This window comes from Aulonocara stuartgranti, assembly GCF_965226115.1.
Source record: "Aulonocara stuartgranti genome assembly, chromosome: 6".
Classification (NCBI taxonomy): domain Eukaryota; kingdom Metazoa; phylum Chordata; class Actinopteri; order Cichliformes; family Cichlidae; genus Aulonocara; species Aulonocara stuartgranti.
Window position 1 is genome coordinate 7395939 of NC_138944.1, and position 72089 is coordinate 7468027.

Genomic DNA, 72089 nt, shown 5'->3' on the forward strand with positions numbered 1-72089 from the left:
TACAACGGCAGGGAATCAAATCCCGCAGTGCCAGACGTGTTCCGCTGCTGAAGCCAGTGCATGTCCAGGCCCGTCTGAAGTTTGCCAGAGAGCACATGGATGATACAGCAGAGGATTGGGAGAATGTCATGTGGTCAGATGAAACCAAAGTAGAACTTTTTGGTATAAACTCAACTCGTCGTGTTTGGAGGAAGAAGAATAGTGAGTTGCATCCCAAGAACACCATACCTACTGTGAAGCATGGGGGTGGAAACATCATGCTATGGGGCTGTTTTTCTGCCAAGGGGACAGGACGACTGATCCGTGTTAAGGACAGAATGAATGGGGCCATGTATCGTGAGATTTTGAGCCAAAACCTCCTTCCATCAGTGAGAACTTTTAAGATGAAACGAGGCTGGGTCTTCCAACATGACAATGATCCAAAACACACCGCCCGGGCAACAAAGGAGTGGCTCCATAAGAAGCATTTGAAAGTCCTGGAGTGGCCTAGCCAGTCTCCAGACCTCAACTCCATAGAAAATCTGTGGCGGGAGTTGAAAGTCCGTGTTGCTCGGCGACAGCCCCAAAACATCACTGCTCTCGAGAAGATCTGCATGGAGGAATGGGCCAAAATACCAGCTACTGTGTGTGCAAACCTGGTAAAGACCTATAGTAAACGTTTGACCTCTGTTATTGCCAACAAAGGTTATGTTACAAAGTATTGAGTTGTATTTTTGTTATTGACCAAATACTTATTTTCCACCCTGATTTACGAATAAATTCTTTACAAATCCTACCATGTGGATTCATGGATTTTTTTTTCACATTCTGTCTCTCACAGTTGAAGTGTACCTCTGGTGCAAATTACTGACCTCTGTCATCATTTTAAGTGGGGAAACTTGCACAATCGGTGGCTGACTAAATACTTTTTTGCCCCACTTTATGTTTCACTAAATTCATTTATGTCATATACAACAAAATATTCCGAAAAGAGACATTTCACCTTCACATTGGAAGCACAGCACTACTTAATTACTGTAACTTACTGGTTAACGTGTTTACTTAATTTTATAATACAAATGTAATCAGAGGTGGAGAAAAGAGATGTGTAAAAGAGATATAAGAGGTGTGTGAACAGGGATGAGTAGACATGCACATATAGTAACTGGTAATGTTTCACAAATGCAAAAGGAGGAAAAAAAACAAGGTAGATGGTATGTGTTCAGACAGGAGGAGAAATGATGATCATCAAATGATGAAATGTTTCCGCCATGGCTCCCACACACATCAGCAGCCTATTTGTATCACTTAGGGCACGAAGCGCAAAAACAGAAAATACGCCTCTTCAAACACATTAAGTTAACTCACTGCAGCACTGGGGCAGGGGCCAGACACAGGCTGTGTCTGTCACACACACTGCCTCTCCACACCTTACTGATCTGATAACAGCAAGCAGAGACATTATATTCAACATAATATACTGCAACAAAACATCTGCAATAAAAAGCAGCAGTGCAAATGGTAACTGTCACCATTCACCCCTGACTGCTTTAAGGGGAAAATAGTGATTTAAACCTGAGAGAACTTTAACTGCCAGTTTATGAGGTTCTGCCTGACTTCTCATGTGCTATTGCAGTTAGGGTTAGGGTTTTCTTGCTTTGCGGTGCCATTTAAATATACTTTATCAGAACATGTCTGATCAGAAGTGAAATATTGCCATTAAGTAAAATCACTTTCTCATGGTTGTAATTACAGAAACTCCTGAACAGAAGTTTAAGTTAAATGTTTATTTTTTCTTCATTTAGAAACCGCAGTCTTTCAATTTAGTTTTAATCATGTGTAATTCCCTCCAACTACGACATGCGATACATGGTTTTCTCATGTATCACCAACAGCAACATGTGACCTCCTAACCTCCTTTAATAACCTCTTTTCTCCCAATCAGTTCTGTTATGAGCCAAGATTATGCACTAAGAATAACTGTGAATATGCACTGTACTCGTAGTGTTACTATGAGAGCATTTGTTAAGAATAGAATGGAAAAGGATTGAAGGAGTAAATGAGATTATATACCCCATTCACCCTGAAATCAGATTAAGAGCATTTTATTTATATGTTTTATTTTTTTACACACTACACACATATACATGCATTTCCATACTTCTGGATTAAGTTGGAGAGAAGAGAAAGTGGTTGATACGTAAAATAAATGAACATGGATGTAATTATTATTATTTCTATTTTTATTATTCCTTGGTTATAGACAAGGTGAAGTGTAGATTTTAACATAAAAACATCCATGGTTGATTGCCACATCTGTAAGACAATGAGGACGGCTGGTAACACATTTGTGTTACCAGCCATTGTCAGCAATGATGGACAGCACAGCTTGATGTCGGGTAAGCCTTGTGTTCTCACTGGGTTCAATTTGTTTTAATACTGCTGAGAACTGCCATTTGAATGGAAAATGCGTGATTACAGAGATCAGATTAGACTTACTAGGTCATGCAGGTTATTCAAAAGCAAACTACTTCATGAAACATCCACGACAGCAGTGACTTTCAGATCATTGGCTAGAGGCTGGCTTTCCTCATATTCAGGATGCAGTAAGTACTTTTGACTTTTTGCATTCTAAATAATAGAGATGCATTAAGACATTATATTGCATTGCATTTTATTATTGTAAGAAACAATAGTTATTCAAAATACTCAGGTTAGCTTGTATTTATTTAGCTGCAAGTTGCAAAACATTTTATCATAGAACTGTTTAGGACCATATACATACACCTCACTGGAGATGTTAGGTGTGTGGTCTTTATATTGAACTACACTATTAAGCCCACAGAGGTGTGTTCCAGATTACCTGAGACCAACAGTGCCACCAAACAGAGAAAACATTACTCACCAAAACTGTGCAAGCATCCAGTACAACCAAAGTGGCCTGTTCCAGGACAATTTCAGGTAAAGGTTATGGCACTGTGTCTGTCACCTTGGTCTGCTGGCAAATGGAAGGTTGGGGTCCATGTGTTTGTGGTGTGATACAGTGGGGTGCAATTCCAGCCACCTACAGCTGTCTGTATGTGTGCAGTGAAGCCTGAGATTAGATTTGACCAATTTGAACATGTTATCACACTGCTGAGCAGCATTTGGTGTCTGTGTGTTTGTGTGTGTGCTAAGCTGCTGAAAGTCCTGACTAATATCATAGGCAGTAAGGAGATTGGATACTGTCTGACTTTGTTTATTTCCTCCATTCCTTCCTCTTGGGAAATGAGGAAGGCTGCTGAACCATACTGTCTGATGAATGTTTGTTACATGTTCACATATCTGAGTTTAGTTTAACTTATCAGCTCAGGGTGCAGAGAAGGTTCTGGCTCAATTTTGTGTAGTAATCTGAAGCCTGAGCCTAGAAATACTATTCCTAAAACAGGGAATCTTTGAATTTTGCATTGCATCGAACATGAGTTTTGAAATGTCAAAAAATGTCATTTCTTATCTTAAAAAAAAATCTATCAATACTGGCATATGTAAATCAACATGTGGTTCTGGATGTCTCTATTGAAGCTAGGAGCTTGACACAGCAGCAAGTTAATTACTGTATTTTCCGCATTATGAGGCATACTTAAAATCCTTTAATTTTCTCAAAAATCAATAGTGTGCCTTATAACACTGTGCGCCTTTGTGTATGAATTCTGGTTGTGCTTACTGACCTCAAGCCGATTTTATGTGGTCACGGCGCTCAAAAATCTGTCAAAAAATGTTTTAGTACGACTTTGGTAAGCTATGTAGCTGCACTGCTTGATGGATTGTCAGAGCATTACGGCTACCATAGTCAGGAGCGGAGTAATCTGGGTCCAAAACTCTTTCCACTTCAGGTCCCAAAATTAAAACGAACACTGCGGCATCAATGAGAGGTAAAAACTGTCTAAATTCTTTCATCTTTAACAAAATTAGCAAGATTTGAAGTTAGAAGTTAGCAGGAAGTTAGCTCCCTAGTTTCCACCTCAACTTGATATGGTATGTTCTAAATGAGAGATTTCTGAAAAAAAATAAAACTTACAGCTCTGCTATCACTTCCAACATACATGAAGACAGAAAACTAAACAACAGTGACTTTTGTAAGGTTACTGAAGTTGGACTAGCTGGTATTTAATGATGTGCTATGTCAGTGGTTCCCAAACTTTTTTCGCTGCGCACCCCTTTGTTTTACAGAAAAATGTTCGCGCACCCCCCCCCCTCGCGCGCGCACACACACGCACGCTCTAACACATCCTCCGACCACACACACCCATATTTTGCTCAATTGTGGTTTATTTCACACCTCAAACATTTAGTAAACAATTAAGCAAATACAAGTAATCTGCAGGTAGTAAGAAAATAAACTACTAACTCTTTACGCTACACGGGTATTTTTTGAAAACGCAGCTGTTTCGTCCACACGTAAACGGCGTTTCGAATCACCGAAAACGGAGATTTTTTAAAACTAATTTTTTGCGTTTAGGTGTGGATGAGGAATACAGTTCGTCTCGCACCGTCAAAGGTATGTGCCTTTTTTCACGTCAGCTGTGCACCACGTTATTGCTTACATGAGTGGAATTGCAGAATGGCAGATAGTCAGATTAACAGTATTTTGTCTCTATCTTCAGGTTTTACATGCTTACATATAAACACGCAGTTACTGTCCCTCAATTTAGAAAGGCAGAGGCATCACGGTGTAATTATTTTACATGTAGTTGTTTTTTTCCTGTGTAATAATATTCAACATTGCTATCAATACATTTTTCAAAAAAAAATGCCTCTCTGTGCAAAATGGGTTTAAAAACATAAACAGCTGTGGGATACTGTTTGTCCATGATTTAGACAGGGGGAACAAATCGTGGCAGGATCAGCCTGATATTATTTGTACCCCACTGTAACTTTACTGTATAAAGAGCTAACATCTCCAAAATGTCAGGAGTAGTTTAGTCATTACAAGAAGTGTTTGTGAACTAAAAATCACGAATGTGGGATGCTGTTTGTCCGTGATTTGGAGAGCCCAGCTTGTGCTCCCAATGAAGGGAAAACCAATTCTGCAGGGGAGACCTACCTTGGCACTTGTGCAGGTGAAACCAAAGGGAAGATATGCTTCACCATATTTTCTAGTCTTTGGCTTAGAATGAAGTTGGTTTGGAAACATATTCAGCGATGCTTCATCTCCTGCTTTGCGTTTGTGTGGGCGCCCAATGGTTGTTTTGTTTTTTTCCCCTTTTCATGCTGCGCCCCCCCCTGCAATGGCTCTGCGCCCCCCATAGGGGGCGGGCCCCACACTTTCGGAAGGTCTGTGCTATGTGATCGCTAATGACACAGCTAGGATAATGTAATGTTAGCATAACATAAACACAGTGAAGCTGGAGGATGAATGCTAACTTTTTTCGACTCGATAAAAGTTAACATGAGGGTTCCCAATGGTTAGGAACAAATGCAATCACATGGCAGGATGCTGTAAACGAACCAAACTTCAGTTAGGAGAACAACTGAGATAACCCATCCACAATACGAGTTTAGTCATTAATATACTGCAACAACATGGGAATAGAGCAGCTGCAAGAGAATTCAACATTAATGAATTAATGGTAAGGAAATGGAGGAAGTAAGAAGAATGAGTTGAGTAAAATTTGACTTATCTGACTGTTTTGTTTCCCTTAATGCGTCTTATAATCTGCATTATATGTATGAAAACAGACCCGTTAATCTATAGTGCGCCTTATAATCCAAAAAATATGGTACATTTAGATTTGTTCACAGCTTAACCTTTATGCTATGCTGAATGACTCTTGACTTCATGGATCTTACTGCACATGTGAAGCTTCATGATCTCACTGTCATGAAGAAGACATATGCAGTTAGGGTCATACATATTTGGACAATAATAGAATTATTGCAATATTGTCTGTATGACATCACGGTCCAGCAATCAAGCAATTCAAGTCATGCAGTCAAGATGATTGTAGTGCAGACTTTTATGTTTAATTTAAATGATTTAACGAAGATATTAATTGTTTACATTAACTGTTTACAGACATTTTTAAAGAAATTCTCCTATTTTCAGAGGCTAAAAATAATTATAAAATTAACAAAGTTTTTTAGTTTTGATAATTGTGTTTAATGCTAGACTAGGGCTGCCACAAACGATTATTTTGATAGTCGACTAGTCACAGATTATTTTTGCGATTAGTCGACTAATCAGAGCATGCATCTGCTCTTATATAACTATCATTAGCTTACAGCTTTAAGTGTTTAAGGTATGTGCTAATTAAAAATAAAGGCAAGATGATAGTTTATTAAATTTTAATGAAATTTGCAGATTGTTTCGGTGAAGTTTAATAAACTCCTTGCTATCTAAAATATAACAGGACACCGGAGTATATTCTCGAGCATTTCACACTTCTGATAATCAGTTGTCTGCTTGACGTTTATTCAGCTGTGTAAAAACTATAACTTTAATCTCAGCCAAACCGATTTACTCAGGAATAAATAAAATACTAAAAAAAAAGCCAAACAATAACATTTTAAGTTATAACATATGTAGTGACTTACATATCATGTTTAACCCGAGTAGCGAAAGACGGCCGTGGGTTTGAAAACGATTTGCCCGGAGTCCGGGGTTCTCACCGGCTCTAGTCAGCTTTGCCCCCGGCTAGCTATCGAGGTAGTGGGGAACAGACGTTTGAGTGCTTTTCAAAATATGTGGTGTCTTGATAAACTGAGCAGATATTTGAGGTTTGCACAGCTACATTCTCGCTTGAAAATATGTTAAACGTTTATTTTGTGACCCAGAAAGAATAATAAGAGTAATATTAAAACTAACTAGCTACCGCCATTGTTGGAAACTGAGCTGGGCTGCGCTATGAATTCTGGGACAGAGCTACTTCTTTTTCTTCTTCGGGGTTTAACGGCAGCTGGCATCCTTATACATGCAGTGCTGCCATCTTCTGTTTCAGTACGTTATTACACTCTTAAATCCTACTACTTATTCCTGCGTCTTTTGTGATCTTACAAAAGCTTCAAACGACGCGTCGACTATTAAATTAGTCGTCGACGATTTTGATAGTCGACGTAATCATGACTAGTCGACTAATCGTGGCAGCCCTATACTAGACAATGAAGCCTGGAAAATCATCCATTGCTGTGTTACCTTCCTTGTTGGCCTCTGCTAGGCCTTTACTGTAGTTGGCTTCAGTTGCTATTTGTTTGTGGGTCACTCTGCTTCATCATGATTGACTGATATTGTTGTATGCTTTCGATCATGAGGTGTTCTTTCCCTTCTCCATACTTCCCCCAGTCTCAATACTTAGATGTTTGTCTTCTGTGGTCTTTCTTGCCCTTGGCTGTTAATGAGCTACCCAGTGCATGGCTTTTTAAGAATATACCCAGTTTTGCTGTTTTGTCTGATAGATAAGATTTATTTTTCAGGGTAATGATAGCCTTTTTCAGTTGCATCAGCATCTGTCTGGACCTTATTTTAAAAGCACCAACGAAGGGCTACAAAAGTTTAGTATTTGGAATTACCACCTGATTTAAATCTCTGCTTAAATTAAAGCTGAAAGTCTGCACATTAATCACATCTTGGTTTTCTGTTTTTTTAAATCGACTGTTATGGTATACAGAACCCATTATTGGTTGCATTGTTCAAATACTTATGAACCTGATTGTGTGTATATTTTTCTAAATTTTGAACTCTTTTGTTAGAGCTTATTGTGAGAAAAAAAATAATATATTATTCTGTCAGTGAAATATGACATTTTATAAAACTGTGTGAACAATACCATAGAAGTCACTTGTGATTAGGCAGGCATATTAGATGACAAGCTGTCATTTCACTGACTCTTCAGATTGCAAAAAACAACCTAGTAATGACCACTTCCAGTCGGTTCCAGAATTCATCATGACTGATTGAAAATTCTGGTGGTAACATTTTAATCAAACTATATAATTTCATGAATTGTAGCATGTCAGCAAGTGAAATGCCAATAATTATTAGTCACTCCTTTATTTTTCTCAAAATAGTGATGTACACTGAGCATTTATGTACATTATTCAACGTAGAATGACTCTGAATGATACTGAGGCACAGACTACAAAGAATAAGACACTCAAGTTGACCAAAATACAACATTGTCAGTTTAAAAACCATTAAAAGCAACAGACAAATTCAAAAGCATTGCAAATGCAAATTCTAATGCAACCTTTCAATTCATGCCTCATATGAACTATTGCATCTGTATGTTCCAACACGTTGGTAGGTGAGATGGAGCACATTTGTGATACCTTCCCACTTCTATCTGCATGGACATTTGCAGGCATTTCCAATAAATCCCAATAAATGTTTTGTTATCAGATCATCTATGATTGGATTCATATTTAAGCAAATACTGTACAATTTGGAATATGCTAGGACCGTGCACAATTAGAACACTGACCAATATTTAATGGAATTGTTCAACTTGGTAAAAAATGGATTTGTTTCTCTGAGTTAGACAGAAATATGTCAGTCAAGTAAGTTACCATCATCATGTAGGTAGCTTAAGATAACTCCAGAGCACTGACTATAGCTCCTTTATTACACAGATGTGAAAGTGGTATTCATCTTTTGATCTGTTTGAAACAAATGTCTGCCTGTTCATTTAAAGATTATAAGACTACTCCGTGTTATTTTTAAAAGCATATTTGTGACATTTAAAGCAAGTAAAAACATCAAATCCCTGGTCACAGAAAAGTAGATTTTTGAATGCAGCTTAAGTTCGCACAAAAGAATTGGCAATAAAGCAACACTGTACATTTCATTGGCTTCACCTTTTGCTTCATGTCTATTATGACTGGACATAACAAACTGTTTACAGTGCTTTAGTGGCATAAAAGGTCGACAGCAGTTGGAAGCTGTTTGTCTGTACGTAGTGCATTGATTAACTGTAACAGCATGAATTCCATTTCAGTGAGTATTTCTGCAATCGCTGTGTGGTATACTGTATGGTGTTGCTTCATTCTTCTTTAGTTTCCCCACTTAACACCATTTAAAATATCCAATAGCTTGGTGGAAAAAGGCTGTGAATTTATGTGGGTTTTTAAAATGGGAATTCACTCATGTCTTTTGCCCCCTGGAATCAGAGGACAGTCAGGGGGCGAAAAGAGACAAAGTTGAACAAAAATCTGTTCTATCAAGTCACCCAGTAATTCTTGTTACATGTTGTCACTAGAGATTAGGGAAGAAAAGTGTTTGCCTTTCACTGAGCATTAGAGAGTAAAATACAAAGCACTCACCACTACAAAAGAGTACTAAATGCACATCTCAGAATAGATTTCAAAATATTCTCTTTCTGTATTGTGAGTTTCTGTGTGAGAATACAAAAACATGTCTAGCTCACACAAATAAACAAAGATGAATTTACTACCCAAGGAAAAATTGCACTGTAAGTGAGTGTGAGTGATTTACAAATAGTGCATCATATGCTAACAAAACTATACTGTATTAACACAAGGGATGGATGTAATGAAGTGACACTTTAATAAACTGCCCTGAAAAGTTAAGTTTTCAGTCACAGAAAAGTTCCGGTAGTATTAATTTGTCGCTTTAATGTCATTTCAAAACAGTAATGTTGACTGAGTATTTTTTCCAGTGTCTGGTAAATCATTCCTATAGTTTAAATGAACTGCCACTGACAGACTGGGTTGCTGTGGAGAAGCAGAGATTGGTAAGATTTGGCCTGTAAGGCAGGGTTAGCAGAGGTATATTAACATTTTGGTGCCTACGTATTCTGTGTTCTTCTGTCTGCAGTAAATAAACCTTATAAAGGGCAGGCGATGTATTGCAGGTTTTCTTGATTGCTTAAACACTATAACCAATCTTTTGAACTAAAATTTCAAAACCATAATGCTATTTTTCAAAAAGCACACCCATTTCCTTGAACTATAAACACTATTCCCCTGCTTTAACACATGAGTCAGATGTGGGGAACTGTTACTGCAAAACTCTACACACAAATCCCTACATTTTTCAGTGCTTATACCATGTGGCCATTTAGAAAGCGCTTGCATTCAATAATGTTAACTTAAGTCAGCACAGCTTGAGCTCAATTAGCACACAATTAACCAAGTGGAAACACTACGAGTCAAAATTTATCACACACCAATCGGAAACTCATTCAGGTTTGAAACAATGGATTCAAAGAGATGCAAAGGAAGAGGTTGAGGAGGAAAAGGAGGTCTAGGACACCAAGGAGGAGGTGGAGGAACATAATTGGCCATTGGGCTATTGTAAATGTACCTGGTCAGCGTGGAGGGAATGTCACTCTGTGCGCAGCCATCAGCCAACGAGGGGTACTCCACCGCCATGCCATTCTAGGACCCTATAACACTATGCTTCTCCTTGCTTTTCTTGATGGTCTAAGACAACATATGTTCCAGCGGGACTACAGTGAACCAGCACAGCCAGAGCAGCCTCACTATGCTGTTGTTTGGTGTAATGTCAGCTTCCATCACACTGCTCTGGTTCATGACTGGTTTACCAATAACCCAAGGTTTTCTAACATCTTTCTGCCTGCATACTCTCCCTTTCTAAACCCGATGGAGGAGTTATTTTCGGTGTGGCGGTAGAAAGTGTATGACAGAGAACCTTATGTCCGTGTTCACCTCCTCCGGGTCGTGGAAGAAGCCTGCCTATACATATCAGTAGATGCATGCCAGCGGTGGATCAGGCATGTGAGAGGATTTTACCCCTGCTGCCTGGCCAGGGTCAATATAGCCTGTGATGTGGATGAGATTCCCGGACCTGACCCAGATCACAGACAGGATGCTGCAGGTGGAATGTTTTTGCTGTGTGTTGTACTGTATGGTACATGAATAAAAATGTACCACTGTATTAGGGCTGGGCGATATGACCCAAAATTCATATCTCGATATTTTTTAGCTGGATGGCGATATAAGATATATATCTCAATATTTTTTTTAAAGTTTTAAGTTTTAAGTTAAGAACAAAAAGAGAGTTCTAGTCACACTGTGTCCCAGATGTCACACGGGCACTTTTATTTACATACAGCGTAGATGTACATGAAGAAATTACTCAAAAATAAATTATCAGCATTTATTAAATAATCATGGTCCATAAATAAAAGAAAACAATGTTGTTTTTGTGCATAACAAAAAGCTCACAATTGTGCAATCAAAATGTAAACTAATAGACGCTGAGCGTAATAACAAAGAGACAGATTTCACAGCTGCACCACGTCTCTGAACAGGTGCCATTTGTGGTCCTTATACACACACAGTACGTATCACTCCGCGAGGCTCCTCCTCGGTAGCCGTAATCCTCCGACAATCCATCAAGTGGTGCAGCTCCGTAGCTTAGCAAAGTCATATTAAAACATTTTTTGACAGATTGCTGAGCGCTGTGTACCACATAAAATCGGTTCGCGTCAGTAAGCACAACCAGAATTCATACATAAGGCGCACTGTCGGTTTTTGAGAAAATGAAAGGATTTTAGGCCGTGCAGCTCCTCCGGGCTGCATGTCGTTAGCGCGGTTAGCTCGTTAGCGTGGTTAGCTCGCTAACACGTTGACACCGTCCAGCCCCACGCATGGGGCGATCCGAGGTAACTCGCTAACGGAGATTTTCCGCTTTCATCTTGTCATTGCCTGCAGGTGAAGCTATGGGGGAGGGGGAGTTGTGTTCAGTGAAGGAGAGGCGAGGCCGAGTGACGTTGCGTAGAGACAAAAGTGGACGAAAGAGAGGCAAACCTGCGGCTCCATAAGTATAATTATAACGTAACATAGACTATATGATATAAACGATATTGTCACATCTTATATCTCGTATGAAAATATATCGATATTTTTCAAAAACTCGATATATCGCCCAGCCCTACACTGTATGTACATTGGATCTTTTGTTTTCATGATGTGAAAAGGTTTTTGAGGGGAAGAACCACAAGCAACATAACTTGACAGTTTTTGAAATATTGTTTTCAATTTATTGCACCAATGTGTAAGACTATGTTGTAGTGTGTGTGTTTTTGAGGCCTTGTGTCTGATGTCTGTGGACAAAGTTTGGTTTTTCAGCAAGAGTGAATGGTTTTGAGTGTAGAGCTTAATTTTGACCTGAAAATACAATTTTCGGGAAATTGAGTGAGACGTTATGGATTTGTGTTTACTGTTTTGAGAATACGAGCCATAGTTTCAAGAAAAGTGTTTAAGCAATCGAGAAAGACTGTAATATATATTAGACTAATAGCTCCATTTGTAAAAGGAAGAGTAATAATGAAGGTATAAAGAAATTATTTGGCTTTCTTTGTTGTAATGAATCAGATACAGTTGTAAGTCAGGCTGTGGGAAATTATAATGGGCATTTTCACCTTGAGGGGACAACTATATAAATAAAATTGAGTTGAATTGAAATTTTAAATCAAATTTCAGTTAGCGAGGGAAAATGGTATATTTATCTAAAATGAAAATACTCAGTAGTTTCACACCTCAGATTAGTGAAATGTATAATTTCAGTAGATCTCAGTGAATTTGCTAACTCATTAAAAAATCAATTTCAGCTTAACCAGATTGCACTGTAAAATGTGGATTTATTTATAAAATACAAAGAACAAATGCATTACAAGAATACACCTGTAAAACCCTGTACTATATATGTAACTGCTGAAGTTGTTTAGGTAAGACATCTCTAGAAAACGGAGTGAAGACAGGATGTGTAAATTCTAAAATTAAGAGAAAAGAAAAGCTGTAAGGGAAAGAGTGAATTCTGATGAGACGTGACGCTCAAATGGTGGCAAGTAAATGATGTGGTGCAGCAGGGATACAGAAGAAAAGTGCATCAGTCTGACTTTCTACATCATTAACTACTACATGTTGCTTCAACTTCCTATGTACCTGTATGTATGTTGTAAGCTAAAGAGGAACCTTCACAGGGAAAAAACACATTACCCCAGCTATATACCAACAAACGTGTAATGAGAGGGGTAAAGGCTGGGTACTGATCTATGGTGATATCAATTCTAAATTAACTTGAGCTTGTGTGTCTTCACATAAAAGTACAAGAGAGGCTTGTGTGGTGCAGGTCTAATTGTGTCAGAATTTCTACTGTTAGTTTTTATCTGTCAGTGATGATAGAGAGCAGCCTTACGTAAAGTCTTTTGACACGGCTTCAATGAAATTGGGAGCTGACATGAGAATAGTGAAGGTGCAGATGATGGAGAACAGCGAGAAGGCCACCAGGCATAACCGGTCCACGACTGCAGCTGCAAATTTCCACTCGCTGCAGATTGCCTCCCCCTCGTCCTGCTCTCTGAAGCGATTCGCAATGTACTGCACTTCTTCCAAAATCCGGCAAATTTCGGGAATCTGCTCCAAAAGCAAAGTCCGTGTCTGGTCTGAGTGGATGTCAAGCTGGGAGGTACCGTTATGATGATTCCCTCCACCTCCATTTCCACCACCGCACACAATCACACCTGAATCAACACTAGGTGGAAACACAGGGTTGTCTGTGCCCATTGAGTGGTAGCTAAAGTATAGGTTCATGTTTCCATTGGTTGTTGTTGCCTGAGTGGATGGCTGCCCTGGTATGGTGCTCATCTGAATGCTGGTGGTGCTAGTGTGGTGAGCAGGAGAATGGGAGTACTTATAAGTTGAAGGACTGGTTGAGCTCACTGGAGTTTTGCTTTCCTCTCCAGGCTTCTTCATACGGAGGAACCAAGCGCACCAGTTGAGAAGAAAGACTCGGACCTGAAAGAAAGAAATAAGAAAGATAAAGATTTAGCTGGAGGAAAGAAGGTGGAAAGATTGGATTGATATGTTAATTTACACTGGAAAGTGTTCCTTAGACTACCATGACCTGGATGACAGAGAATCTACATAGACAGTTTAATTGACACTTACCAAAAAAATAGTCTAAAATCTTCTAAAATGACTAAAGCTAGCAACAGAATTGAAACAACAGTTGGTATGATTTCATCCTGAAAATTTCTATTTCTTGCATTTATTTGGTGGCCTACCAAAAAGGCAAAGCTTCTTAAGAGAATGAGAGCAGGACTAAAAGGAAAAAATCAAAAGATAATAGAAGGATACGTCAGAAATGACTTGTTCACAGCCACTCTTAAAATGTTGCCTCAAGTGGTAAAGGGTTTAAGAAAAGTTTTGCAGAGTATAGTTTTAAAAAGTACCTTTAATCATTGTGTAAGATCTTGGTGTCATGTCCTTACACAAACAAACTCGAAAATAAAATGGACTTATACTGGCTCAGCGGCTGTACCTCTATGCATTATGTTAGAGCAGTGGTTGTCAGCTGAAAAATATGATGTGAAACTAAGGAGAGTCAATTTTTTTTTTATGGTTTTTTTTTTTACTAAACAAAGAAGGATCTGTTATTGTTATTGTGCTAGTGATGCGTACCCTTTTTGTTGCAAGAACTAACCTTTTTCAACTTCTAAAGAGGGGCACATCAAAGCTTGGAAACAGTTTTAGAGAGGTGGTTATTGAAATAATACTGTAATTAAATTGTCTCTTTTTTCCCCTTATTGAACTCACCCATTTAGGCATTTTTCCTCCGTGGGGGTCATGGTGGTGGAATTGCAGAACCAGAACAGTTACCACCACCGACAATCCCACAATCATCATGGTGCTAGCAAAATACTGAGCTGAAGAAGAATACGAACAAATCAGTATATTGCAATTTCAATAAAGGACACATGGCTTGTTAGTAGATATTGTAGTCTGTTACTGAATGATTTATTTATTTAAATATATAAGTGAAATGGTCATTTTAAAATTATTAGATTAGAAAGCATCATCACTGTCACCAAGTAAGGTAGCTGGTTGATTATTCAGTGAAGAAATGATCCCTGTCAACAAATCTAAGGTCATAACACCCCAGGGGCGGTTAAGAGGATGACTAACATCTTTTTTGTTAATGTAAAATGTAGCCAAAAGACATAACAGCCTTGGAGGCACTGGAAGACACACAGGGACATAAAAATGCATATCCTTTCCATGTAGGAAAGCATGTTTTTCAAACACATTCTGATGCAGCTGTGATGTCAGCGATTAAGTAGAAAGGCGGGCTAATGAAATTATACGTTTCCGTGTCACAATATAATTGGAATTGTATGATAACCTCTGATAGTAAATGTCAAAGACATTTTTGTCTTTTATCTATTATCTCTGATATACAGTATCTGTAGTGTGTTAAACATCTACTCTAAAAGGCGTGTTTTCTCTTGGCTTTGTTTTACATCACTGAGCTGCCAGATGATGCAGGGCAGCAGCCCTATCTGCAGCTTCTCCTCCCTTCTTAAAGTCTGCTGCCTTGTCTTCCCCTGTCTGCATCAGTATGGTCTTATGCAACACAACTGTTTATCTCCTACGCTGAATATAATCTTCACATACTGCATCAGCAAGCAAACACCCACCCCACACTCTTTAGAACCCGCCCACAGCCACAACATATCAGTCCATCTGTGCAAAGAATGTTTTCTGCTACAGACTGCCCTGTGATGTGAGTATGAGGCATAACGATCTATTTTGACACTCTAACCTATTGTAGCCAACTGTCTCCTGGGTAAATTATTCTTTTCATCCAGCAACTTTCCATGGTTTTCTCTCTGAACAGTAAATTGAGAAAATAAAATCTCCATACTGACCCACTACCCTCACTGTGGCACTTTATACCTTTTCCACCTTTTGGGCAAGTCATGATATATTATAATTTTCTTACCTATTTATTGTAAAAACAATTCCATCAATTAAAAATAAACTAAAAATAGCACACATTTTAGCTCTTGGATGTTTGAAAATGGAAATATTAGATTGTGATTTAAATAACATTTTCTAGTGTTGGCATCCATAACCAATTTAGAATCACCAATTAACATCCATGTCTTTAGGTGGACACCAGAGTACAGTCTCTATGCACTACTGTGTAAATGGACTTGGTTAACTGATTATCAACAATTGCAATTGCTTCTATTAAAGCAGAAGTTTTAGCAGTTGACTCAGCAAATGAAGTGGTATGATAAGACCCTAAAAGAACTCCCCATAAACCTTGCAAAGAAGATTTCTTCACAATTATTTTAGAGACTAGTGAAGTCATATAGAAAACCAATCAGTGCTTCAAGTTATTGCTGCTAAATGTTGTTCTACAAGCCACTGAATCGAGGGATGTGCATACTCAGACTGCATAGGTTCCTGTGAAAACCTTCACAATTCACAATTGCTTTAATGTTGTTTTTAAACCAACAATTAAATAATTACCAATAAAAGCATTACGAGGAGCTGAATATTGTCTTACCAATTAGAGGAACTGAGTCTGAAGTGGCAGGCATGATCTCTGCTACCAGTAACATGAACACTGTCAGAGACAGCAGTACCGTTATGCCTAAAAAGGGCAGACACACATTAGATACATTATTTCATCAAACATCTCTATTGCTGTTAAATTGTGACTTGAGAGAACTCAAAATAAATGCAGCTGGTTGTCTTCAAAACAGGTGACAAAAGCTATGAATTTATTTTTGGAATATTTACTATCTTATCCACCGTCAAAGGAGCACTGTCTCATTTCTATTTAGTGCAGGCCTGTCTCACGGAATGGCATTTTGAAACAAGCTGGCATTTTCAGGTCCACATGATTATCTTTGCTGCGTTAACAGTGGTGCTTTTGTTCATCTGCTAAGGAACAGAATTCAAAGCAAATGCTTATTCAAAGCAATAATGTCAGCGCTAGCATAAAGCAAAGACAAATAAATGGGTAAGCAATTGCAGTCTGGTGGGCAGAGATGACCAAAGTAGGGGAGAAAGGCACATTTTTGTCTACATGTATGAATATAATCATGAATCATTGTCCCTCTGCGTGAAACTGTGTATCTGTGTCTTTGTGTGCAAGGATGGCCTGATGTGTATGTGATCCTCTGTACCCAGTGAGATCTTTTCTCCAGAGTCAGCAGGGAGCAGAAAGACCAACAGTGCCAGACCAGAGATGAGCACACAGGGGATGAGCAGGTTTAAGCCATAATAAAGAGTCCTGCGGCGCATAGTGACTGTGAACGTCACATCGGGGTAGGGCTCCTTGCAGCAGTCATAATACAGCTCATTACGCTTTGCTGGTACACCTGGGAGACATATTAAGGGGTAAAAAGGTGTCAGTTTAGAGGTCAAAAACACAGAATTATGAAATAATGGTCCAGTTCTTTCTTCTGCTTGACTGAATATTTTTTTATAAACAGTAAAATAAGCCAATAATGCACATTTCTTCATACTTCATGTATGGCCTTGTTAACAAAAAGGCATTAGTTAAAATGTAAATAAATACAGGCAAAATACTTGTAGAAGTATAATGTTTTACATTTTATGGAAAGCCAACTTGTACTTTTTATAGAAGATGTTGGAAACTTATGAATATGATAATAGTACTTTTTTCTTCTTCTTTCAATTTCTGTATTTCATAAATTTGTAGACTTTAACCAATCAGATTAATATTATTTTGTCCAGACTGGAATTTAGTTAATCATGTTGGGAAGCAGCTTGCTTTGAAAAAAACAAAAACAAAAGAAAATCAACTTGTGCCTAATAATCTCAAATCCATTCCACCTGTTTGTTTAGCAGGAAGTTATAATCAGTATAAAGAATTGCTCATACAGTAGAGACTGAAATAGAAGTTGCAAGTTCATGGCTTTAAAATGACAGCCATTTGTTGAGAGCAGTAATTGGCTTTTGAATCTGTTTGCTGACCAGCTGGCCATCTTTTCATCCTGTTATTGGAATTTGTTTGATCAAAACCAGCTTGATAACTTTCAAATATAAACTATTAAAATTTATGAATACTTCCACATCTATTTTACAGACAAACAACAGTTCCTGTTCCTTACAGCATATTTGAAAGGCACCTTTTGTACACAGTACTAGTTCAACGTATCAAAACAAGTAAGGGTAGACAAAAAATTAAATGAAAACAGTAAAATGACATTAAAAAGCAGTCACTAAAGTTTATTTTATGTTCAAGTTCATTTCATGGTGACTAAAAAGTGAAAATATAGAATATATATCTGAACAGTAACTCTGTTTTTGTAAAAAACAAATAAACAAAAACTAAAAGGAGCGTGTATTTATCTTTAGCTGTAATTTAAATAGTTTCAAATAAAATTATCTTTGGAGATTGTGGAAAGTTAGCTGTAGCTGCAATGCATTGTGCCATGATCATTGGTTGTATTATATGCCGAGCAAGAGTAAAGGACTGCCACAAAATGTTAAAACCTGCAAATGTTAGTAAATGCTTCAGATTACCCAGCTACATCTCCAAAAAGCAGTCATCTGCCATGTTCAACACTATAGTTTTATCTTTGTTGTTGGCATAGATATATTTTGATTTTTAAAAGGTCAGTAACAGAAATCAACATCACATTGGCCTGGCCATAGTCAGAAAAACTACAAGTACAAGAACAATTGTATAGCTAAATGATCAGTAACAATAGCAGATCTATTTCATATGTATAATCATTTTAAGGTGGAATGCAGACAATGTTAGCTTGTCCTCTGGATTAATATCATCAATCAAGGACCTCTGTGTGAGTATGTGTGACTGCCAGGCAGTTATGTGTAGCTTACAATCAACAATCAGTGATGAATAAAAGTCAACCCACAAGAGTGCTGCCTGTGTATGGTTTACCCAGCATTATACACCTCTAATAGCAATTAATTGATTGTGAAAATGACACAATCAACAATACAGTCAAAATGCACAACTTTTTTCAAGTCAGTAACAGAAAACACTTGATATTATCACTGCGTGTGTGAGCCTTACTTCCTATAGGAATTCAGTTTAAATTGATTGCTCGGATTCAATTTCATTTCATTTAAAACTCTTGTCACCCGCTTGCCGAAGAGAAATAGCCTTTGTTAGTTTCTATTAATTTGATGGATTGTAGACCTGCAGATGCATTTACCAGATCTTGTGTGTGTGTGTGTGTGTGTGTGTGTGTGTGTGTGTGTGTGTGTGTGTGTGTGTGTGTGTGTGTGTGTGTGTGTGCACGTGTGCGTGCGCTCACTTGTATGGGGTTATGTCCTCCATTCCCTTTAGGGACTTTAACCTGACAGAACACTAACCCATGGGAACGTGTGTCACCCTAGAGACTTAAAAGTGCAGTCCCGAAGGGTCCAGACTGCTTTTTGGGGATAAGAGTTGGTTTTAGGGTAAAGGTTATAAATAGGTGAAGGGTGGGGGTGAGGCATTCAGTTGTGATAGTTCAGATTAGGTTAATGGGCTCAGGAATGGCTTAATTTAATGAGTTACCCCCTGAGACAGTGAAACAATGCGTGTCTGCTTGCTTTTGAGTGTGTGTTTGCACTCTTGCATGAACATGGGCATGTTCTAAGGCACCAGGACAGTGTGTGTTCTTGGCCAGCTAGCTGCCTGGCTGTGCCTGAATTAAGTGAACCATCCCTAGGCCAGCTGTCACCACACACACTCACAACCCCCCATCTATTCCCCCAGCCAGCTGGGTGCACCAACTCTGTGTGTTAGTCAGTTTGTGTCTGGAAATTATTCCATTGGCCTCCGATTAACACCCAAACCTGGATGAGTTCTTTATTTCCATATGGAGACACAAGCAGTGGAATATATACAGTAAAAATATTGATAGGATGAGGGATAAAGTTAGGAGGATGATTTTAAACGGCACTTTGATGGGCAACTTTCCATGTTTTTTGATATGCTTTATCCATTTGAGTCATCAACCCTAACCCTAACTGTAGGCAAAATGCTGGAGTCATTTCCTAGATGCTTCTGAAAGGCTTGAAGGTATGAACTGAGAGAGTTCTTTTTAACTACTTCTGATGGATTTTATTTTTAGCTTTGCTAGCCTACCTGTTGTGATCAGTATTTGAAATTAGCATCACCTGTATTGTACAGAAATGCTGTCAGAAACAGAATTTGTTGAAGATTTATTTAGTACTATAGTAAATAGAAGCTGCATTATTCACACCATCTAAAGACCCCTTCGTTGTGGACTGATTGACTAAGAGAGTGGCATCTTACAAAGAAAGAAACACAGCTGAAACACCTGCTGTGTGTGACACTGATTGGATGTTTCACATAGTTAATGCTGAATCTCAGTGAGAGTCTTATCAGGGTCTTTCTTATTCAGCATCTATGCATGACATTTTGTTTTCGTTCTTACCAACAAGGTCCCACTCCCCATTGGGTATATATGTAGAGACATCGACTTCCATCATCTGGAGATCCAGCAACCAACCATTGTGGGTCCAGGAACCAAATTTCAGGTCACACTTCTGAATATCAAACGGGAACCACCGAACGTCGATGTAGCAGGTACTCTTCAAGATACCTGCAGATAAATTACTTTTAGAAACCAATCAGTTTTTTTATGTAAATATTTATTTTTAAAATAATAAAAAGTTGCTTCTACATGACAATTTTTACTTAAACATACTTTAAATAAATGCTTCTCTGATACTAAAATCTAGTATATTCCAAGCCATTTATTATAGGCACTGATATCCTTTTAGAATACAAATAAACATCAGCTTTGCGATTCAAAAAATACTGATCTAGAAACAGATCAAGAGCTTTAGTTAGTGTTATATCAAACATTAGATGGGGTGGGGGGGGGGGGGGGGGGAGTATTTGAGTTCAGTGGCCATGGCATCTTTGCTGATGCCAGGCAGGGTAGTTTGAGTGAGTCTGAAATTGCTGATCTCCTGAGATTTTCACCAGAACAATCTCCAGAGTTTACAAAAATTGCTCAGTGAGCAGCAGTTCTGCAAACAGAAAAGTGCATGTAAAAGACTAAAAGAGAATGGTGACACTAGTTAAAGCTGACAGAAAGATGATGGTAAGCCCTTTAGAAAGCATAATAAGTGGAAGACCATGACGCGCTCTTCTCCTGTCAGCCAAGAAGACAATGCTGAGGCTAGAGCTAGCTTGTGTTAATAATCCAAGTTGGTTGTAGTGGTATAACAGTTTTCTCTGCAAACTTGAACTTGTATGTCTGCATGCTATAGTCTGAATATTTTTGCTGACCATATATTTCTTATACCCATAATTTACCATCTTCCAATGGCTTTTGCAGTAAAACAATGCAAGACAGCAATCCAATTCTGTCTTTGTGAACAAGAAAGTGAGTTCAGTGATTTTCCATGGCCCCCCGAGTCACTAGATCTATATCAAATGGAACAACTTTGGTATGTGGAGGAAGTGGAAACAGTCTCTAATGTTCAGTGATTGTAAAATGACATTGTCTTGGGAATCTGAATAGAGATTGTTCACCAGAACAGTGAGGTGAGAATGAGAAGGGTGTTGATGGCAGTGATAACAGTAATGATGATGTTGAGATAATGATGTCCCTAAGATGATGACAATTTGGATTTAGCATGTTGGGAGTAGTGTGGGACGGTAGTGTAAGAATATAGAAATATCTGGGATGTCTCACCTGGTGGAATGTACTGACAAGCTCCTGAAGCATTGACCAGCACATTTGTATGGAACGTGGCATCAAACCTCTCATCAGCACTATAGGGGGACAAGAGTAGTTAAATGGGGCATTTTATCATAACAATTAAATGGAAGAGAAAAACACACAGAAAGAAGAGAATAGAAGTTATTAAGCTGAGTCAGAGTCAACTACAAAAGTAAAGATAGACAAAAAAACATCAAGTGGTAAATGAAGGTGACAGAAGGCAGAGACAAGGGGGATTAGTGAAGATCCAGACAGAGTGTGTTTAATTTTGCTCATCATGTTAAATAAACACGGTCGTCTGTTACCAAGACGTCCTTCAAGCAGACCAGGGATTATCTATTTCGCATGCTCAAAATCTCTGGAACACAAAAACTGATTAATGTTTCTTTCAGAGAGTAAAAATAACCAGAAGAGTATCTGAGAAGTCAGTTGAAGAATACTTTTGCTTTGTTAGGCTGATTTGATTGTGTCATGCTGAAATTGTATCTATTGAGCTTCTGACAACACACATGCTAATAATAAAGTCTTCTACACTGACAGTTTAATATACCAACAACTAATTAACATCTAACAGTCAAATTAAACCATGCCACTGTTAGATAGTGAGCTACCACTGACTCATATTATGTTGAGATTAGTATGTGACATTAACTTCATTCATTGTAGGTGTCTTAACAATTATGGTTGCAATGTGGGATAAAATTAACAATGCCCCAGTCATACAGCTCTACAGACTGGTCAGGACCCATCTGGGAACTGGCAGGTTGCAAGTGGATGATGGAGGTTGATGGAGGGTGTCACTAGGAAAACAGTTGCAGGTGCAGAGACTGGTCAATGACCAGTGGAATAACCATGGAAGTGACAGACTTGTGCAGCTAATCTCTCAGTTGTAGTAAAACTCAAGTGTTACTGTCCCTCAGCTAGTAGTTACCAAGTATTTGAGGTCAAACATGCAAAATCACAGGCAACTGTGAGTAATCAAAGCAATCACTATGACTTTTTGGTGAAGCATGTTCTTTGAAGCCAATTTCACTGTGCGAGCAACAGTGACCTCTATTCATTGTTGTAAAAGTAAGCATGTGAAAAATATAAAAAAGTGTAGCTTTTAATAAATTCTAGACTGAATCTGTGAGTGAATGTGAGTGCGAATGGTTGTCTGTGTCTCTATGTGTTAGCCCTGCGACAGACTGGCGACCTGTCTAGGGTGTACCCCGCCTCTCGCCCTATGACAGCTGGGATATGCTCCAGCGCCCCCCTCGACCCTGGAAAGGATAAGTGGAAGTGAATGGATGGGTAGGGATTAGCTTGAAAAAATCTGTTGACTCATTAAAACACATCTTGATTGAAATATACTTGTCAGATGTCAAAACTTGTCAATGAGGTCATCAAATGGAAAGAACTAAACTAAATTGCCAAGCATCTGAGTATGTTAGCACGGTCATCATGAGTAATTAGCATATAATTTTATCATTTAGCTCAAAGCCTCCTGTGTATAAGTATACCCTATCACGGTTGTAAACACTTTTGAGTTTTGTTTATGCTGGATAATGAGATGGAAAAGAAGGGGAAAAACTACCAAATGGACAAAGCATATGGACTGAAAACAGCCTCCTTGCAAAAGTAATGAACCGGTAAATGGCATACAATTATACCTATTTATCCATGTATTCATAACAAGTATAATATTTAATTCACATATTTCAGTATGCTGTGACCTCTTAAAAAGGAAAACTGAATGAGGTGCACTGGCAACTCAATATATCTCATTTTAAAGGATGAATGAATGTTAATGCAACTCAGACAACAGTTCAAACCGCACTGTTATTTTCCATTAGTAAATATTTACTGCTTGTAGCATGAGACTATATGCAACTGGAGAGTGAGGAACATTTAAACAACATTTCAAATTCTTCTGACAAGCTTTTTGCTTTGTGGGTGGAGTATAGATTTTAGTAAAGTTTTTGGGACTGAATCCAGAAGACGTGTAACAGGACAAAGCTTTAATGGATGCAGATTTATAATGCTACATCCATAATTTATATCTAATCATTTATTTCACTTAAAGGGTGGAAGACAGAGACTGTGAGAATATTTCAGAGTAGCTCTCATCCATTGCCTAGAATAAATGATCTTAGCATTTAGCCTTGTAATGGTATCTGGAATACATCTACCTCACATGGACAAATTAAAGCATTAAAAATTGAAATAAAAACATTTCATTTTTCATTTACTAAACCCTCTCTCAAAATGCCAATATAAATGTTTAATATGAAAGACAATGACTTGAATAATGTACAGCACACAGAGACCCAGGCATTAATGATTCCTTGATGTATAACTTTAACCGCATTTAATTAGATCACATATTAATAAAAGATCACATGAAAACTACAATATGTCTTAAATCCCAATTGACTTTTTATTGAGTTTTTTCTTAATGGGATTCTTCAAAAACTTTACTTTATAGCAATAAATAATTCCAAAAGTGTAATATCCCAGTATTAAAAGTGAAAAAGAAAATGTATAAATCATAAATGGAAGTAAAGTATTACTTAAATTAAATTGGTCATTACTGCACTGTAACTTTAAATATGTTTCTCACATAGCAGTATAGAATATGAAGTCTGGTTTCAATAGTCAGTGGAGAAATGCAATGACACGGTCTGGACTGACATATCATTCTTGTCAAACACTGTTGTAGTGTGTGTCAGCAATTTATCTTTTAGATAACTAGCTATAATATAAAAAAGTAATGCTTCTTTACAGATAAATGGTCTATACTATTTACATGGGAAAAGTAGAAAGCTTAGTCTTTTTGTATTCAAGCTTTCCAGATATCTATAAATGATGAAATATTCAAATCCATGTCTTTGACAGAGAGGAATTGTCATTGTATTCATATTTTATTCATGTGAGGAGATTATTGATTTGTTTATGTGCTGACACAAGCAAATACAAAATTACAACTGTCCCTACTTTCTGGACCTAGTGTTCAAAAATTCTTGACTAAGTCAAAGTCACTAACTTTCTTTAGAAAAAAGAAACAGAAAAAGACTATCCAGGATACAAAAAGTGGTACATTAAAATGCACATTCTCTGAAATAATATCAAAGTCAATCCACTGATCTTTGTCCTAAGGTGTTGTTGTATGAACTACCTTATGATCAAACAGTATCTGATACAAGTCCTGAGCCAGGAATCCTTAATGTCCCACTCAGAGACTCCAATAAGATGAAATTCTTTGAACTGGTTTTTGCTTCATAAGCATAAAAAAATAATCACCCTTTTTGAGAAGTGCAGCTGCATAGGGTTTACCCTTTTTGTTCTCTCAGATAAAAGTCCAACTAAACACCTCTACACCAGTAGAAGGAATATGATCATTGGTATCTTTTCACTTCCTATACTGTCTGCTGCGTCTTCCCCACCAGAGAGGAGACATTCTACATTGCCAGTCAGACTTCATAGTCCCAGACTTACCTTGAGGGTTGAACATGAGCATGGTTGACCTGGGCTTAGACTTTGTAAATCTTAGGGGCTGATGTGAGGCTGATGGGACCAAAGCAAAGATGCTTGATCCAGGTTTTACTCTGACCAGGGTCAGATGAAAGAAAGGTCAAGTGAAGTGTCAACCATGGCTAAAGACTTGGAACTTGTAGCATTTCTGAATATCCACAATCCAGAATATAATCTACTAGAAATGTGCACTTGCATTAGAGTCCACCACTTGGGAAGGAGCGCACTTTACGCTGCCATCATCATCATGCTGTCTGTGATAAAATAAATAAATAAGAATTTATTTTTTGCACAAAGGGCTGAATGGTCTGAAGATTGACTTAAGGTCTATGTATACCATCCATCCATCCATCTTCATCTGCTTTATCCAAGGCCGGGTCGCGGGGGCAGCAGCCTAAGCAGAGAGGCCCAGACCTCCCTCTCCCCAGCCATCTCCTCCAGCTTATCCGGGGGAACACCAAGGCGTTCCCAGGCCAGCTGAGAGATATAATCTCTCCAGCGTGTCCTGGGTCTGCCCCGGGGCCTTCTCCCGGCGGGACATGCCCGGAACACCTCACCCAGGAGGCATCCTTGTCAGATGCCCGAACCACCTCAGCTGGCTCCAGTGTATACCATTGTAGCTTATTGTCAGCTGGCCCAACAGTCCTGATTCCCATGGCTTTCATGTTGTGTTTAAGGGGCATAGTAGTAAAGACAGTAAACATTTGTGACACAAAGTGGGCAGATCCTGACCTAAAAGTATCTTAATTTTGAAAAGATCATTTGATGTGATTCCTTCTGGGAGTGAAGGATACCAATAATTGACATCTGACAAGTTGGTAAATACATTAGATTGTTCCCTATGCAACCAAAACCTGCAATGCCCATTACCTACTAACCCTTAGCAGTGAAGTGGTAAATCTCTCTGACATGGGGGATAGAGGTTTAATGTCGAGATTTGGTGTGGGTGGAATGAGGGTGGTCCTGTCACTTTGAATTTAAAAAAAAATGTGTGTGCTAAAGCCTTGCCACTGCACTGACCTAGTTTCCCATTAGGGATTTGTAAAACTACATCTTCTCATAATTTTAATCTCCTCTCATGCTTGCTTTCTTGATTCATAAAAATAAGAGTAAATGATTTTACTCCAGATTTATGTTGAATCCATGAAGAATGTCATTTACAATCTAGGTCTCTGTCAGGAGCATATTGATCATTATCAGTTATCCCTACTGTAAGCCGCTTAATGTTCTGTATCATCCCTTGTAGACACCCAGAGCTCTTGCTTCCATCCCTCTTTCTCACTCATTCTCTCTCACTCTGTCAGGGTTCCTGGGTCGGTGACCCAGTGTTTTCAGTTCACACTCACTGTTTATCTACTGCCTGTTCCACTTCCTGTTTTATTGTGTTAGCCTTGGTCTGTGTGTATTATGTTCAATCCTCTTCCCATTATCATTAGTTCATTATGTTCAGCTGTGTACTCACCGGTCCCTCATTATCATCATTATCACCAGTCTGTGTATTTAAGCCCTCTGTTCTACCCATTCAGTGTCGGGTCATTGATGATGTTGTTTCTGTCGTGTGTTCCGTCCAGTCAGTCAGTCAGCCAGCCAGCCAGTCAGCCAGCCAGCCAGTCTACCAGTCCGCTAAGTCCAGCCAGCCAGCCAGCCATCCATCCATCCTATCATCTGTTGTCTACATATTCAATAAACCTCGTTCTGCACCACGAGTCCTGCATGTGGGTCATCCCTTCCTCGCCTCCGTACACGAGCCCTGACAGAATGACCCGACCCGTGCCAAGAAGACACGCTTTTGACCCAGCGGACTCGGACCTCTACGAGCGGCAGGAGGTAGCGCTCTCCTTGTGGGCTGAAAAACTCAAGGAGAGACAGCGGCTCTTCGCGGAGCGAGAGCACGTCTTCGAGGGCACTCGCTTGGCTCTGGGCGGGCCTCGGAGACGCCGCGTTCCCCCACCTGCTGCCTCACCTGCACCGGAGCATCTGCCGCGGAGAGTGGACGTTTCACGCCGCGCTTCGGCCGCTCCCTCTCTCGCCACTCCGCTCCACGCTCACACATCACCTGCCTCATTCACCGGACCTTCAACCTCGCCACGGCACAGCGGCTCCGTCTTCCACCTCGGCTCAACAGAGGCTCCCGTGCCAGAGGCTCGGACATGTACCCCGCCCGCTTCCTCCTCCCGGAGAAATCGGCGCACACGCCGCCATAAAACGGACCACTTTCAGCCACTCCCGATGGTGAGCTCCAGTGACTGTTTTTCGCACTCACCATCTGATTATTCACTCAAAACGCACAATAACCCCATCTCTGATTTGTGGGATGTTTCCCTCCTGGAAGATTCTGTGGACTGGGAAGATTTGTTCTGCTCTGCTCTCCCAAAGACTGTAAATAGTGGTGGCAGGAAAACCAGAACAATCCCCAATAAACCTGCTAACATCACACACCCAGTCATTATCTCCACTCCCGTCAGTCAGTCTACCCCCACACCAGTGCCAGCTCCCAGGAGGAGGGCAGCTGCGACCCAGTCTACCGCCACACCTGCTTCGGTTTCTCGAGTGGGGGTGACTGGTGTCCAGCCACCTCCCGTGCCTGTCCCAGCACCTAGGCTGAGGACGGCCAGGATCCAGTCTGACCCCCCTAGAGACTCAGCTGAGGCTCTCCAGCCAGTGCCCTCACGCTCTGGAGGCACGGAAGAGCTAATCAGTCCACCACTTCATCCACCTCCTGACCCAGCCTTTCACGCACTAGCTTTATCCCTGGCTGGCTGAAGTGTCCCCTGCTCAGGCACCGGCCTTACTAGCTCAGGCTGTAGCTTTATCTCCCTCATTAGCTCAGTCTGTAGCCCAGCCATTAGCCACACCAACCTCAGCTCCGTCGTCAGCCTCACCTGCTGTTCAGCTTCCAGCCCCGTCAGTTCACTCACCTGCTCTCCAGTCCGCTCCTGTCCAGTCACCCGTAGCTCAGTCGCCTCCTGTCCAGTCACCCGTAGCTCAGTCGCCTCCTGTCCAGTCACCAGTAGCCCAGTCGCCCGTCCACCAACCTGTTCAGTACCCAGAGCCTGCTGTGAGCTACCCTGCTGCCCAGCCAGGGGTTTCCGCACCCGCTGGCCCGGCCGTTCCTCAGCCAGGGGTTTTCCGCACCCGCTGGCCCGGCCGTTCCTCAGCCAGGGGTTTCCGCACCCGCTGGCCCGGCCGTTCCTCAGCCAGGGGTTTCCGCACCCGCTGGCCCGGCCGTTCCTCAGCCAGGGGTTTCCGCACCCGCTGGCCCTGTCCTGTGTGTGCCAGGGGCTCCAGTGCCCACTGGTTCTGAGACCGTTTTCGCTGGAGGGCCCGAGGAGCCCGTCCGGCAACCTTCCTCGTCAGCTGGGGGTTCAGGAGAACCGCACCAGCCTCATGCCTCGTCGGCTGGAGGGCCCGAGGAGCCCGTCCGGCAACCTTCTTCGTCAACTGGGGGTTCAGGGGAACTGCACCAGCCTCATGCCTCGCTGTCACCTAGCTCTGCTTCGTCCTCGTCTGGCCCGGCCTCGGAGCCTTCGTCCTCGTCTGGCCCGGCCTCGGAGCCTTCGTCCTCGTCTGGCCCAGCCTCAACTTTGGCTTTTATTTCGCCTGCTGCAGCTCCGGCCTGTGCTTCACCTGATCCTGCCTCGTCTGGTCCTGTGCCCACCGGGCCATGGCCAGCACGCCTAAAACTGGAGAGCCGCCGCTGCCTTCCGCGCGGCCGGCCCCCTGAACTGCTCCGTCTCCTTCGCCGCCGCCGCTGCCTTCCGCGCGGCCGGCCCCCGGACCGCCTTCGCCTGAGTGGCCGCCGTTGCCTTCCGCACGGCCGGCCCCCGGACCGCCTTCGCCTGAGTGGCCGCCGTTGCCTTCCGCACGGCCAGCCTCCGGACCGCCTTCGCCTGAGTGGCCGCCGTTGCCTTCCGCACTGCCGACCTCCCGAACTGTGTCCACGTCACCGCCGTTGCCTTCCGCACGGTCGGTCCACCGGAACAGTCTCGCCTCGGGCCACGTGGCCGCCCACCCGAACTGTCTCTGTGTGGCCTCCGTCCCTCTGTCCTGGGCCCCCTCCGCCCGCCCTGTTCTGGTTCTTTTTCGTTTGGCCGTCGGGTGCCGGCCTTTGAAGGGGGGGGTCCTGTCAGGGTTCCTGGGTCGGTGACCCAGTGTTTTCAGTTCACACTCACTGTTTATCTACTGCCTGTTCCACTTCCTGTTTTATTGTGTTAGCCTTGGTCTGTGTGTATTATGTTCAATCCTCTTCCCATTATCATTAGTTCATTATGTTCAGCCGTGTACTCACCGGTCCCTCATTATCATCATTATCACCAGTCTGTGTATTTAAGCCCTCTGTTCTACCCATTCAGTGTCAGGTCATTGATGATGTTGTTTCTGTCGTGTGTTCCTTCCAGTCAGTCAGTTAGCCAGCCAGTCTACCAGTCCGCTAAGTCCAGCCAGCCAGCCATCCATCCTATCATCTGTTGTCTACATATTCAATAAACCTCGTTCTGCACCACGAGTCCTGCATGTGGGTCATCCCTTCCTCGCCTCCGCACACGAGCCCTGACACACTCAGTCATAGGTAAGCTGTAAATCTGTCACTATCTCTCCCTTATGAAAGAATATTTAATCAACTTAAAGAAGCTGAAACAGAAACATCAGGAGTCAAATCTACCTCTATCTTGTGTCCTGTTGTCTTTTTCCCATCGCAAGTCTACTTCTTTGTAAGCAAGAAGCAGTGTATTGCTGCAAGGAGTTAAGTGAAGCGCTGATGCCCTGTTTAATATCATCTGTTTTGACAGGTTAATAATGATCCACAATTACATAGCTGTCTGTTTTAGTCACATAAACTGGAGCACTATATAAATACCACTTCAGCGTTTCCTCAAGTGGCCTTGCCTTGCACATTTCTTTGATTAATGTTTAGCAAGTGGACATCCTTAAGTAAGAACTAGAACTGTCTTCCACTTTGCAGTTTAAACTGTAACGATTACTTACTATGGCCAATAAAATAAATAAATAAAAAAATAAAAAAAAAACCTTCCTAAAATTGTCTATGTTGTTGCAACTCCTAAGATATTTTACTGCAATTTTCAAAGGAATTTTAAGTGTTTCAAGACACCTACCAAATTCTTCTCTGAAGTGAATGTTATTTCACTATTTATTGACTTTATTTATTTATCTATTTTTCTCAGCAAATGCTTGTAGACAAAATCATGATTGATGTGCCCCACAGAGGCACACTGGGTGTTGCTGTTGATTTTTATTATGTCACAGCTGTTTTGCAAAAGGGTAAATGTTCTGTGTTATTTGTTTACTGTGTAGGCAGCTGTCAGTATATGTTATAAAAGTCTAAAATCAGGTTATGTTTGAGGACAACACTGGTGCCACAGAAAAGGTCAAAATGCAAAGGACTCTGGAAAATGATCAAGTCAGTCACTGGCAGTAATGTGAGGTGCTTGAATTCTTCTTAAATCTGACCAGATCTAGACGACATTGTGAAAGCAGCCCAAGCGCTTTGTATTTCTTCAATCTAGCCAAGCAGGACAATGAGCACAGGAGCCTCATGTCCAGCCAAATATGCTGAAAGAAAAGAGGTTCTGTTCTATTGACCTCTGTATCAGAGAAGCCAGTGAGCCAGTGTTCAAGAGACAGATTATTTCCCCTTTGTGCTATTAAAGCCCAATTCTTTGATAAAGGAAGAAATGAGCTTGTTCAGATGGATGTTTCCAAGAGCCTGTGGTTCATTATTGAATTGAACCTCATCTACAACCACGGTGACAGGGCCTAAAACATGGAATTAAGAGAAGAGAAGAATTCTCCAAATAAATAAAGGTAGTACAGAATATAGCTTAAATTCTCTCTATTCTTCTGAAGCCAAAGCACTGGCAATTTTACCCACTTGGCACAGTGCTTTCAGTAGTCAGAGTCCTATGCTGTTACTGGAAACAGATGCAAAGCCTAAAAGGAGTTATGGTTTATTCCCCAAAGAGGGAATTGGCTCGATCATTTAATTAAATGATACTGTAAGCAGAGTGATATTTCATCTATAGAATCTTTCATTCTGCTGTGTTTTTGGATACACAGATACATGGCAATGTAGTGTAGTGTTGTGTCCATTCACAAAAGAAAGCATATTTTTCTACATAGAAGAAGAATGGCGAAAGAGAGAAAATGTAAAAACCAAAATATATAATGAAATCTAATGAAAAATTAAATGGTAAAAATCAATTTGAGGAAACAGTGTTGATTATTCTAGTGGGCAGTATGATGTAATTAACAGCAAAGTGGAGGTTTTGTAATGTGGGTTGCCTGTCCTTATCATTTGCTTAAAGTCAGTACACTTTATTAAATACCCACTCTAATTCACTACACTTTACCATGTGAACAATTTTAAATACAAAATGGTGAAATACCAAGAACTGTGTAAGTTGTCATGCCCATGGACTGCAAATTATATAATGGGTAAATTTAGCAACTATTGCCTGAGAAACTACGTTTGAAAAGACATTATGAAATGTTTTACTTAATTTGGTCTGAAATAGTTTGTAAGCTTTTTATATTACTGTTGTAGCCAATTAATTGATGAATAAGTATTTTAACATGGTAAAATAAATTGCTAATTACCAAAATTGGACTAACAAATTCTAGTCATGATTATTGATTTGCTGTCATTTCAAAATTGTGTTTTTTACCCTTCACATTGACATTTTAGCCAGAAGATGGCTTTCAAGTTTTGGCTTCTGCAAGCTCCAAAACAACCCGTTCTCACTCCCAAAGCGTAACATTTTACGCTAGGTGACAAATCGTCACCATATTACGTTTTCGGCTACCCACCACGTTCCTAAATGACGACCTCGGAAAAAGAGGAAATATGAGAACCGTCTGGACTGAACCTACACATGTTCGCTCTTATTCTTCAAATCGCTTAGAAACACGCTATTTAACATCATTAAAGTCCTGGTTAAGGTCAGGAATAAGGTTATGGTCAGGGCCAGGGATAAGGTTAGGTTTAGGGCTGGAATACAGGGCCGGAACGTCTACTCCCGCGGGAGCGTCATTGCACTGGATTCCAGCCATAACCCGCCGCGTACCATAAGAACGCCGAAGGTCTCCTTTCGCGTTCCTCAGGAACGCCGCGGGACGTGACAAAACGTCGACATGTTACGCCTCGGGAGTGAGAACGCTCTGTCCAAAAACACAATTTTCTTTTCTCAGTCCTTTATGACTGATAATGGAAAAAGTATATATCAAATTGTATTCAGTTTTAAGTTGTCAAAAAGTCAGAATAGTTTTTTGTTTGTTTGTTTGTTTGTTAAAGAAGATTTTTTTCTGTTTCCAGTTGAAATAGTTAAAAGCCATTTGAGCAAGGCATGTTCTTCTAATGGTATTAGAAGATCTATATATTAACTTATAGTTGGATCTGCTAGATGAGCATGGTTCTAATCAGTAAAATAAATGAACAAATGTTACTGGAAAGCAATGAAGTGACCCAATCACTAGCCTGATAAGACCAACTCAAAAAGATGAGAATGTAACATACCTGTTGTACAGAAGAATATCTGGGACCCACACTAGATTTGAAGGGAAACGGAGATTCTGAACCCCAGGGTAGCTGTCTGGGTTCCATGAGAGGTAAATGTCTGTCCAATGCTGAAAACAAAGTGTCAAATTAGAAAAAATTATGTAAGGCAATGGAAAAGTGGAGGGTCAACAAAAGTGACATGTGAAGGAAACTTTTTCCCACCCTATATATTCGTGGTACAGTTGCATATATATCACATCACTGGTATTTCATAGCATTTTTTACTGAAACTATATCCATGCATATTATTGCTTTACCCTTGAATGACCAAAAGTATCAGAAACTGCAGTAGGAAGAAATCCACTGATAAGCTGGAATTTCCATCTGTTTTATGTGCATTGATATTAATTTATGTTTCACATGGTATTTGAATCCTCATCTCAACTGATCTGAAAAGTTTGGTGATTAACCAAGAATAGTTATTGTAGATAGATTTTCTATAGCAGATCCTAGAGGATGAGGGTGTACAGGATGTTGGAGCCAAGTCCAGGCCAATATTTTACTCAGTTACATCATGCCATATTTAAGTATTTGTCATGATCTTTAAGTTTTTATTATAATCTTGATCATTTTAGGTTATAATGTAATATGCTGTGCTCCATAAATTAATCCTGCTTTGTTAGTCTGTTGTTGTTGTAAAGTGTTGGTAGATGTCGTAAAGGGGGTGTGTATTTGGCCCGCATGCGGAGGGGTGTGGGTAAAAGGTTAGGTAAGCAAGCAGGACGTGGAGCAACAGTTTTCTGATCGTCGCCGTTTTAATGTTATCTTTTGTTGTAACACAAAGGGAATATAAACGGAGCTCCCACCAGAGGCATTTGTTTTGTACCTTTCGATTTGTAAGGAAAATAAATGTTTTGCACCTTCTTTCCTTCGCCTCGTTTTTTGCTATCGGAAGGCATCCAAGAGACTTAACAAGAGCACGAGTCAGAAACTTTACGTTCTGCAGAAGCGGCAAAGAAGGACCGAAGGTTGTCGCTATAATACAGAATTCTACTTTCCACTCAAACATTTTGAATATGATATTCAAAATGTTTGCTATGGATTTTTTTTTCTTTGTCAAATCACTGTAAAACTACCACAAGATTTTTAAGTACTTCTAGTAAAGTGTTGCTGTATTAGATACTCCTCTGTTTGCAGATAAGAAGCTTTTTAAGTCCTTAACAAGAGGACAGCTTCAACCCATTAGAAGTCAAATATTTCCTCTTCACACAGACTAATACAGCTGTTGGCTCTTCTACTTTGTCTCTAACTCTGATAATGAAGCTTGGCACAGAAACGTTGCCAGGCCAGCAGTTGTTGGCACTAACCATGTGCAGTCCCATTTGAGCCTGCCAGTATTCAGCTAACTGAACACAGCATCAAAGGGTTCAAAAACACAAAGAGTGAGTGTGATATGTGTTGCTTCTGTGCTTATTTTCATTACTTGTAATGCACAGCATGATGATATATGATCCACAGTGGTATAAATACTGGCATTCATCCTGGCATCTAAACGTATGCTAGTATTATGCTTTTTTCTAAATCTGTGTGCAAGCACACGTGTTACCCAGATTAACCACAATATTGAGCATGTCTTTACAATACAATTCACTGTTTGGAAATCTAGTTGTCAGGGTATTCATGTGGACAGACCATTCACCCAAACATTACATGGCAAGCACATTTACTCACGGCGAAGGTGGTTACAGGATAAAGTGCTTCGCCATTATAAAAAAATCGGCTTAGGAGTGGCTTGACCAAGTGTATTCAGACTTAATAAAATCCATAAATTAGTCTGTCACACCCAGTCCATTGAGGTCTTGTCCCACTACTTGCAGCAATCAAAGAATCTGCTGCTAACATCAGAGTGACAGACACTACAAGACATAGTTTTTCCATGCTCCAATGAGTTGGATGTGTTTTTGCTGCATGAAAGCTATATGGTGTGTATATAAATATATGGTGGAGGCATTCAATTGCTGAAAGCACAGGGCAAATTCCTCATGTACCAACAAAAATCCCCAGAGCTAAAGTAGCAACAGTATATTTGGGATCATCTGTTTGTGTGTATGTATATGTGCATGCATGTATTTTTATAGTGTTTTTTTCTTCCACTTAAAAGGTTTAGTCCTTGTGACTGTCAGCATGTTTCCACACCATCTGTCAGTTAAATATACAATAGAAAATGATTTCAAAGATATTCCATCCATCTCAAATGGGCCTGCTGCATATGTCTGCACTCACGCAGCTAATGACTTAATCACTACACTTGTCATCTGTGGGCCTTGGCGGTTTGGTGCTTCTTTTCATGTTCATTGGCTGGAAACACACAACTAACAGCCAACAGAACTAATCACAGCTCACTAACTTTGTAGTCTGTCAGGAACAGATGAGGAGGACTGAAAGCTATGTAAGGTAACAGCTGTCTAAGAATAGGTATGGAGTTGCATAACATAAATTCAAGACAGCATCACTAATTTGAGAGTATGAAAGGCTGATTTTTTTTCTTCAAATTCATATATGACACATGTGAGTCAACTGCAAATCCAAGAGGTAACAGAGGTAATTGAAAATGTAGCACTAATCTGATTTTCGTTATTTGCAAGGGTGAATTGATTTTATTTGCACTGCAATGGCCATATTACTATATAAATATTCTACAAAATGTTGGTTTCATAATCAATGGATTGTTAACAATAACACAATTTCAGATACACTATTTTTATTTGTTTATTTGTTTTTTATTTTCAGTGCTGAGTATTTCAGTCACATCTGAATGTAGAACAATCATTGACTGATAAACCTGTAATCCCAAACTTGTTCCTTCTTTGACTGTCTGGCTGACTTTGTATGAGCTGGTTAATGTAAATCTTAGGTCTCTCTCAAAAATTGCAATGTCTGCAAAGCCCCCTTGAGCCACTGAACCATAGTAGATGCCAGTATTAAAAGAGGAGGCTTCCTGAATAATTGATTTATTCAACTTGTAAGGTAGGCAGCAGCCAACTCAACGTGACGGCTGTGACATACTTAATGGGATCTTCTGAGTGTGGCTGTTGTTATAATGAGACTGTTGTACCTACCTGGTTTGATGTAACACTTTTCCTAGAGCTACTAAACGCTGCAATCCATATTTTTTATGCTATTTACTTCTTTGCCAGTTTCTATTCTGATATAGAAATTCTATTTAAGTGGATAAGAGATAGGAATTTGTCTGACAACAGCATAGCAACCACACACAGGTTTTGGTGGACTGTGTTGAAGCAATGCAAAGTTTTTAAAGAAATTATGAAAGTAGTGCTTGGAAATATATGCAAACAAAATTACCACAGATAGTGTGGCATTTGCTGCAACCTGCAACCTAAGTCAACAGTCTAATCCATGTTTCCCTTCACACATACAGTCATGCAATGTTTTGACTGGACTGCATAGAGTAATGTGAAAACAAAGTGCACCCTTACTGCTTACATGGGAATTAAACTAAAAGACAGGTGCTACTTTATCAAATAGATTTGAACAGTTTTAGCAGTTTGCTGGTTTAGAGCATTCAGGCATATTCTAACACATGCAGCCTCCCCAGGAATGGATGTGCCTGTAAATTTACCGCAAGGTCAGATCAAGAAATGCTCAGAGAAATTGCAAAAAAACCTAAGAGCTGCATCTCAGATGCTACCGGCCTCAGTTAACATATTAAATGTTAAGGACTTGTAAAAAGCATGTCTTGTTTGGAATGTTTGCCAAGATAAAGCTCTCCTCTACTAAAAAGAACACAGCAGCAGCTTAAGTTTGTGGTTTAAGCCAAATGGCCTTTGTAACAATGTTTTTAGGAAACTTGAGATCAAAGTGGAGATGTGTGACCATAAAGTTCCTAATCCACATTTGGCAAAAAAACCAACACAACATACAGTACAAACACCTCATGCCAGCTGTCAAGCACAATAGTGGAGGGATACTGATTTGGACTTGTTTTGAAACCAAAGGACTTGGACAACTTGCAGTCATGAAATCCACAATGGGTAATGGCTCAGTCAAAGTCCAGACAACAATTCTAAAATGTGGCAGTGCTTAGGATAGATAAGTGGAGTTGTTCTTATGTAGTACCTTTCTAGCCTGTTTGAACACTCAAAGCTCTGTATACAGCATGTCTCATTCAAACGCACATTCATACAACCATTTTTTTCTACATCTTAGTGTTTTCTGTCTTACATTCATATTCCGATGAACTCATCAAGAGCAACTCAGTGTTCAGTAACTCATTCAAGTATACTCTAGCAGACTGGTGCAACCAGGGATCAAACCTACCAACCTTCTTTTTAGTATATGACCTGTCCTACCTCCTGACTAACAGCCACCATGGAGGGTTCAGCATTAACGAATATCTGCAAACCTCAATTAACTAAAAAAAAAAAATAGAATATATCAACAATATCAAATTTGTCCCACAATGACATGAGAGACTAATGAAGTCATACAGGAAACAATTACTTCAACTTAGTGCAAGTTATTTTCAGTAAAGGTGAGTCTCACAGATGGACTTTTAACAGGAATCTACATATTTTGTATTAAATACCTCTACACCACAACAAAGTAAAAACCTGAACTGTTGACTCTCTACAATGAAGATATTGTGTAGCAGTTATGCTTTGGGCAGTATTTAGTTAGCATGGATTGGTCCACTTACCTCCTTAGGGAACACGATAAATACAGATCAATACAAAGTTGTTCTGAGTGGTCAAATTTATGATGACATTTTTCTGTGCTGACGGCAGTGATCCGGGACAAGCTGACAACGAACCTATCCACAAGACACTAGGGGTTTATGGTTCAGTGGTTTGATGTGTATGAAATGGATGTGAGTCACTTCACAGTCACTAGAACTCAACCCAGCTGAACACCTATGGGAGATTTTGGATTGATGTGTTAGACAGACGCCGCCTACCATTATCAAAATATAAAGTGGGAGAATATCTTTGGGAATATGGGAATGCTGATAAGTCCAGGAATATCCCAGAGACTGGCATGTAGTGGCCTAAAAACTTAAAAAGTAATGTCTTTCTTTGTCACCTGTCTGTAGGAACGGCACTATTTTTTGTATTTTAGTGTGTGACTGTATTAGTTGAGGAGGATGTTGATTTTTCTGTGGCTTTAGGAACCAAGATTTAAAATTTGTATTTTAAATGTTGAGAATGTCAAATCAGATATAATTTTTAAGAGTAAAACAAAGGTAAAATAGAAAAGCTTAAACAGCAAAATAAAGTAACCCAGTGTTTTAAATCTTGAGTCCTGAAAGAATATCTTTGAAAATATATTTCTATCACCTTCCCCTGCTATATTGCTGACAATAAATAGCCTTATGATACCATGCTATTATTAAATATTATATAATATCATATTATCCTTTGTGATCCATCTTAACATAATTTTTCCTTTATACTTGGCAGTTAAAGATGTCTGCCATAAAACTGCATCGTGCTGTTTCTTGTTTGTTCCCAGAAATTGTTTTTGTTAAAAACAAAAGGTTATTGGTTGTAGCTTGTGCTATGCCTTCAAGAGCAGTCAGATGTGTACACTTATTGAAAATATGAATGACACAGCCCACATATGGCTTCCAAAAATATACTAAACGACAATTATTGTGCAGTGATCACACAAAAAAGGACTTAAAAGTGAGACGTACCAGCTGCAGCCAGGCATTTGTTATCAACACTTGGTTCTTTTCATCCTGGAGGGGAACAAAAGGAGACGGAGAGAATAATCAGCAGTGAGTTGACATGGGTGCAGGCAGATAGTAAATGACAATATTCTACAGGGCAAGAGTAAAAAAAAAGAAAGAAAGAAATTATTCAATTCTGGTAAACATAAGGCACAATAATGAGACAGATTGGCAATGAAGTCAAACAGCATCTCATACGAGTCTGAGCTGCCGGCTAACTGAATGACAATGATGTACTTTTTCAGCATTCTCTTATTTACAAGGTTTTTCCATTGCCACGTCAAAGAAGTAACATATATCAATATTTTAAACAGAAGTAAAAATAATAAAGAAACAGGGTCAAGCAACAATTTCCATTGACAATAGACAGGGTGAGTGCTTTTCAAGAAAGAGATGAGCATACAGCCATTTCTATCCATATTGTGAAAGTATAAATACACAGAAGCTCCTAAAGTCCAACTCATGGTCAAATGTTCAGATGGAGAAAAACAGAGAGGATGGCTGTTGATTCTTTTATGATTCTAGAAGTAGTGAGATGAGAGTGAGAGCAATAAATGCAAAAAATATTCAGAGAAAACTGATTTCAGAGATGCTTCAACAAAGCAAGTCATAGAAGAAATAGTAGTAGTAGTATTGGATAAAGAGAGACAGGAACAATGCAGGGGGGAAACTGAGATGTGAATGAACTAGAGTCTGTTTTGTGAAATCCTACATGACAGCAGCATATTTTGCTCCTTGTGTTATTACTGATACATTGGGTTCATGTTTTATCACTGCCTTGGATCTGAAACACTTGCAAGCTGCTTGTGGGTAACTGGATGATCTCGTGCTGTGTTTCTTCATTGAATAGCCCCTTTTTAACATTCATGGATTCATTGAAGTGACTTATCACATTATCTTCTACCCATGACTGAAGCTGGAATAATACAGTTATTTCAACCCTTTCAAAACTTTCCCTTTAAAGTTACTGAGATAAAATCATGAAATCAATTTACTGTACTCTCTATTTTTCTCTGTTTGTCAGAACTAAGCTTCTGAACAGTTTTCTGTCTTATCAGACTCTTTCACGCTGTTACTTTTATTTTTCTCCCTCTGGATGTTCAGGATTTCTTATTTTGTGAAACAGTCCAAGTGGTGAAGTATGGTTAGATATGACCTTACAGGTCACCTTCAGATGTTTTTAAGACTATCTTTAAACATTAGTTGGGGAGACCACGTGTACACTGAAATATTTGCTTGGAATGATTCTTGATTTTCATTGAGATGTTAGGAAAACCCTTCTTTAAGATGTATACAGTAGCTTGTAAACTTTGATTCTATATTTTACTGCTAAATAGATTTGAAATACTAGAAATGAATCACTGTCACATATATCCCCTCTGTTGAATATTGCTTGCCTAATAGTATAATCTAAAAACGGTAGTCAAACAGTAAATAGTACTTTGATAATGTTTCCATTAAATTGTTTTAGAGAGGCGTTGACATATTCTTCACAATAATTTTGGAGGATGTTTGAGGGTATTTTAAGTCCTTTATTTGAGCAAAACTGTCCTTTGTCACTGATCCTGTTCACAACTTTTGTGTACAGACTTTCTATTTGCAGGCAAGTAGAGCAAGGTTTCTGGTTTGGTGGCCTCAGGATCTCCTCTCTGTAGGATTAAAATATAACAAAAACAAGTCTGAGGCCATGGTTCTCAGCCAGAAATGGGTAATGCACCTAGAAGGATGAGTTGTTACCCCAAGAGTGGAGTCAGAGACTGACAGACTGATTGTTGTAGTGTCAGCACTGACGTGGCTGCTGTACAGATCTGTTTGTTGTGAAGAGTGACTTGAGCGTGAAAGGAAAGCTGCCAGCTTACCAGACAATCTATGTTCCTACTCTCACCTATGGCCATGAGTTTCCTCTGGGCTCAGACTATGAGATTGGTTGAGGAGCTCAGCCAGAAAGGGGTCATAGTAGAGCAGCTACTTCTCAGTATCCAAAGGATCCAGCTAAAGTGGTTCAGGGATCTGACTAGGATGCCTACTGGGCACCTACTAGGTGAAGTGTTTCAGGCATATCCTAACAGAGAGACACCCCAGGGCAATCACAGGACGTGTTGAAAATTATACCTGTCACTTGGCCCTCCAAAATCTAACTCAAAATTTAAAAGCTACTGCCAGTGCACTTAATATTGGCAACCATGATTTTCTATTTTCAATAAAAAGGCACAATAAATGTATTAACAAAGCATTTACAGATGCTCATTTACACTAGAACTAAAGTAAATTAAAGTAAATATACCATATAAAATAGGCAACTGACAAAGAAGAGAATCGTGTCTTTGTGTTTACCAATATAAATCAATTAAAACATATTTTGCATATAAAGAATCCTGCAAGGAGCAAGCAAATGCATGCAGTGATTCACCTATTCTCATATGCAGTACAATCATATATTACACAGACTTTCTACTAAGGGGCTGATGGCAAAACTGTCTAATATCTGATCTGATAAGGTTGGACACTTGCTTTTTTACACGCAGCTACATTCTGTAATATCTTGAAAAAGGTCAGGGCACAAGTGCATTTGTGAAAATGCACTTACATAGGAATTCATGAATTCATAACTAAACCTAAGTCATACGCAAAAAAAGGAAGTTATAATGTGTAGGATACTGGTCTTGACAAAATACAATTCTGTAGACTATGCTACCCTGTCTCTACATGGTTTTTTTTCAGTCTTTCACTAAAAAGAGGATTTTTTTTCACATAGGTATATAATGGAAATTCTGAACATACTTACTATACATAGACACACACACTCAGGATTGTGGTCACCTCAATTAAAAAAAAACAATGTAAGTAAATGAGATTTTTTTTTACAGTTACCAGTTTTATTCTTATTCTAAATTGTAAATGTAGCAGCACACACCATACAACATCGAATTTCATTAACATTCTCCGTCATGATTATCAGGATGTATAATCAACTACCACAGTTTTCCAAAGGTTTAACTTTGTGTCATCAGCGACAAGCCAAGCAAAGCACTGCTTTTACTTCTCTTTGTAGTGAAAATCGATTCTCACAGTTTACATCCCCCTATCCCTCTGCCTCCTCAATTCCTCCCTAACTCCCCCCAAACTACAATCTTATCTCCACCTGTCCTTTCTAATCTCTGCTTCTTTTAAACAGGCTTCCTTCTCCACAGTTGAAATGGAACAGCCTTCTATTGTATACATTACAAAGAAACATTTTATGTCCCTCTGGTGTGCAACCTAATGTACAGTTTTGGAGACCTGGCTTTGCTTTAAGGTTGCTGTGTTTTTGCTCTATTTTGTGGCTGACCTCCCTTTTTTTGGTGTTTTGTGAGATTTCACTGAGCTGCAATATCAGCTCTGTGACACCCGCTATAAACACTCTAATCTTTTCATAAATCTACTGTGATTGGTTTTTGTAGGCTGTGCTTGATGGACACTTGCATTTAATAACAGCTCTTTATCTGTATTTCACTGCAAGCGATATAGCATTCAAGGCTGAAAAATGTAATACACATATGAAATAGTTCTTTGTTTGAAATCTTCATGTGCATTTTCCCCCAGAAAGAGGATTTCATCTGTGGAATTCATTCAGTTATATCCCCAGCTTGGAACAATAGGATAACTTCCTACCTCTTTTTCTTCCAATCCAGATGAAAGGATCAATATTTCAAAGATAGAGAATCACCAAACAGGGAAGACAACAAATTCTAAAATCTGAAATAAATAATATCTTCTTAGAAAACTCTATTGTGCTTCATGTACTTGCATTGACTTTATATTTCCCATCAGTTTCTTTGAATAATAGAGCTTCATCGGGACAAAGAATAGTGAAAATTCGTTCTTTTATATACAGGTCAATGGATACGGTCATGCTTCTGCTGCAATGCATCAGTTTATCTGAAAGAGGAGCATTTCTCTGCAGATACTTTATATCTCAGGGTTGATTGAATCAAACATGAGCAGAAGCAAAGAAGTGCCTGCTCTTGTGCAAAGAAACATCTGTTACAAGCATTTTTTCTGACTATTTTAATCTTCCTCAAGAGTCAAGAATCTTCCTCCAGAGTTGTTAAGTAATACTATTATCCCAAAGCAAACAGACTTCCATCTTACTTTGAATGTAGCATGAGCATACTTGGCAACTGAAGAAGTAGTATTCAAAATGGTTTACTTAAGCATTTATGACTAGTATTAATAGTTTTTAAAATTATCACCACAGCAAATTCTCATTGTGTGAAAGTATGTTTTTATAACAAAAACTTGTTGAGAATGTGTCTTCAATGAAGCGTTTTTGGCAAAAATCCTGCAGATGAGTTTTTAACAGTGGAATTGGCCATGGTACATCAAAATTGTGACTGTTATATTTTATCACTGAATCATCTTCATTGAGGCAATACGATGATTGTGCAAATTTAATGTTGATAGCCGGATTAGAGCTCATTATTTATTTGATTTCATATTTAAATTTATAATAATGTCATAGTACATGTTTTTTTTAAATTAATTTTATTTATTTTTTAATGTAAAACCCTAATCAGTTAAGAACGCAACACCTATAGTATTCAAGTATAAATGTGCGGTAAAGTAAAATTGCAAATATTTATTTCTCATTCATAGTTGTTCACTCAGAGGTAAAAGAGAAACTCAAAAGAATGACAGGGTATATATGTGTTGTCCTCAATTAAATATACTTTGTTACATATCTGCAATGAACTTTACTGGTTTCCTAATAAGGTGCATGAGACACATGGTGGCACTTTAAACTATATGGTTACCAGTTGTCCATCAGTCTGTCTGTGTATGGCATTATTCATGGCAGTGGACCCAGTGGGCATCAACCTGCCCTATTTCCATGGTTAGAGAGTTACCCAGGAGCAGATGGAGGAATCAAAGGCCATATTACACACACATTGCAATTATACTCACATACATATACACAGACACAGCAAGGTTTACATTATTTACAGATGCCCAGTAAGCATTAATTCATCTGGTTTTGCCAGCTTATTCATTATTTATCAAGCCATCTAACAGCACAACAATACATAAACAACCAACACACAAACACACATACATGCACATACACTGAACAAAAATATAAACGCAACACTTGTTTTTGCTCCCATTCCCCATGGGATGGACGTAGAGACCTAAAATTCATTCCAGATACACAATATAACCATCCCTCCCAAACAGTGGTCACAAATCAGTCCAAATGTGTGGTAGTGGGCACATCTGCTATATTGAGATAATCCATCCCACCTCACAGGTGTGCCACATCAGGATGCTGATCTGACATCATGAGTAGTGCACAGGTGTACCTCAGACTGCCCACAACAAAAGGCCACCCTGGAATGTGCAGTTTTTTGCACTATTGGGGGTCTGGGGACCCAGAACCGGTCAGTATCTGGTGTGACCACCATTTGCCTCATGCAGTGCAACACATCGTCGCATGGAGTCTATCAGATTGTCAATTGTGGCCTGTGGAATGTTGGTCCACTCCACTTCAATGGCTGTGCGAGGTTGTTGGATATTCGTGGGAACTGGTACACGCTGTCGTATACGCCGGTCAAGCACATCCCGAACATGCTCAATGGGTGACATGTCCGGTGAGTATGCTGGCCATGCAAGAACTGGGACATTCTCAGCTGCCATCTGCCCTGAACAATGTGAACCATGATTCATCCGTGAAGCGCACACCTCTCCAACGTGCCAGATGCCATCGAATGTGAGCATTTGCCCACACAAGTCTGTTACGGCGACGAGCTGGAGTCAGGTCAAGACCCCGATGAGGACGACGGGCATGCAGTTGAGCGTCCCTGAGACGGTTTCTGACAGTTTGTGCAGAAATTGTTTGGTTGTGCAAACCAATTGTTCCAGCAGCTGTCTGGGTGGCTGGTCTCAGACGATCTTGGAGGTGAACCTGCTGGATGTGGAGGTCCTGGGCTGGTGTGGTTACACGAGGTCTGCGGTTGTGAGGCCGGTTGGATGTGCTGCCATATTCTCTGAAATGCCTGTGGAGACGGCTTATGGTTGAGAAATGAACATTCAATGCACAGGCGACAGATCTGGTTGACATTCCTGCTGTCAGCATGCCAATTGCACGCTCCCTCATTGCTTGTGGCATCTGTGGCATTTTGCTGTGAGACAAAACTGCACATTCCAGGGTGGCCTTTTGTTGTGGGCAGTCTGAGGTACACCTGTGCACTACTCATGATGTCAGATCAGCATCCTGATGTGGCACACCTGTGAGGTGGGATGGATTATCTCAATATAGCAGATGTGCCCACTACCACACATTTGGACTGATTTGTGACCACTGTTTGGGAGGGATGGTTATATTGTGTATCTGGAATGAATTTTAGGTCTCTACGTCCATCCCATGGGGAATGGGAGCAAAAACAAAAGTGTTGCGTTTATATTTTTGTTCAGTGTACATGCACATACATGCACACTATACATATTTACATAACATAAACTACAATAACTATAAAATAGTTTTAAAAGAAAAGAAATTTGTAGTCATGTAACTATGTGACGAGTTCTTCAGAGATTCCATGTGGAAGCTGCTTGGTTCTGATTCTCCATATGGAAGCTCAAGATCTAAAATGCATTAAAATGTTTTTAGTGTGCGCTGTTTGAGACTTCATATTAACAATAGAATTAGAATAGGAGTCTAGTGTATGAGATTTACTGTACCACCATGTAGTTATCATGAGGAAACCTCATGTCTTGTCACAGGGCTGACTCTGGGAAGTGACAGGGTGTCAGCTTGGCTTTTTTGGTTGAGTGCCCTGGCTGTGTGGTAGGGCCAGAAGGCAGGAGGTTTGTGTGTTTTTGTGCAAGAGTAGGTGTATGAGATGGGGAACAGGAGGAAACACTTGACTGAGTGTAGAGCAAACACTGAAGGAGCAAAATATGAGATGTGACAGAAAATCTACTCAAACCACAGAAGTGTCAATTTAAGAGTTGTGGGTTTAACATTAAAAAGAGTGAAGAATGTCAGAGAAAGGGAGGATTGTGCCTTGTTGAGCTAAATGGTGTGTGTATGGGTGTGTGTTTGTGGGTATAAAATGTAGGACACAAAAATAAGAATGGATGCTTTAAGTCAAGCTTTTCTCTCAGGGTACCACTTCAAATGATATCCATAAAATGAAGAAGACAAACACAGGTATTGTATTGTGTTGTGCAGGAAGTGTTTAAAGGAGTGGCAACCAGCTAATGTTAGGTGGCTAATTAAGTATTCAGGCTGGCAAATGTTGTCTGGGATCGAAATATGCAGTCAAAAATAACTAAATCTGTCTGTTGAGCACTCGAATTATATTTTTCCATATGCCTTAGCTTGTTGACTAGTTAGGAAGACATGATGACATTGTTAATCAGCTCTAATTTAATATAATGATGCTTTGGGGTAATAAGTGTTTGAGGTGACAAAACAATTTTAAAAATTGTCAAGTAATAATATATTCTTAGGCTGAGTCACCATTATGAAACCTTCTAACCTCTGTTTTAGAGGTTATTTCTCCTATTTCTGGTGACAAATATAAGCAGCAATTTAGCATAGCATAGAAGAGCAGAGTTCTTTAAAGAGAAAATAGCTGAAGACGAAATTAAAATATCTTACAATATTTGATCTTTATTGTTGTTTTCAAAAACAACAAACTGAAAACTGACAGTGTTTGACACTGTAGATAAGTTTTACCTTGAAAACCTTCTACAGGAATTTCTAGAGAGGCACTCTATACTGCCTTTGGTTAGGATATGGTTAGCATTTTCAGCATGTCAATCTTTAATTTTTCCCCCTTGACTGAGTTTGACACTGTGGGAATAATAGTTTGAAATTCAACTTCACAGTTTTAAAGAAGTACAAAAGATGCATAAAGAAAGATGAAATACCTTCAATATAAAAAAGCCTAAAAGACATGCCTCAAGTTTCACAAAGTAAGACAGCATTATAAGCCCAAAACACATATAACGCTGGGCAAGGGAGGTATGGAAAGAAAGTGACAAATAGATGAGAAAACGTTTTTATTTAATCAAGGAATGCTATTGCTTCATTTTCAAGTATAAGTTGGAAAAGATTCACGTAATCAATCTTTTGGGATAAATATTTAGCACATTTGCACCGACCTGCATGCAGCCTGTTGCTATTACCCCTGTTTTTTTCCCCATTCTGTTATTTTTCATTATTTTGGATTGGGATTAATGAAGTATTCTGATTCTAATAAGAGATAAGAACCATTATTAGAAGACCAACACCTTTTTGTAATCCTGTTATTAGGGTAGGCAATAAACCTCAAGCTTGTTTTCAGTAAAAGTAATCATCCTCTCAAACTGAACTAACAGCAGTGGCTTCTATGTGCCACTGGCTGCGAGATGAGTGTTTGTTGCAGGCAGTGTGCTGCTGTACAACTTGTCTTAAAAAAACCCTCATCCTCTTTCAACTGTCTTCAGATATTCTCGGCACTTCACAACACACACAGACTCACCACATCAATAATCTGTAGCAAAGTGAGGCCGAGTTCGACCACAATGGGTGCAGAGTCGTTTTGGACTGGTCTCTCAAGTCGATTGTAGTTTACCATCAGATCACGATACAGCTTTCTCTGGTACACTCCACCATGACAAACTGCAGGGAATAAATTGAGAATTATAACCAAAATGAAGCAAGATAGTCACTCACTTTTTAACTTGTACAGATTTGCCCTATGGTAAAAGAGGAAAATGAACTAGCAAAGGAAACCAAAGGAACAATGGTGCAAGGAACTCATCAATTTAAATTCTGCTGTGCACATCCTTTTTCTTTTTCACTCAATCCAGTAACTTTATAAAACAATCAAACAGTTACTCCACCCATATTAAATCTAATCAGCACTGTTATTGCAGTTACAACCAACATTGTTCATGCAGTGTCAAATTCTGCAATAAATACTGATTAAGTCGCACTAAGGTGAATGTGATGAGCACATTAAATCATTGAACTTTAATTGTGTTGACTGTGTTTCCCTTTTTTCTCTCCTGTATTCATTATGCCTCATCAAGAGGTTTACACTGAACAATTACAAGTATTACAGCACAGTCCCTCAAGCAAAAGCAAGCCCAGGCAGCCACGAGGGTATCGCACATCCACAATGCTAAAATTCTTTTTTATCAGTGCTGCTGTCATAATTTGAAATATAATTACTTTGAGTGGCGGTCAAAGCAGTGACTTTAACCAAGTTGCTGTTAAGGCCCTTTCACAGCAGGCAGGGTGAGCAGGGTAAGCAGAGTGATGATGGATGGTCAAATCGATGGAGCTGTCATGTCACACAGCTGTTGAGTCCACATTTCAAACAGTTTTTGTGTTCAAGTGTGACTCTGGTGGTTGCAGCTCTAAGTGTGTATCTGTTAGTGTAACCAGACAAAAACAAAAAACCCACTATTGTTATCAAACTAGTCTTTACAGTCAAAGCTTAAACTGAAGTAAACCTGTGTTGAACATTATTATATACTTGTTAGAATTTTTAATCTGAATCTCACAGTTCAGCTGTATTATTTAGAATATGTGAATATTTTGTGCTATAATGCCTTGCAGTGTTGCTTTTGAAAAAGACAGCAACTGATATAAATATAGAACAAGGGGGGATTTACACAATCAAGGCTCTGGTAAAACGAATGGAAGAGAGCCATAACTTTAGGTTCAGTGAACACCAAGACATAAAAATCTGATGAAAAAACTTTAATAATGTTTGGTGACTTTGGATTATGTCACAATGACATAAATTATACAGAGTACCAATATAATTACTGTTTCGGGCTCCTACCATAGCATTTGAATAAATGCCATGCAACATACAATGAAAATCCTGACGGTGTTCTTCCTATATTAACATGTAGAAATGTGTGCGCAACACAGATGTGAACATCAAGTGTATACTTTCTTCTCCAGAACAACAACACTGGCTTCCCATTTCAGCTGTTTTAAAGCTTCTGATTGGCTCTTTTGAGTTATTGGTGGAAGAATATATGGACTTCATATATTTTATTTTAGGATTCCTGGTTGGTTGCATATCTCTCACAGTCTCTCTGAGTTCCCCAAAACCTTAGAGCAGCAGCTTCTCTCATTAAAGGATGACATTAGATAATTTTCTAAACTTCTCTACTTCAGTGTCATTTTCAGTCACAGTTGAAAAGGTCTCAGTCTGCCTCTCCCCAGTGATCCATGTCCAAATTAGATGTTGTCTTAACATATTCCAGCAATTACCAAGTGACAGCCAAGACGTGAGTGCACCGACAATGACTGAGTGAATGACTAATTAGCTAATGAGGCAAAAATAAACAAAGGCATCTAGCTGTTCATTTGTGAGTGAGGGTGTTGGCGAGTGATAGGCCACTCCTAAATCTTGGGGTGACAGGAAATCTGCATAATGGCTGAAAGTGGCAGCCAGCAAAAGTGTTGAGAGTCAGTAAAATGAAGTGAGCCAAGAAAAAAACAAGCTGAACAGTAAAGAGACCTGTCAAAGAGCCACTACAAATAATATACATCTCTAAATGGGTGTCAACATGGCAATTAATGAAATCTGTCTTGCTATAAACCTTCACAATAAGACAGAAATATCATGCGTATGTGTATGTGTGTACTTGCGATGTGTTATTGTACAGCAAACTTAAGAAAGCAGACTTCAGAAAAATAATGAAATGGTAATAGCTGCATGCCATCTACAAATTTAGAACATTTAGGACTGTTGCTTCTCCTTCAAGGAATGGGCATCCTGCAAACATGAAATCTCCACAACAAAACTATAGGTTCATATTTACATTATAAGAAAAACCCTGAAAAATGTTGTGTTAAAAAGCAACAAAGATCCTGAACATAGCACGAGCTAAATTGTGTGTTATAATTGGCTATAGTTTATTTAGCTGTAGCTGTTTGTAATTGTTTCTGTTTCCTGCACAACTGTAGTGAGAGCTTAGTTTGCACTAGCAGCAAAAAATCTTGTTCTCAGTGCCTGTTGGTCTGCCGTTTACCACCAATTCTGTTCATAATATTTATGGACAGAATTTCTAGGAACAGCTAAGGGTGGAGAGTTTGGTAGAGCTGCTACTCCTCCACATCAAAAGGAGCCATTTAAGGTGGTTTGAGCATCGGACCAAGATGCCTCCTAGGCACTTTCTAGGTAAAGTGTTTCAGTCATGTAATGGAGATCTAATCTCTCCAGAACACACTAGAGAGATTACTAGGCTGACTGGTTGACTAAAATACAAATAATGCTCACTTTAAGTTATGAAATGCCTCTTTGTTGTCCTTCTTTTTCTTCAAATACACAACTGCACATACAGTAAAACCTATAGTAAGATCTTAGAAATGCTTGATGTTGTACATGTGTTAATTATTGTAATCTAATAATGTTTACACTCTTTCTAGTGTTGCTGCAGCATACAAATCTAATTAATTATGTTAATTCTTAACATAGGGAGAATTAAAAGGCAGCAGTTTTCAAGGAGCATAAAACGTCTATGTTGTATATTAACCTCCCTGAACTGCTACAAAGCTTTAGCTGAAGATTCAAAAAAGTCATGTTGTTCATTTTTCTCTATGGTAACTTCATAATTCCTTAAATATGTTTTTTTTAGTATCTTTACAGAATTACATTTTTAGATCTGATGTTTACTTCTATTATCACGATAAATCCAAAAATACAGTCCAAAAAAGTCGATCATTACCCACTGAGAGAACAATGCCAAAAAACACTTTGGAAAGAATATTAACTTAAAATAAGAAATATTTTAGGTTAGTTTTGCTTTTAAAAGCAAAAGCTAGGGAAATATTTTCTCATGCTCTGTGGGTGGTCTTATCCTCAATTTTTTTTTTTACACAAATAGCTACATCCTCAAAATATTCATCTTACCCTCAGGTCCTGCCACTGACATACAGGATTCTGCCCCAGTTTTCCATCGTCAAGTCATACTTCCATCACCCAGATTGCAACTGTAGCTCTTTTTCAGTTTTAATTAATTAATTCTGAACTGAATGATACAGATGCACAGGACATACCAGTACAGTGTAGTTAACGGCAATGAAAATATTTTTTTTCTTTTTTATTGTCTGGATTCTACAGCAGTAGACAGAAAGACAATTTAGTTTATAAGTGGTTCACCCTTGAAGTTGTATGCTGCCTTTAAAATACTACACATACTGGCATCTGTACTGTTGTCATTCTTCTTGGCAAAGAAAACAAATCATAATCTCTCAGTTACACACAAACCTGATGCATGTTGGACATTATTCATTTTCATGTACTTAAAATTAGGCTTAAAGTAACACAGCTGACAGTAGAACTGCTGGATCTACCTTATGAATGTAATATCTACATATTACATTCATAAGGTGGAAATCCAGCAATTAAGTACAGCATGTCATTTCCTAAAGTTTGCCCCAAAATCTATTCCTGTCATTGTGTCCAAAATCTTGTAATTGCCATAGCTGAACTGAAAACCACATATTCTTCGCTCCTTAAACGACACTAAAAACTTTGTTTTACAAACTGAAAATATATTGGGGGAAAAATGAAACTATACTTCCTGAAGCAAATTCTTATCTGGGTTTCTCATCTTACTGTACACCATATTGCTTTTGCCAGCCAAAGGGAAACCCTAACAGCTTTTGGCTTCCAGCAATAAAAGGGACACTTGAGGACAGCAGGCCAAAGACGGGCTTGAGCAGAGGAGAGTCAATCTTTAATGCCTGCAAAAGGTAGGTTGGTTTACACAGAGTAGTAAAAAGTGAAATTCACAGGACAATGAATAAAAGACCATTGTACCACTTTAAGTGTGACCGTCAGCGAGATTGCAATGAAAACAATCTGTTGTCAGTGTTTACAACAACCGACAGGGAAAATTGAACCTTGTTTAAAAAGCTGATAGCTGGTGGAATAAAGGCCCTCATACCAACTATCAGTGGTCCTTCTTGTGAGGTATGAGCTCTGCCCAGAAAATTGTCACTCGCATTTTGAGCCCTGACTTCTAAAACTTGTGCTCCCAAACTGCATTTCCATGTTATCAGACATTACATTTGTTTTTGGCATTGTACAAATAGGTTTGTATTCAATATATCTTTGTTCAAGTGGTTGCCTTTCTTCTGTCAGTTCTTGTCAGGCGACCAGTCACATATTAAATAGGGTGTTACTTGTCACTTCTGTGTAACCCAGAAAATAGACAATTAAATGTGGTTACTTTGTGAAAGTAAAAGGGTTTTCCTGCACCGAACAGTAAGTAAATACAAAACTAAGCAGTGAATAAAAAACAAAACCTAAAACTCATTAAAGTGAAAAATTATGCTTCCACATATTACTCTCCTACATCAAAGTTTTTTTTCCCTTTGAGTGGAATTTGTGGACCTTTGGAATTCTGTTGTAGTGATATTACACTTCCCTGCTAATGTATCTGAGCACTTACTTTAGTGGTATTGGGTCAATGTTGCTTCACAACAAGAAGGTCTTGGGTTCAAATCCACAGACTGGCTAGGGCCTTTCTGTGTGGACTTATGTGTTCCTCTGCAGCTTCCTCCAACAGTCCAAAGACATGTTTGGAGTTAGGCTAATTGGTGATTCTGAATTGGCTGTAGATGCAAGTATGAATATTTTCTGTTTTACTGTGTTAGCTACCTGATGAGGGTGTATCCTTCCTCTTGTACTTAACCATGAACTGGGTAAGTAGAAAATTTATGGAAGGATTTTATTATTTCCCAGAAGCATATTTTTGGTATAACTAAATAGCTACATATCTAGCATATAACACATATGTAGATCAAACACAAACAGTTTTTCCTTGTTGGGTGTTTTATTTAATTTTACTTCAGTGTTTATTGTAGAAATACACATTAATATTGTACATTTTGCTGTGTGTGTTATTATAGTTTTCCTCTTAAATACTCCTACAGAGTTAGGATCACAACTGCAAGCACATGAAGGAATGTACATGAAAGCAGATACCATTCAACTAAAGAACAGATATCATGACAATTACCACACCACAAAGACAGATTAAATATTGATTAGTCTTGGCGAGTCTGAACATCGAGGAAGGCTGGCCAAGTTTAAAATCGAATCACATTAAAGCAGATGGTTTGCAAACATCTGCAAAAGATCAATACATATCCAGAATTTGAAAAGCAAGAAAGACAGCCCAACTGTGTCTGAGTGTTACAAGTAAGTTTCCTTGAGAATATGAAGTCACTTTGCTGGGAAGTGGAAATATGTTTTTAAGGAGGTTTTGCCATTGCTCTAGTCAATACAAAAACATGATTTAATAATTCCAAAAAAAGTTGTCTCATACTTTTTTTTTTGTAAGCAACATTGATTTGTGCATTGGATCTGCATTATTTATTATAAGAAATGTTCTTTAACCTCCTAAGACCCGAACTCTTCCATGGCATGCATTTTTTATTTCTCTTTGATATTTGGGCTGATGACCCGATGAATGTAAAAACAAAGAATTAGAAGATTTTTTCTTTTTACCTAATTTTTCTTTCTAAGAAAAATGAGAGCCACATATGAGGATATTCGTTTAAAATTTCGATAGAACGGTAGCAGTATAATGTCCTCGTAAGTGGATATCAGGCGCTTGTAGAGCAAAATTGAGTATTTTGGTCTAAATAACCCAAAATGTGATGTTCACATATGTGGACGCCAGGTCCTAGGAGGTCAAAGCTGCATCAATTTTTTTCTAGCCACTTGGTGATGGTGTAACAACCTGTAAATAAAACAGACAAACTTTCAAAATAAAACTAATGAGGGATTTAAATGTTATCATCCAGGACCAACATTTTTCATTTGGCGTGGTGTGTGACCACCAACAGTTTACTTTGTATTCTGATCCCCAGTAAGTCCAGAGGGAAATGTCTCATGGCCTGCTAACTATTCCACTATGGTCAGCATCTAGGTACCACTCTTTTTTTTTTTTTTTAATTTAACAGCGCTAATCAACCTAGAAACAGGTTTGATGCTGCTGCTGTATACTGTAGATATACTAGAATTGAAATGAAGTAGTATTTTTTTCTTTTATTTATTTTTTTTACTTTTTAATAGTTTTTTATATCTTATGTATGTTTATTGTTTAATTCTAATGTACAGCACTTTGTGTAAGCTGTGGTTATTTTAAAGTATTTCATAAATAAAGATGGTATGGTATGGTAGTTAAACCCAACTCAAAAAGGAAAGATGTGGGCTGAAGAATAAACTGAAAATTGCAAAATTCAGACAAATACTCAGTTTTCAGCAGCCATTAACATTTGTCTGAGTCACTCTGAACACAGGCCCATGAGTCATCCCAGTTTTGTTTTCAGTCTTAATCATTTATATCTAACTATTCAAAGAGAAATTGTCCTTTGAACTGTTTTCATCATGGCCGACTCTGAATCAGCTGCATATGCCTAAATGTTGTCAAACACAACAACAAAAATGGCTACCCATTTAGGGTGTATACATAGATTTTTCAGAATAATAAGCAATCATGCTACACTGTCTCATTAGCAGCCTTAATTTTATGGTAAGTCCACTGCAAATAATCATGTTCAGTGAGCTATGAAAGGACTAGATCCTGGCCATATTTTACAGACTATACTGAGAGTAACTACTGTATGATCTGAAAGGACTGTGTGACTCAGTGTTGCTGGTAGAAATGCACATTATTAAGAAAAAAAACAACAACAACTCAATGATGCTCATTCATTGGGAATAAGTGCCAGTATCAATGAATAAGCATCTTTTCATTTCAGGACAGCTTAAATCCCCCTTCAATTATGACCAACGTTTTGTGCAGCATTGTAGAGCTCAGAAGACAAATCCCTTAATTCATTGAGTAATGAAAAGGGTTTGATGCACTACACTCGAGACAATTTCCTTGAAGATTCACAGACTCATCTCGTGAACAACATTTAACTTCACACTTGTCTCTTAGAAACTGCTCTTGAACATTCTCCAGGAAATGCCCCTCCTCCAGCCACTTTATTATACAGAATGTATGTTTGCCTGCTTTTGTAATAGCAATGTGGCTTCTTAGAGCTGCAAGCAACCTGTTGGGAGAAGCTGAGAGGACACATAAGCATACAGCACCCTCCTTACTTGAAGTCCTACCATGTTGGGATATTAATCTTGGAGCAATTAAAACGTAAAGAAATCACTTTTTGAAACTGGCTGTTCAACACCCCCCTCCACCTCCGCACCCTCTCAACAGCATCAAAATAAAAAAAAGACTACTGCACAAAGACAGAATAAAACGAGGGATTCAGACATAGACTTTTAACCTCGTCTGAGGGTTCTCTTGCTCAGTTCCACTGTCGCGCATTTAACAATCCTTTAATTGCAGATTACACTGAAGGGATGAATGGCCCCATGAAATTCGTGCATCACCGCCGGGACGCCCTCCTTATTGTGGGCCAGCTGTCGCCACTCTATTAAAGAAGGTTCACTCACTATCGTGTACGCGCAGACACATGCAGCCACTGAGCCATGCGCTGCAAGCATGGAAATCCAGTAATACAGCACTTTTAACCGTGGCAATCTTTAGGGATTCACTCTTTGCGCATATAATAATATACCGCAAATATATAGCCACACGACTGATATTACCACGCTGACTTAACATTATAATCAAGCATTATTATTATTATTTTTATAAAAGTCTCTACAGTATGTACAACTCATGTGCTTGGCTTTTTTAAACACACTGGATACAAATCTCATGACCGATAAACATCCGAAGTAATCCGAAGTCTGTCTTAAAACATGTCAATCCATTGCTCCTCTCTCGGTCTTTTTGGCCATCTTTTCACGCACGCATACAGAATATAGACTGAAGGCTCCGGTGACCCACCTTGACAGCAGAATGTTGCCCACAGGTAAACTCCAACCAGTACAAAACCAGTGCGTTTCCGAGGCTCCATGGTCGCGGCGGAGCACAACTCTTTCTGTAGCCGCTGGAGATGTCAAACTTTGAGGGAGTGCAGCTTTGTCAGACTGCTGGTGCTGCTCTCTCTCGCTCTGTTTCTCTCTCGCTCTCTCTCTCTTTCCCCTTGCCGGATGCTGGAGGAGACGCGCGGGCACGCTCGCACACACCCAACGTGTCTTTTTGCGTTTGGGTCTGTTCAAAAGTCACATCGAATTCAGCTCTCTTGTACTCTTTCTGCTGCTCTCACGCGTATTTTTATATCAAACGTCTCGAGCCTGACCCTCGCGCGTTTCCGGTCGATTGCGCGTGCGGTGACGATGACAGCCACCTGTCCGCTAGCTGCTGCTGCGCAATACTTCGTCAAGATTTGTCCCCTCCAGTCATTTCAGGCTCATCCTCATCTTCTTTATGGATGATGACTAAGGAACCGATGAACGCATAATCTCAACATGCACACATTTCCAAAAGAGGACAGCACGCCCCCACCCAACTTTTAAAAAAAACTTTTTACACACTTTTTTTTGGTAATTGATTGACTAAGCGGCTTAGCGTGATTTCACACCCAGTGTAATAAAAGATCTCCTCCTGCATGCCACAGGGATCTAAAACAACTGAGAAACAAATAAACAAGTATAGAAAAGAGCACACATTGAGCAGAGAGCCAAATCTTCTCCTTTTGTCACACTTCCTACAGCTCCTCCTTATTTCTTCTAACACACTGCTCCTTTGCCAGGAACCTGCCACTGAGAAAGTAATACTTTTAGATTGCACCTATGTCGCTGCTGTTTTTATTATTATTACTGTGCGTATTTCATGGCAGGGGAAAGCTTAAATATTCTAATTTAATTGTGAGATTCTTGGTAATACTAGTTCTTCACTGTGCAATACTTTTTGTTTATAGAGTGTTACCAAATAAATGCCAAATAAACAGCTTTAAATGCTTTAAGCTTTAAGTTTAATATAGATCTTTCTAGTTATGTAGCTCTCAATGTGATTCAGTCTATATTCAGTCTATATATCTGTATCCATAAAGTTCTGTCTAGCTCCAAATGGCCATGCCTACACCATCTTTACCCTTTCATTGTCATAGGTCTCAAATTGTCCTCCATAGCACAAGTAGGTGCAAGGTCATATTAGCATAGCGTTCTACATCACAATACAACACATGTCTGAGGGACCCCTTTGAAGTAATCTGTGAAATGACAAAAAGAAGACAGTGAAATTTGAGTTGGAAATAAAGGTAATGAGAGGCAAAGTTGACTTTGAGCTTTGATGCATTAAAAATAATAAGACTACAAACATGTGTACATGAATGAAAACCCAGAAACCTTTTGAAAATTGAATTTCACAGTAAAACAGACATGGCTCAGATCATGTGGAATCATGTGGCTTTTGTTCCCCTATGACTTACTCTGAAATTGTCAGTAATAATTTCAAAGAATATGCAGACTTGTTAGCATTGTTTCAAGGTACAATGAATAATGCAATCTGAGGGTTAGGTTTTAGACCGCAACCACCTGAAAATCATCTTAGACTTGTACTTCAAGCTTGGAGGAGGATCATTGGTCAATAAAACCACCACAAACCATCCTCTGTAGAGTAATTATTGATGTCTGTTCTAGGCTACTGTTCTCGTGCAAAATCATGGACCCCATGAAGAAGGACAGGGACCAAAAAATTTACTCCATTTGTTTTTTCAAGGTTATTACACATCTATTACAACATATTTTTGGATGATTCTGGTCTGTAGATTCTGTTAACTCCTCACACATGGAGCCATGCTGAGTCTTTAAGACATTCTTTAAAAAGGTATCTCAGCACCTACCAAAAGTTACTTGGCTTTCATTGTTCACTGCTCATTTAGATTTGTTCTAGTGAGTGTCAGTGTTAGGTCTCTCAGTTATACCTTCTTGCACATTACTCTTTTTTAGATTGGAAGAATAAGGTTCTCCCTGTTTTACCAATCAATGTTAATTTAAAAATAATAATAATAATTTTAGTGTTAGTCACTAACCAACATTTTATACCAAGAACATCATCCATGGCATGTCTTTGCAGCAGTGGTGCAGATGATGAATTAGGTTAGATGAACACAGTTTCATTTCAGCATGCACCACTGGTTATGTCTTTAATCAGCATGGCAGCTGTCCAGTCAGGTAAGTCTGGTGCATGTGGCCAATTGTTAAAGCATATTCCATCACGTAATTACTTCTAACGAGGCAGTTGCCTGAGCTTCAGTGTGGTGCTGTCAGTAGGGAGAATAACATCTTCAGGGCACAGGCAGCACACCTTGCATGGCACGACTGTTGTGTTGGGTTGCATGTGCGTGCACTTTGTGTTGCAGCTTGCGTGCAGCATTGCCACCCTGTATAGAGACCTTTCAAGTTGTTGTTTGGTTTGGTGTGATGCACATATGATTGGTTTCCACATCAGTTAGCTTAGTCATTTATGCTACCCCTGCGTTCACTATATTATAGTTCTTTCTTTCCTATTCTTTTCTTCTTAGTCACCCTTTCACCCACCCTCATGTCCTCCAATTTTTTTCATTCTTTTTCCCGCTGCTAATCTGCTATTCCCACTCAATCCCTCTTTAAGCGTGATGTTGTCTTTTTTTCCTAAACAAACTGCAGTCTCTGTCTTCTTCCTCTCTGCTTCCGCTTGTCTCTGTTTTGTACTCTTGAAGCACTGAATGTGAACATCAGATACAGTGATATCCTCAGACCATTACAAGAGAGCCTGCAGCGTTTTTCTTGCTCTCACTATTTACCACACTCTCTCACTGGATTGCCTTATCCACAGTGTAAAAAAATTCCCTTCTTCCCATGCCTCCCCATCGTCGCTTTCTGTCTCCCTAAGGCTTCAATCTGGACACAGTTCTGTGCATATATGATGAGTGCTATCAACTCAAATTAAACACAGGTCCCTTTGGCTGAGCCTGGAGGGTTTGTTACTGGTACTCTGCTCCTATTTGTGTGCTATTCTGTTTCTTTAAAATGCATTGCACTGTAAATAATCAGGTTGCACTGAAGACACAACACATACTGAATACAATCCTGCATGTGTCTTATAGCTTTAGCAGCTAAAAGTCTGGATATTTACCTCAAGAGCTGGTTCACGAGTTTATTTATACAACTGTTTCGTAACACGATCAACATATTTGCTTAAAACGACCAGTGGTCCCATTGTTGTTTTCTCATTTTTTTAATTGCACCTTAATAAACCATAAAATCTTTTCCATCCAGGATTAGGAAAATGTTTTGTTATATCTTATGTACCCGGTAAAAAAAAAGTCATAATTACTTCTTAAAGTTACATTTTGACCTTTTTCAAGTTTAATAGACCTTAAATAATAGAGACAGCAAACATGTTAGCAAATACTTGTGTATATTTAGCAGGTCTGGAAAAACATTAATTTGCAATTCCTGTGCTCACTCTCCTTCTCACTCTGTTTTGTTCTTCACTAACTCCCAAGGAAAATATCCTATTTGTTGCCCGGAGTGGAAGAGATTAGGTTTTTTTTGTTTGTTTGTTTTCCTTCTTTGTTACAGTTGGAAATGTGGTTTAGAAAGGGCAAATTCACATGTAGAAGAAACTTTAATTACACCTAACCTAACTGCTCCTTGGCGACAAAAAATGAACTGAAAGTTGCTGAAATACTCTACAAAGGACATGCGATGAATATGAGTTATCTTTACATCACTTCTCACTAAATACTTTTAGAAATTAAATATATTAATTTTTGTATAAATGACTTTCACACACAGACAATCTCTTTTACGAATGCAGCATTTTAGCATGACCTTTTCCATACCTAGTACTGATTTATTTAACAGTGAGTAAATGTACCTCCTCTGTGTCATGGTCTACTCCTTGTCATGTCTCTGTGTCTGTCTCCATGTTCTTCTCCCTCTCTGTCATCCTTTATCTTCCCCAGTCTGTTGTGTGTTTCCATGTTTGTATACCCCTGTCTTGGTGTCAAGCCTGTGTGTCCTTGTCTGACTCTTGGTGTGCATGTTACTTCCTGTTTTATTTTGGCAGTCCTTTGTGTCATGTGCATTGTGTTCAGTTTTTGCTTCCCCTGTCTCCTTATGCCTGATTTGTCCTGCGTATGTTTCCATGTGTCTCCACTTAAATCACCCTCATGTGTATATATTGTGTCAGTTACTCCATGTATCCATGTGTCCAGTTCTTAGTGTTTTGTTTAGTTAGTAAAGTGTCTCTTTTTGCCTTTTGTAATCTTGTTGGTTTTTCTCCCAGCCTAAATAAACGGCTTGCTTTTTGTTAAGTCCACTCCTGTCTCTACGCTTCTGCTTTTGAACCCTCTCTCCAACACGATCTGCACACACAGATCATGACACCTCTGTGTGAAGTCCATAACTAATAGCAACCTATTCACCTTCTCACAGCTAACCCCTCTTGAGAAACCTACCTCGTTGCCATGATTTTTCTATAAATTTCTTCACTTTCATATCTCAGTGAGCAGAAAACAGCAAATACCCTTCACTCAGACTGTCAGTTTTCATGACAGAAGACATGAAAGGTAAAGGTCACGTCGAAATAGGTCTGTGTTTTCTTTGAAAGGTAGGATCACACCTTTAAATGAAGAGGCTGAGGAGTGCAATAGAGTATGTTTTGCAGTCCTTACAAGCTTTTCGTAGTGCTGTAAGTGCTACTGACAATTTATGTCATGAATTCACAAGGCTTGTGTACACACTTACACACACACACACACATGCACACACACAGTAGATGTGATGAAAATATAAGGTCAGCAAGTGGATGGATGAACAGGTCTTTTCCAATACTTTCACCCACAGTGCCAGGGCAACAACCCTGTAATTTCTCAGTGATGTACAACCTGGAATTGTTCCATTAAGAATGGTTGTGAGACTGACCTTGTAGAGAACCTTGTGTGTTTCTGCCTTTTCATTCAGATAAGCTGCAGTTCCCAGTGGTGATAACAGATATAAAGCTGAAAATTGAGTCTTTCTTTATGCCAGGAAATTCCCTAGCGTGCCTCTATGATCACCTTTTCAATCTTTTCTTTTTCATTCCTACTGGAATTGTATGTCGGTGTCACAGAAAATAAACTATGCATATCCCAAGTCAGTACTAAGCAGAAAAGAAACCATGAATGTTTCTCAACGAGAGCTTTAATCGTGTATTTCTAAACCTGTCTCACAGTAAAGCAGTGCCTATTGCCTTGAAATGAAATGAAAATACCTGACACATAAAGGTAGGTAAAGCTGAATTTTACTTGTACGGTGTCTGGCTTAGCAATGAATGTTCATTCAGATGGAACGAACCGAGTCGGGATCCCTATGAATATAAAATACTGCATGACAACTTTAGTGAGTCCAAGTGACCTGTGTCCACGAATGTATGTCCGACATTTGTAATTTATCCAACACAGCGGACAAAAGTGAGACTTGTTTATCATTCTCTCATTTCCCTGTTTGGCAATTTTCACCCTAGCTTATTGATTTGTGTCTGATTGCTTTCACCTGTGTAAAATCTGTGCTATAGAGTCTTGCCTGTCCTCTTGTCGACTGTCAGATCATTAGTTTGTTAAACACTGCCTGGTAAACATTAACGAGTTAATTCTGCCACTAAGATGAATCTGTTCCTTGCTTTCTGCTACATGGTCAAAGTTACCTTTGGCTGTTTCCTTTGTTACAAGGGGTCATCACCATGAGTAGCTTTGCATATTTGATTTGGCAATTTTCTTTATGCCAGATGCCCTTACTAAAGCAACCCTCAAGAGATTTGTGTCTCCTCCTGGGATCAAATGAGAGATTTTTGACTTTTATTTAATCAACTAAACTTTTCGTCATATGTGTTTTTCACCATTTGTATAAACAACTTATCAAATTGCTCATTTTCAGCTGGGTTTTTCTGTCTTATTCAACTTGTGTCTTGTGGTATTAGTATAGCCAGTTTCCTTAATATTAGCTATACTGACAAAGACAGAGACACAGAGCTCTCCCTAAACACAGACATTTAGAACTTTCTGTTTGTGACAGGCAGCCAATCACAAGATAATTGGCTGAGAGTGAGGTTTTCCTAAAAGGGAGACAAGCTCAAACACTTTCTTTCTGACAAAGGATGAACTCAGACTTCAGCTGTTGCCAATAAAAAAAGTTAAAAAGGATCATGCAGGGAACTACAAATCATTCAATGTGCTATTCAACAAAGACAATAATCATAATAATATGGAGTTAGAATAAAGCATATTGAGTACCCTTTACGTGCCTTCTTTTCTGTGGCGATCGTGGCTCAAGAGTTGGCAGTTCGTCTTGTAATTGGAAGGTTGCCGGTTCGAGCCCCAGATTGGACAGTCTCGGTCGTTGTGTCCTTGGGCAAGACACTTCACCCACCGCCTACTGGTGATGGCCAGAGGGGCCGATGGCGCGACATGGCAGCCTCGCTTCTGTTAGTCTGCCCCAGGGCAGCTGTGGCTACAACTGTAGCTTGCCTCTACCAGTGTGTGAATATGAGAGTGAATGAATAGTGGAATTGTAAAGCACTTTGAGGTTCTCAAAAAGCGCTATATAAATGCAATCCATTATTATTCTTTTCAGTTAACTTTTGTTCACATGATTTGTCTAAATTATAACAACAAAAAATGATGTTTCAATCATCCATCCTTTACTATTTATTGATGCTGCTTTTTTTGTTTTTTATATTTTCTATATTCTTCGAGGTTTTGGTACTTGCAGTATAGATGTAGACAGTATGCCCAGAGAAGGGGGTATGATGTGACAAGCCATCCATGTTAATGCCACAGCAATAAACTGTAAAATGGGTGTGATGATTTGTGGTATGTGCCGTAGCGTATTGATATAAATATTTGGTGTTGCTAATAGCAACTTCAAGTCAATACACTGAACTTCCATTCAGTTTCAGATTCATAGAAACTGACTCAAAATGTGCATAACACAGGCAGTGTCATGGACAGAGCAAGCCTGGGATTAATTGCTCAAGTCCCACACCATTGTTGTTTTTTTTGTTTTTTTGCATGATTCATTGTTGATAATAATCCTTTATTACCACAAGATTGGCCACGTTTCTCATTGGCTTTAAGATTGGCTGTCCCTTGCAAATAGAAAATTTAAACAAGTGGTTGGAGATGCAATGCTAACAGCCAGAACTATATGCTTAAAATGACCATGTTAAGGTCATCTGCTTTTGGTGATATCATGCAGATCCAGAAGTACAGAAAATAAGGAAAGACAAAGGTATATTTTAAAGTGCTTTGGTGGGTTTCAGTTTTTTAAACACAAATAACTGACGCCACCTCTCATACAGTTTAGTTGTCTTGAATTATTAATTTCCCAGCAGCTCTAAAGAAAGCAAGTACATGAAATATGTTTTTGGCTGGAAAGAAGAGCTCCGTTCAAAATATTTTGGGTGTCTCGCATACGGTCAAAGATTTTTCTCCATTGAAAGAGCTCAAAGCTTGTTTATTTGTATGCAATCCTGAGGGGCTTGCACCCTCCTCTGTCACAGTCTATCTGTGTCACACACACACACACCTGTCTTCCTGAGTCAGATCTGTAGCTATGAATAATGGCAGAGTGGGCTGAGGTCAGACTGTTCAAGTGCAGGGGAAAGAGGGGAGACTCTTGCTTAAGCATCCCAGTCATATTTAATAAGTCAGAGAACAAACTCATCTTCCAAAAACTAGGCCAAATCACGCAACAATACGATATCGCCTTAGACTGCCACTTGTAACATCTGGGTGACTAAAAATGTAAGAAAGTTACCACCATTATAAAGTTACAGTTGGTGGTTCAAATACACACCCAGTCAGCTGGGAGAACAAGTTCTGGGGAGATTTAAGGTCACTGTCTCCTCGTGTAATTACTAATGATGACGATGGTGATGATAATATGCCCTTGTGCAGAGCTCATCTGATGAGGACTGACACAGCACCTCACCATTTTTTCTTGGGGGGTGAGGGGGTCTCTAGGGTTGATGCTAAACCATGGCATCAACCCATCCATCCAGCTATCCTTTTCCTCCTGCTTATCTAGGGTTTGGTCGAGGTGGCAACACCCTAAGCAGCTATCAGACATCCCTCTATATTATATCAAGTGATTTTATTTTACTAACTTATTATAGTCTATGTACAGTGTCTTAAATTGTAAATTGTATCTGTTGCATTATTATGTAGGCAAATTGGAAAGCAAAAAATGAACCCTTTTAGAAACTGTTTCTCAGCCATTGTTGCTCAACGCTAATTCCACCACATTGTTGAACAAAGACTACTGCTGTTCTGCAGAGACCGTCATGTGTGCCTTTGTGACAAAAAATGGATGTCTGCTGCCACTTAGTGTATATACTGTGTCATTACAACCAATAACACATTCTAGTGCACACTGAAGCTGTTGGGTGCAGTTTACAGTGCTAGATTACCATCTAGCGGACACTATGGGTACCAGACATCTATTTTTATTATTATTATTATCATTACTACTACTAATCATTTTACCATATTTATATATATATCAATTTAACACTTTATTCTACCTGTTCAGCATGTGTGGGTGTCGCAAAAAAGGACGTAGAAATAGTGGTATTCAATTTTTTCTTTATTCTGATCATCATTACAGAACATACAATAATCAACAAAGTGCATGTGACACATAAAACAGCTCAATATTCATGGAGTGACATTGTGCATTTTGTTGCATGTATAATTACTTTTACATTTATACAAACAAAGATGTTCAAATCATACACGCTACCTTAACCTGTTTATTGCTTATACTCCTCTGCACCCCTCTACATGCATTTCACAGCAAAGGACAAGTTGCATCTAGAGCATTACAGTCTCCAGTAGTTATTACAGGCTGCAAACCATGTTGTAGGGAGGTAAAAGTTTGTTGCCCGGGCTTGTCTCTACAATAGAAAGATACAATATGAATGTTTCATTGAGCTTTATCAATAAATCATAGTTAAAGACAGACTGGAAACCAAGAACGAACTGTTGGATAGTATTCATGAGTTTGAGTGTGCGCCTTCATGAAGGTGTGCTGAGGTACATCTGCAAAGCAGGGGTGAAGATAAGGATAGTTCCCAGGATTGACACTGTTAGGAAGGCCCACAGGAAAATTCTGTCCAGCACCTGAGCCACAAATTTCCAGTCTTGTACAACCTGATGAAACAAAGAGAGACACAGAAACACAAAAGTACACAGGTGTGAGTCTGTGTTGGCGCCAAACATTTTTTTCACAGTAAAACATCCCTCATTAGGGACATGTAAATGACTCTGTGCCACTTCTGTAACAGTAAACAGATGATGTAACACGCATCCAACCCAATTCGTCCCACATCTAGTCTCCCGTTTGGCCACGCCCACCTCTCTTATAAAGTGCTCCTTTTTGATATGACGGCTGATGTAGCGAACGGAATTTGTGGCTTTCTCCAGCATTGCCAACCAAGCTTGGTTTTCATCCTCCTTCCCTCCATGGGGGCCTCTCTGCTGACCGCCACAGTGCCCAGGAACGCCCCTCCTACCCGCACCTCGACGGGGCTTCAGCTCTGGGCTTAGCATCTCAATGTCTGGGAAGTGGTATCTGCAGATAATGACACTAAATCTGTTATTTTATTTCTTTTATTTTGCATGTGTAGCTGCTAACTGAAACTGTTAGGCTTCGAAGGTTAGTTGGAAATTTTATAACTAACTCTCTTAACTAATATTTGTTTAACTAAAGCTGATCTTTGTTACCTGTCTGTGTGTCCCCTCATGCAAAGGAGTCTGGGCAGTCTCTGAAGAAAGAGGCTCTTTACCCAGGGTGCCATGGGGTGATAGGTGGCAGAGGAGCGATGGTGGACGTTAATCACAAAGACAGTGACAATAATGGAGAATGTGACAAAGATCATGATGAAGAGCAGGTACTCTCCAATTAGTGGGATCACCTGTAAATGTAAAGATGAGACCGGTATTCAGCTGTGTACAAACATCAGTAATACTTCCATCCATCCAGCTATCTTTTTTCTTCCACTTATCTGGGGCTCTGTCAAGGTGGCAACAGCCTAAGCAGATACCAGACCTCCCTCTCCCGAACCACCTCCTCCAGCTACCTCCTCCAGCTTATCCAGGGGAGCACCAAAGTATATCCTGGGTCTACCCCGGGTCCGTCCCCAGTAGGACATCCCCAGCTGTAAATGTCATTCTTTCGATCACTAACCAAAGCTCGTGACCATAGGTGAGGGTGTGGACGCAGGTCGACCAGTAAATCAAGAGCGCCCCTAAACTATCTTTTCACCACTTTGGACTGGTGCAGCATCCATATAACTGCAGCAGTGGCCCCAATCTGTCCGTTACTTCCCCATTATCATTACTCATGAACAAGACTGTAGGATAGTTCCTCCACTCACTAATCAGCAAAATTTGGAATATTATCCAAATTTAAAGAAAAATTTATGTCATGTAGTAGTGGTTTAAGAGACCTGAGTTTGTTTCACTGGCTTTTTAGGATGCACTGTATATAACATAAATAAATTCTTTTGATTCCTTGTGGTAGAATTTACTTTTTCTCATGTACTCTGCAGAAGATTACAAGTCTTTTGTGCATTATGTTTGAAAAGACCTCTGCTCAGGCTCGTGGCTACTAAATGACTGGAATTACGTGACATCATATAACTCAGTGTACCTCCTAGACTCCAAGATGTATAAGTCGTTTCACCTTAGCAACTCTATCAGGAGATTCAAGGAGCTGTTAATGAAGCAGAGACTGTACCCACCCACATGTTTCAGAGAAGAGCTATAGTTTAACACTGTAAGATGCCAGTGTAGATGTTTAAAATACAATTTCATGCCTTTTTTTTCTTTTTTTGCTGTCATGGATGAAATTTGTTTATATTTAACAAAAATTGCTTTAAAAATATTTAATGATGAACAAAGTGCATTTCTGATGTGTTTCAAAGCTTGTTAAATATAGATTTTATTCATTTGCAAAAAAATACTAATTAGTCTAATACATTTAAAAAGCATGGTACACATTTTAAGAACTTTTATAGCATTTCTACTTACTTCTTGTTTAAACTATCCTCTGTAATAACATATTAACCCTGAATAAAACATTCAGGCAACATTATAATAGTCTATGAAATATGCCTCGTAGTGGGCTACAGACTGAAAAGTCATTGATTCTGTCATTGCCTTTGAAAGTAGTTTTTTCTGAAGGCTTTTTTGTTTTTCTCTGCTGCTTGGTTAATAGAGCTGACATGCAGTTCAAACAGCAGGTAATTGAGAAGGTTGGGGTTGTGCTCCATTTTAATTAGAGCATGCTGTAATTAAGATTGTAGTTAGGATAACTGAACACAGAAGAAAGAAAAATGGATTCAAAAATAAATAAATAATAATCATAATATAGCCCAGTAAAAACTTGACTATGGAGAAACACTGACATAGATTACCCACCTTTGAGGATGAAGGGATAATTTCTTCTATGACCAGCAGGAACACAGTGAGCGATACCAGCACCGATGTTGAAAGTGAAAGTTTCTCTCCTTCGTCTGATGGCAAATAGAATACCAGCACAGTAAGGAAGGACAGGCCAAGGCAGGGGATGATGAGGAAGAGGGTGTAGAACAAGGGCAACCTTTTAAGGATGAAGGAGTATGTGACAAATGGATACCAGTAAACCCCATCCCTCCTACTTCCCTTTACTCCAGTGGCATTGAGGATCTCCCATTCGCCATTATCAAAGAAGTCTTTACGATCCACGTAGTGGTCCACCAGGACAAGATCCACCATATTTCCATCATAAGTCCAGGAACCGAACTTCATGGAGCAGTTCTGTCGGTCAAAGGGGAAGAAGGTGACATCCATGGTGCAGGACGACTTATAGCTGGCGGGTGGAGTCCATGTTATGGTGCCATCCCAGCGCACAATGGCTTTAGTCATCAGTGAACCTTCAAAGCGACCATCAGCACTGGGAGAAAATGGAAAGAAATGGAAAAGAGAGAGGAAAAAAGGCTGAAGTCACAAAAGTGAGGCAAGGGAGGCAAAAAACAAAGCCACTGAGCAATGCCTCAGAATGTGGTACCAATGTGTGTAGAGTGTTGTGCAACTCACTTTTCATACAGAACAATATCAGGCAGCCATATTGTCTCCGAAGGCACTCTGATAGAGGTAATGCCCCCATAATCATCAGGGTTCCACTTCAGCTTCACATCAACCCACTCCTATAAAAACACAAACAATACCACAATGACCCACTGATACATTAAGCCTACAAGCTAAGTGCATGCAGTTTCTGCACACATGGTACTGTCCATGGTACCATCCATGCGCAGCACCATGGACAGCACCAGGCAGGTCGCTCAGCAGGAATGGAACGGACACTAGAATATGTTTTCCACCAGTATACTTCTCCTTATTTTTAAGGAGAAGTATACTGGTGATTTTACTTGCAAATACAATCTAAGATTATTTATTTTTTGCCCTTGTCATTGTGGTTTAAAAAAACGACTTTCTATTTCTATCAAGAGCTCACTCACAGAATTTTTACTAAATAATTTATAATTAGAATAATTAACACTAAAGAAACTGTACAATGCGGCAGGTATAAAGTAATGTTTACAATCAGGTGTAAACAGTAATAAGAATGGGACCAATTCTTAATACTTTTTTGCTGTTCTTTTGCTGATCTGACGTCTGATATCTCTTGTAGAAAGTAACACTAGTGTGAGACATTTTAAAGGATGGATTGGGAATCATTAAAAGGTTATTACTGAAAGGCTGAAAATAAAAAAAAAAGGCAAAAGCAGTATGTAAAGGTTAAAGCTACCCCCATCTATTATATATCTATGCATGTTTATTATCTTTATCTATTATACATCTTGTGTCAGCCAATTTACTATTGACCAAGGCCAGAGATGTATTGTTCCGTGAGTCCGACACAGGTTTCAAAAGATCATCTCTTGCTGTAGTGCAGTCATTCAGGATCCAGCCTCCTCTTAAATGGACTTTGAACCTCTCCAAATGTAATAAAATATACAAAAGCAAAATTTAACAGTGTGTTAAAGATGGGCACATTGCTTGCCTCTCCTCACAATGTGCCTCTGGAAATATGCGTAAATGGAAAATGTTTTATTGAGATTCATGTGCTCAAGTTTTATTGTCTTTTAAAAATAATAATAATAAATCGATAATTACTCCATAATAATCATTATTTTATATATACACAATGGTACATTTATGCCTTTATTTAATCATGTAGTCTCATTCATTTATATCTTCTTGTCCATGGACACCAAAAAAAACCCTTATCAAAATGTGAATAATAACAGTAAAAATTAGCTTACTGAAAATTAAAGATCCTATAATTTGTAAGCAGTAGAGCTAGTATTCACCTGCCAGAGCCAAACATTTGTAGTCATTAGCTGGTTCTTTTCATCCTGCAAGACAAAAAAAGAATAAAATACCAAGTTCATTATTTATAAATCTACTTACTTGAAATGATAAGTGAAGCTAATGAGGAGGTGAGCAGCAAACCCAAAGCTGGAGACAAAAAGCTGAGTGGCATTGAAGAAAGGACATAAGCCTAAAAAGGTTGATGGGTTAATTGCTTCTTCAGCTTCCTACTTAATAAGTGCAGTGGAACAGCTTTTGGGGTCTCGCACATATTTTAGAGTTTCTCACTTTTGAGTACAAACAATATTAGACAAAAAAAAAAAAAGAGATAGGTTACTCCAAATGACACTTTCACTTGGAAAATAGTATATAATAAAGACATGGTTTACTATTCCTGCAATCTTACTCCTATCTTGTGCTATACAAAATAATGAAACCCACTGTATAAAAACACATTAGAGAGGGTGGTAGAGGATTACCAGGAGAAGGTCAAAGACAGAATACATTCCATGTGGAGTTTGAGAGCAGAAAAAGTATAAAGTATTAAGAAAGATGAAAATCTATGAAATCGATTTTGTCTACTCTCGTGAGCTTGTGAGGCATACCTGACTGCAACATTTAATTAATTTGGTATAAATATTTGCAGTTTAGACAGAAAACCAGAAGATGGCACTCTTCTAAATGTTATCTTTTCAGGGAGAAGTACAAATGTGAAATGCTGATGTAGTAAAACTGTTGCCCTCTTTAGACTTGGGACAAGCAGCTTTGTGAGCACATACTTGTGTGAATAATAAATGAAATCTGATTCCTCTCAGCTTGATGGCCTCATTACTTCCTCTCCCACTGCATGTACAAGTCCACTTTGGACTTCACTTTTAGTCTTTCTTCTTCTCTCTTTGTTGTTACTCTCTCTTCCTTTTGAGGTCCTTTAAATCCCTCTCGACACCCTTCTCCTTGTTTATCCTCACTGAAGGCTTCATCTCTACAATAGTTTGTTTTTTACCTCCATATATAACATTTACACCTATTGTAAGCTCCATCTGTCTATTGCCTTGCTTACCTATCTTCTAGTTCTCCTGCTGCTGTCTCTCCTCTTTTCTTATTTCCACACACTCCTCTCTCTTGTTCCTGTGAATAACCCATTTCTCCTCAGACGATTATAACAGGATTGTATTAACCATATTACATATTAATCTATGTTAATTTATGCAGAGTCACAGACACAGCTGTGTATTCACCTGAATCTACTTTGCTCAAGAATTTGATCAATACCAACTGACAAAATTACCCAAATCCTTGTAATTGTGACCTAATATTATATAAAAATATTGGGTAGAGTAAGCAGTGTCAACAAGCAGAGGCAATGTATAGAGCAATTTAACTAACTTGGCATTACTATACACACTGTATACCTCCTGCAGGTTTATGGATGTGCATGTTATTTCCTCACCACATCAACCAGCTGTGAGATCTTTAGTCCAAAGCGTACAGTGATGGTGTCATTGGCGTGCTGAACAGGCCGCACCCACTTCTGGTAACCTCTGAAAAGGTTCCTCAGCAGAGAATCCTCCAACTCTGCCAGCGACACAAAATCTTCCTGGACTGGAAGGAGGGGGAGAAGGTAGTAGGGATAAGGCCAGAAAGGAAAAATGTAAGACTGTTGTACGTCGTAAAAAGCAGGAGCAGCTGCCACACACTTGTAAAGGAATAGATGTGCTTCTGGAATCAATGCAGATCACTACACACATCACATAAACCTTTTGTGTCACTATTTATGGGGTAAAACTGTGGAATAGTTTTACTATAGATCTACAGCAATGCTCACGAATTAGTAAGTTCATGAAAATACTTCGAAAACTGATTTTGGAAGAATATGATACCGATAAAGATGATCACCCATTGTATGTATAAAAATATCAAATTATATCCAAATTATATCAATCACGGTAGCCATGTTTATATAGGTTCTCCTCGTGTATTGTGTGGAGTATGTGATGATGGGAATTAGGTGAATTATGTGGGATCAATAAGATGTTGAGCAGGGGTAGGAATTAATAAGTATGTTCATACTTCTTCCTACTCCTTTTCAGACCAAACAGTGTTACATTATGTCAGACGATTTTGTTTTATTTCATTATATTTTTTTTTGTTTATCTGAACACATACGTGTGTGTGTGTGTATATCTACATAGATATTCGTATCTGTAAATGAAAATATATGTAGTGTGTATATATTGTTTTTTTGTTTTATATGTCTGAAACAAATAAAGATACAATACAATACAACAATAATTACTCATATTTCACACAGACTGTACCTGAACTTAACATTTGACCCCCCCCCCCCCCCCCCCCCTCTCCTTTTGACGTGTGTAAGTACAATGATTAAACTCAGCTCTTTATTTACCTAAATTAAGGTCATTTACACTCAGTGATTTCACATTCTTTTGACCATTGTGGCTTTCAATGCTGCTCTTCTAACATGCTGTTTCATTACTGTGCAGCTGTGCAAACCTTTTACTGTATAAGACACCGCCACACTAGCAGCTTAGTAAGGCTCAAAATGATGGTGGTAATATGATGATATTTAACAGGTTTCATTTTTACAGTGTTCACATTTACACACTAACACGTCATAGCAAGTTTAGCACTTGGAATCATTTCCAGATATTTTATTTCCTTAATTGTCAAATTACTTTTGAGCCTCTGAAAATAGAGGCCTATGTGTAAAAATGGCTGTCATGGGCTAGCAAGTTAATTTAACACTTGTGTGAGACCCTCTGAATTAATCCACTGTGGTGGCAAAATTATATATAAAAATGTCAAAGGCCCAAACTTTGTTGACCTGATTGTACATCATAAAGTGCATTACTTAAAAGTAAAACTAGTTGAACCTCTAAACAAATGGCTACTTACCTCATATACACTCAACATTCATGTGCAAAACAGATCTGCACATAACTGTCACACTTTTCCAAGTTTTACATGTTTAAGTTATGCATGAACGAGCTCTACCACATGTCTCCGGAGTCTCAAAAATAAGTGGGATAAAAAATTAAGTCAGGGCCTTAGAGTCAGGCATGAACACACAGTCAGCCTCGGACTGACAGCTGGTCATGGCCGAGCGAATGCATCTAAGCTCCCAAGGCTGACAAGATGATCATACTGACATGATCACCTCAGACAGAACAATCGCCAGGGGAAACAAAAAGAGCTCAGAGCGCTTTGTGCAGTCAGGCACAAGACATAATAGTCAGTTAAAGAGTGACGCTCATGCTGAACAGGAAACAGTGCAATGAAGGAACAGTGCATTCATTTCAACAAGCCGGGAGATGTTTTTTTTTTTTTTTAGGTAAACAGTTATAGAGGAGAACATGCAAGATTATGATGTGAATTTCAGTTTAGTTCATCTTTGCTAAAATATACATGTATGAGTTTGAAACCTAGACTGAGTAGAAAAAAACTACTCTTTGTGTGTAAGTAAGATGCAAATGACAGCAGCATCCGTTGGACGCTCAGAGCATTATG

At 39.1% G+C, this 72089-nt stretch overlaps 2 protein-coding genes across 3 annotated transcripts in view; both read right to left on the minus strand.

Moving 5' to 3' along the window:
- Positions 1 to 11010: 11010 nt before the first annotated feature.
- On the minus strand, positions 11011 to 55740 carry LOC309708609 (neuronal acetylcholine receptor subunit alpha-7-like). The gene is made up of 10 exons (XM_082536808.1): positions 55118 to 55740; positions 46756 to 46895; positions 38213 to 38257; positions 32518 to 32627; positions 21450 to 21529; positions 20178 to 20345; positions 16920 to 17114; positions 16295 to 16381; positions 14536 to 14645; positions 11011 to 13734 (listed from the first exon to the last, which is right to left on the minus strand). Exons 1-10 carry the CDS (start codon positions 55185 to 55187, stop codon positions 13132 to 13134), a joined length of 1608 nt encoding a protein of 535 aa, XP_082392934.1. The 5' UTR covers positions 55188 to 55740; the 3' UTR covers positions 11011 to 13131.
- An 8034-nt stretch (positions 55741 to 63774) lies between these two features.
- Positions 63775 to 72089, minus strand: part of LOC309708610 (neuronal acetylcholine receptor subunit non-alpha-3) — a 13088-nt gene continuing 4773 nt past the window's right edge. The window contains exons 1-8 of one of the 2 annotated variants that reach the window (XM_082536810.1): positions 70012 to 70101; positions 69622 to 69689; positions 68561 to 68605; positions 67281 to 67390; positions 66624 to 67137; positions 64926 to 65116; positions 64557 to 64773; positions 63775 to 64352 (exon numbers count right to left, since the gene is read on the minus strand). In XM_082536810.1, coding sequence (XP_082392936.1) covers positions 64218 to 64352; positions 64557 to 64773; positions 64926 to 65116; positions 66624 to 67137; positions 67281 to 67390; positions 68561 to 68587 — 1194 coding nt within the window. In that variant the 5' untranslated portion in view covers positions 68588 to 68605; positions 69622 to 69689; positions 70012 to 70101 and the 3' untranslated portion in view covers positions 63775 to 64217. Of the gene's footprint in view, positions 64353 to 64556; positions 64774 to 64925; positions 65117 to 66623; positions 67138 to 67280; positions 67391 to 68560; positions 68606 to 69621; positions 69690 to 70011; positions 70164 to 72089 lie in introns of those variants that run through there. The other variant, XM_082536809.1, reaches the window with a different exon arrangement.

What these genes read in the sequence shown, in the direction of transcription:
- LOC309708609 (XM_082536808.1), bottom strand. Translation starts at nt 55,187, where the DNA reads ATGGAGCCTCGGAAACGCACTGGTTTTGTACTGGTTGGAGTTTACCTG. An exon ending in TGCTACAGATTATTGATGTG is followed by an intron (nt 38,258 to 46,755) that starts GTGAGTCTGTGT and finishes GTTCCCCTCCAG; the next exon opens with GATGAAAAGAACCAAGTGTT. An exon ending in TGGAGAAAAGATCTCACTGG is followed by an intron (nt 16,382 to 16,919) that starts GTACAGAGGATC and finishes TGCCCTTTTTAG; the next exon opens with GCATAACGGTACTGCTGTCT.